Source organism: Dermacentor andersoni, chromosome 8 (assembly GCF_023375885.2).
Source record: "Dermacentor andersoni chromosome 8, qqDerAnde1_hic_scaffold, whole genome shotgun sequence".
NCBI classification, from domain to species: domain Eukaryota; kingdom Metazoa; phylum Arthropoda; class Arachnida; order Ixodida; family Ixodidae; genus Dermacentor; species Dermacentor andersoni.
In genome coordinates this window covers 126,666,859-126,723,043 of record NC_092821.1, presented here as the reverse complement: position 1 = coordinate 126,723,043, position 56,185 = coordinate 126,666,859, and the positions used below count along the sequence as shown (strand labels likewise).

General features: G+C 50.3%; 3 protein-coding genes across 5 annotated transcripts; all 3 read left to right on the top strand.

The window, feature by feature from the left end:
• Nucleotides 1-3,923: 3,923 nt before the first annotated feature.
• On the top strand, nucleotides 3,924-12,903 carry LOC129383240 (uncharacterized). Its single transcript, XM_055067619.1, has 5 exons — nucleotides 3,924-4,043; nucleotides 5,677-6,677; nucleotides 8,102-8,268; nucleotides 10,765-10,951; nucleotides 12,372-12,903. Exons 2-5 carry the CDS (start codon nucleotides 5,702-5,704, stop codon nucleotides 12,482-12,484), a joined length of 1,443 nt encoding a protein of 480 aa, XP_054923594.1. The 5' UTR covers nucleotides 3,924-4,043; nucleotides 5,677-5,701; the 3' UTR covers nucleotides 12,485-12,903.
• A 7,986-nt stretch (nucleotides 12,904-20,889) lies between these two features.
• LOC129383398 (uncharacterized) lies at nucleotides 20,890-46,357 on the top strand. Its single transcript, XM_055067951.2, has 7 exons — nucleotides 20,890-21,710; nucleotides 21,826-21,934; nucleotides 22,853-23,766; nucleotides 31,180-31,346; nucleotides 33,511-33,697; nucleotides 38,320-38,559; nucleotides 46,128-46,357. The coding sequence occupies exons 3-7, from the start codon at nucleotides 22,878-22,880 to the stop codon at nucleotides 46,355-46,357; spliced, it is 1,713 nt and encodes a 570-aa protein (XP_054923926.1). The 5' UTR covers nucleotides 20,890-21,710; nucleotides 21,826-21,934; nucleotides 22,853-22,877.
• On the top strand, nucleotides 38,002-55,777 carry LOC129383324 (uncharacterized). Of its 3 annotated transcripts, none has more exons than XM_055067746.1 (4): nucleotides 38,002-38,559; nucleotides 46,188-46,345; nucleotides 48,437-48,840; nucleotides 55,005-55,777. In XM_055067746.1, the coding sequence occupies exons 3-4, from the start codon at nucleotides 48,518-48,520 to the stop codon at nucleotides 55,360-55,362; spliced, it is 681 nt and encodes a 226-aa protein (XP_054923721.1). In that variant the 5' UTR covers nucleotides 38,002-38,559; nucleotides 46,188-46,345; nucleotides 48,437-48,517; the 3' UTR covers nucleotides 55,363-55,777. The 3 variants fall into 3 exon arrangements, with proteins under 3 accessions (XP_054923721.1, XP_054923723.1, XP_054923722.1); XM_055067748.1 differs by having other exon boundaries at nucleotides 46,128-46,345; XM_055067747.1 differs by lacking the exon at nucleotides 46,188-46,345.
• The last annotated feature ends 408 nt before the right edge of the window (nucleotides 55,778-56,185 follow it).

Below are 56,185 nucleotides of genomic sequence, written 5' to 3'. Positions count from 1 at the left end.
CTGGTAGGCCTCACTGTATCAGCAGCAAAAAACGTTCTGGAAAAATCTGCTCGAGATGATTAAGAAAACTTCACAGGGACATGTTTTTCGTTGTCTATCACCAGAACAAAGCTGTGTCAAAAACACGCCGGGAAACTCCGTTGAGCCCGACGGAATTAACTCATTGGGACTCCTTCAAAAAGCATAAAGCTGCAGCTTCTACTGCGCACAGTAAAATTACTGCGTCGCTTACACTCGTCTGTCCGTTCTTACTGCTGGTGTTGGGCTGCTAAACACGAGGTTGCGGGTTCAAATCCCGGTCACGGCGGCCACATTTCGATGAGGGCGAAATGCGAAAGCACCCGTGTACTTAGATTTAGGTGCACGTTAAAGAACCCCAGGCGTTCCAGATTTACGGAGTCCCCTTATACAACGGCGTGCCTCATAATCAAAAAGTGGTTTTGGCATGTAAAATCCAATAATTTAATGTAATAAATTTTTCTTGCTGCAGTTCATCTAGAGGCTGGAATCTGTGTATAACTGTGGCAACTGCGTATAATGTGGTCGTATTTGATGAGATTTGTTGCGTTTAAAAGAAAAAGTATATTACAGCGACTTCAGAAAATAGATGTTTATTTGTGCTGACGAATGTTTTATTTAAAGAAATGCTGGTATATTGCATAAGAAACTTAAGTATCAATTTTATAACTCCGTAACCCATCAATAAAAACCAATATCACATTTCTGTAAAACGAACCCATTGAGAAATCCCAAGCGGGCAAAATGTTCGTATTACACGTCACCTTGTAATATAGCACTGATATGCGAGTAGGACTTTAGAAAAACAGTTGTGGGTACTGCAGTAATTTCACGCAACCTCTAAACTCATATGCAGTGGTGTAGCTAGGTCGTCTGGCATCCGGGGCCCATAGGTTTTCTGTCACTTCCCCCCTGTGTGTAGTCAAGAAGGCGAGGATATCGAAAATTTCCGGGGACTGGAGGGGAGGCTGGAAGGAAGCCTCGAATAACTACACAAACAGCACGATCTGAACTGGTCAGTACTACCGCGAGCAAAATATCGTAGGAGCCGTGATGAAAATTGGGCTGCGCTTGATGACTATGCATTAAAAAGAATAATGTCGATGTGCTTAACCTTTCGTATTTGAAAATCGGGGTGCTAAACGTTTCCTATCTCTTTTGTGATACCTAGGTATTGCTTGAATAGAACAACGTTGAGACATGCTTCATGTAGCGGTTGCTTGTGTGACGCATTTTTGTTTTAATTTACGAAGCCCCCTCCCCCCCTCTCCCGGGAAACTTCGGAGGGGGCTCAGGCCCCAGAGCGCCCCCCCCCCCTCCGCCCCACCCCCGTAGTCCGCGCCTATTGCGTGGCATATCTGTGTATGATGTGGCCGTATTTGATGAGCTTTGTTGCGTTTAAAAGAACAGGTATATTATACCTACTTTAGAAAATAGATTTTACATTTTTGCTCACGAATATTTTTGAAAGCTGATATAAAGAAACTGCATGAAAAAACTGAAGTATCACATTTATAACTCCGTAACTCATCAATAAAAACCGATATCACATTTCTGTAAAACGTACGCATTGATAAATCCAGAGCGGGCAAAATTTTCGTATTACACGTGTAATACGCACTGATATGTGAGTAGGACTTCTGCAAAACCGTGGTGAGTATTGGCAACAATTTCACGCAACCTCTAAACTCACATGTCAGATTTCTCCGCTTCGGATTCTTGCCAATTTCCTCATCACATCATGGCTTCCGATCGCGGGCTATCTGCACATGAATACGCACGCTGTCTGTGTCGGCATAAGACGCGAGCCATTGGTTACTGCGCCTTTTATTCGCGCCCCATGTAGAGCGCGTCTTCACCGTCGCTTCTCGACTTGATATCACGGCACCGTGCGGGCACTTCCGAGCCGTTGTCGAGTCAATCGTGATCGAACTTTATGCAGATCCTAGCGAATGTCTAGAACCATCTGCCTACCGACGCTGTGCACCACTCCAGTCTCGATCGCTTGCAGAAACACACTAGAGAAATAATTAATCGTTTCTAAGAGCTCGTTCCTCACGTCATACTCCGATGCAAAAATATTTGAGATGTAAATAAAGAAATAAATGAATGAATGATCAGCCACCCGATTCTTGGCCAGTGCCCTAGAGTATACAGTGAAATGAGCCATTGCATCTCCTTTATTATTAATCATCTTACTCAGTTCCATTCCATGCCGCCATGATGTACGTAGATACGCTCGCATACGCAGATTGCATAGCGTTATCCGCATCACGCATTGACAGTTCGTCACTATATGATCACTTGCAAACATACGTATGCGCCATTGATAACAGGTTAGACAATATTCGACCCTCCCTCGAAGTAAAAAATTTTTCAATATTAATTTCACTTTTCTCTGAACAACCTGGCAAACATATCGTTTTGCTATCGTCTCGAGAATATATCACATGTGGACCCAGTCAAAGGTCTGGGTCTAAATTGTGATGGCTCCCTTACCTGGCGCGTGACGCATTGATCATACGGCTACAAAAAGAAGTACAAGCAGTTTATGTGTTACGCAGTCTGTGCAACAGTCGGTCGGGAATGCGGAGCGACTTTCTTCTGGTAATCTATAATATGTATTATAATATGTAATAATAGGCCCATTTTAGAATTTGGATATGTGTTATATTCTGACAGACCAGCTTTAACTTATACCTTCCCATTGTACTGGAGCCGGAGACTCAGCGCATGTGATTCGGTTTTTCAAAATTTGTTGTAAATAATCTGCAGTACCAGGGAGGACGGTTCCTCCTATCTTTTGCATGTTTCGTTTGCTTACGGTTGAAACTTTCTTAAAGACGTATTAGTGACCTATAAGAAGATTCGTAATCATTTTTATTACCCAGCCTGCTTTAATTTTTTGCAGTTCAAGGGCCGTTGTCTTATGCGCCTTAGGTGGCGTTCGTACAGTCTCTGGGTTTGTCTCGTGAATGCACGTATTTTTGAGGTACCGCCTATTGGTTGTGTAAGAGAACCGCTGTAGATTATCTGTGATGATATCTCTCTGTACAACGCGAAGTGTCTCTCCTATAGTATTTCAAATGGGATATTGCATGATCATTGAAAATGTTTAGCGATAAATACTACACCATTGCGACAAATGCCTCAAAATGCGAAGAAAGATCTCCTATTGACATTGTCTCTCTTGGTCTTTCTTCATTAGGATTCCGGACTTTTTACTAGTCATTCTGGCGGAAGTTCCGGCAGTAATATCAATTATACGAAAATTTATTTCATCAATTTCGTTAGTTATATTTGAACCGTTTCCTTGTCATTATGTTCGTCGCTAACTGCAAATAATGGCTCTCCCATTTTACGTACATTCCGTTCTCTAGGGCCTCGTTATTAGAAATTTATAGAATTCATACGGGTACCAATTCAAAAGATATTATTTATGAACACAACATTATACTGGCGAGAGCGGCCATTAGTGGTCGATTTCTCTCGACACTTCCCGCGTAAGCTTATATGACTGCAGCTATAGACTCGAGAATCGACTCGAACATTTCTGTTGTTTTCTCGTCAGTGCTAAACGCCCTTTTCCAATTCCATCCGAATATTGGTCAGTCCCCGCTAGTGGGTATGAGCCATCAACAGAGGGAAACCCTAGTGTGGGTAGGTGACAAGGACCTTAGTGCGATCCACATCGGCATCGGCATACCACGTGGCTCGTGACAGCGGGTGCATTGCGCGAGCAGAAGAAGCTGCCACGTCTTCACGGTCGGAGCGCTCACAGATTTCTCGTCTACTCCCCCATCGTGAGTGTACACACCGAGAAACAGACGCGAACGTATGTTGCTATGTGCTCGCCTTGTATCGTTGTCTTGGTAGAGTAACAAGATTAGCGGTGTTGCTGCAACCTCGAATGCGCAGGTGTGCCAACCGCTCTGCTCACTCGTGCCACCAGATACCCTGTGCCACAAGGACCGAGCCTGGCGCCTTTGCTCATCCAGGAAAGTCGCTGCCCGAGCTGGAACGAAGTACGTGACGCGTCTTTGACGACATCTTAGAATGGACACGTCATGCAAGCTATGAGGGTGTTTCGTTTTGCGCAAGGTGTAGCTGTGAGCTATAACGTGCGACAAGCGCTGCCAATGAAGTGGCGAATAGAGAATCGATCAGTGACGCCAGTCAATCATGTCAGTCATGTATGCCTCGTCACGTCCCGTCAGGTCGGCCGGGTCGGTCGGGTCGGGTCGGTCCAAGCACTAAATCTAGAGTGGCTAGATTAAGGCTGCTATCGTAGATTTACAGTTGCTAAATCCTTATTAGCCTGCTTGGTGCTTTTTTACTTGCTGTCTAACAAGACCGGAGAGCGATAGAGTTACAAACTTTAATGCTGGAGATGTTAGCCTGGCTGGTCGCCTGGCATGCGGCTCCATACACTGGGGGATAATTATGGCATACGCAGTTCACCACATATGCGCACAAGTATCACACGTAGTGACAGACAAGCTCGTTGAAGTTTATTTACTACTCATGCACCACAAGGAAATCGAGAGCTAATCACTCTCATTTTGTACACCCATACTTTGCACGAACGTACGTTGTTAAGAATGGCCAGCTGCCGTGCAGGATTGCCAGCCACTTACGACAATGACGGCAACCTCCCGGCGCTGTTAAGAATGGCCAGCTGCAGTGCAAGATTGCCACCCGCTTACGACTATGACGGCCAACATACCGGGAGCTTCGCCGCCTCCTTCTAGCCGCAGCGTGACTAAATCGACTTTGTGACGGAATGAGCTCGGCGGGCCAACTATTGTTCCCAAACTCCCCAACGCGCTACCAGGAACGGCTCCGAGTGCTACGGGGCCCCCCTGACGTCGGCTCCGGACCTTCGAACGTGTGTGCCTTTGTGTGTGTGGGCCGTCCTGCGGAGAGGCGGCTAGTTTACAATGAGTAAACGAACGTTCCGGTCGCCTTCTATCGCGGGAGGACCGAGTGTTTAAAAACTGCTGTGGTGCGGATGCTCGACACACTTCTCTTCAGCAGTCATGTTGGACTGACACTTCTCTTGAGCAGTCAGGTTGGACTGACACTTCTCTCAAGCAGTCATATTAGACTGATATAAATATTGTAAATAAACCCATATTCCTCGTTCTCGATGAGAAGCAGTCCTTCCCTTCATCAACGTCCTCAGCGTGGATAAGTTGGACGACGGCGTGGGCCAGCTACCTTCTAATTCATGCCGGACTCCAATCTTGACAACGGATCACGAGCGACGGGATTGAGCCCCCAATCCTGACAACGTCTCCCAACAGTTTTTTTTTCACGGTCGCTTGGCGATGGCAACTCTTTGCCCATGATTTCCCTAGTGGGCCGCTGTTGGAGCTTTTGAACTTTGTCTACTAACAACTTAACTCTCTCTTGCTTAGGCAGCAGATGCTATACCTGCATAATTTGACATAAATAATATCATTGCGAGCAGATGAAAAGCACCTCCAGGAATCAGCCATAGACTAAGAATGCTGTCCGAAATCATGTCCTCCATGGCCGCGTCGCCGATAGCACCTGTATTGTCATACCTGTGTGCCTTTTCAGCGTTGTAGTTTATATCGCGCTACAGTCAGAAGTAAATCTCTCTCTTTCTCTCTCTCTCTCTCTCTCTCTCAGGCACTGTTGAAATTGTCACCGTGACATGAGCGAGCAAGGTCGTCCTGAGCAGGAGCGTCAGCCCGGGGCTGGTCAGCCGAATGCCTCGGAGCACTCCCCGGCGTCTGCTGACGGTACTTCCCCGAAATATCTCAGCTCTGCATCGACCTTATCTACGGACTCCTTCGCTACTAACAAGCGTTCCAGAAAACGCGCGTCCTCAAAGGGTTCCTCCGGCCGATCTCGCAAACGCACTGCACACAGGATTCTCGGACTTCTCTCCAAGAACGCGAAGCGCCAGGACAAGCCGGCGAGGAACGAGGACAGCTTGAAAAAGGACCTCTCGTCTACGGACTCGGCAGCAAGGAACACCGCGGCCACTAGCCTCTTGGTGAAAGGCCTTCCGCCAACGGATCCCTCGGCAAAGGAACGCTCAGCTGCGGACATGACGGAAAAGGACCGATCCGCAAAGAGCCTGTCGGAAAAGAACCTACCTGCACAAAGCCTTTCCGCAAAGGACCTATCGACAAAGGCCGGCACGACAGTGGTTCAGGACCTCTTGTCAAAGAAGACCTTTTCTAAGGACGTCTCCACAAAGCACCAGTCGACAAAAGACCTCGCGGCGAAGGAGAGCACGGTGAAAAACGCTTCAGCTGATAATCTTATGGCACAGGAAAGCTCGGAAAACAGGGGCTTAATTCAAGATGTCATGACAAAGCATCTGACGACAAAAGAACCTTTGCCAAAGGACCTGTCGATGAAGGACCTACCGGTGAAGGAAGGCGCAGTAAATTACCTTCCGGCACGGGAAAGTTCGGCGGAGAAGGCCTTGGCTAGGGACATTGTGACAAATGTTGTGGCAACAGAGGACTTGGCGGCGAAGGAGAGCTCGGCAAGGAAGGGCCCAGCTAGTGACCCTTCGGCAAAGGACGTTCCGGCAGCGCACATGGCGGCAAACGATATGGCGGAGTGGGCCCGCGGGCATAGCAACAATGATGCACCAGGAAATGCTGCCAGCAACGGTAAGAAATGCAAAACAAACGGGGGCTATAATTTAAAGAAGGCTGGCCATTCAATGTCTATCCAAAGTCTAGCTTCTGCTTCAAGTAAGGCCGACATTCCTATCGGTCACTAAGAGGCCTCGCTACTTTTTGCGATGACGCGGAATATGACAGTACTCGGGTGGCTCATGCTACGCCAGCTCATCTGAATTCGAAGCGATTTGGGCGGCAAAACGACAATGTAGATATGGTTCAACTTGGAAGCTGATCTCGTTCCATTTGTTGCACGAATGATGGCCACTAGAACATAAAAAGAGTCGCGCGCGGCAGCACGCCATGATTGTTTCATAAATGAGATACAGGGTGATAAATTTAAGTTTTACGGAATTTTTCGAAATCGGCTGTTGTAAAGCGTAGTTCTAGTCGTTGAGCTGGATTAATGAGAGAGGTGCACATTACTTGCACGAGAAATCAAAACACATATTGTACTAATTAACAAAAATCACTCATTACCTTTTGAATTTACAAGGCGTATTCACTAAGAATGAATTTCCTGAATGACGCCAGTTTCGGGATATGCGCCATTAAACTCTCCGTAAATATGCACTGTTGTTGCACTTACTTTTTAACATGCTCTTTTATGCAGTGAAGCACAAGAGTATCGGAACGTCCGTGTATTTCGTTCCACATTTTGGTAAATAATATCTCGAAACTGGTGTCACGCTGGAAATTCAGTTCAAGTGGATACGCCTTGCAAGTTCACCGGCTACAATTTGTAAATTGCATTATGTGCTGGAAATGAATTAACTAGGGAGTTAATTAGTGAATTTGTGTTTGTTAGCCAAATATGTGTTTCGATTCCTCGTGCTAAATGTTCACCTTTTTGAATAATCCAGCTCAAGAAGAAGAACTATGCTATCTGCCACAGGTGATTTTAAAAAATTCCGCTACGCTTAATTATCACCTCGTATATATGCCATCTTCTGCAATATATATTAGTGTGGCAGGGGTCTTTGCTCACTTTTCCTGGTTTTCTAGTGTCATTGCTGCATATCCTTTTTCCTGTTAATGTGCGCTGCGGTATACGTCCGCGTGTAGATGAATGAATAAATAACTGTACAGCGTTAAGTATTACGAAGCTGGCTCTTTGTCGCATGTGGGAAGGGGTAGGCATGGGAGCAAATGGGAGAGGAAGGACACCGGGAGAATCAGCGGCCGATTTATTTATTTATTATGCATCTATTTCATTCATTCATTCATTCATTCATGAGACTACCTTACAGGCATTCAAGAAGGCGTGGGAATAAGGGGTGATGGATCCCGAGTATGTCATCCGGGGCTCCTGTTAAGTTATTTGACAGTCAGCGCTTTGTGTGTCCAGTTTGCGTGTACCCCGTCCTGTCACGCGCTTATTTATTGCGTATCAAATTGTCAACACGACGCAGCTTCGCAAGGGCAACCCCACGTGACCCCGGAGCAGCGTCACCCCCAGGCCACGCTGTCATTCTCTTCCCCGAGCTCTACGTCACCGCGGGACTCGACGTCACCGCTGAGCGCAGCGGTCGGTTCCGCTTCGAGCTCGTCACCGGATGCCAACCCACTGGCTGACCAGGTTCGTGCGGTGAAATGCCCCCCCCCCCCCCCCCCCCCCCACACGCAGTAAGTTATTAAGGTAATATTGTTATTAAGAGCAAATGCCAGCCACTCGTGCCGACGGGCTTATTGTCACGTGATAGTGACGTTGAACAGGCAAGAGCCAGAACAAATAAAGCAACAGCGAGCTTTTTTCTTTCAGGGGAATTTATGCCCCTCGAAATTTAAGTACACGTCAGCGGTGGCGATGACGGCGAGTGCCTTCGTCGGTCGTCGAATCCAATGACACAGCTATCACGCGTTCAACAGCTTATATAGGGACGTCATCGCTAACTCACGGTTACTTTTAGATATCCCCGCAAGTTCGAGAATGCGCTAGCGTAATCGGTGCAACTTAATGGAAAGGGCCCGTCTTTTCTGCATGTGGTTATGCGCGAACACCCTGCTATCGATAGCACATCTATTTGAATGTGATAACGCGTACGCGGCAATATTCCTGCAGACCGGTATCATCGAAAACGAAGAGGTTCGTCGTGTACTACAGCGCGGTTTGTTGCCGTTTGGGAAGTTTCGCGTGACCGCTTGCAAAATTGCTTGCATATAGCCTCTCGTTCGCGTCTTTCCATGCATAACATCTCGATGGACGTTAGCGAAATGGCTGGACAATAGGAGACAGCACGATACGAAAGACTTTGCAAGTTAGGCCCCAGAGGTAGCAGTATTTCGGGGTTGTCACCGAATCTTGCATGGTCTACATGCTTTGGCTTGTTGGTGCGTTTTCATGGATGTATCTCTGTCGTGTTATCGAGTCCGGCTCAAGGCGCGCCTGCTGTTCCGGAACATTTGCGAACATTGTGGCCACTTCGAGAGCGAGACGGAGCTGTCAGTAGCAGACTGTGTTCATGTCGCGCACGCTGCGTAGTTAATTTTCGATCCGACCATAGCACTGTCTCAGTCACGTTTCCAAAGGATTACGGCGTCCCGCCGTGGTTGCTCAGTGGCTATGGTGTTGGGCTGCTGAGCACGAGGTCGCGGGATCGAATCCCGGCCACGGCGGCCGCATTTCGATGGGGCCGAAATGCGAAAACACCGGTGTACTTAGATTTTAGGTGCACGTTAAAGAACCCCAGGTGGTCGACATCTCCGGAGTCCTCCACTACGGCGTGCCCCATAATCAAAATCGTGCATTGGTTTTGGCACGTAAAACCCCATAATTTTTTAAAAGAATTACGGCCGCGTATTCTTTGAAAAATGAAGCGATCGGTTCCGGTTTCCCGGAGGCCACGTCAGCTCCGTGTTTTTGAACATGGAAATACGCCGCGTTCAAAAAAAAAAAAAAAGAAAGAAAAGAAAGAAAGAAAGAAAGAAAGACAAAAAAATATTAGGCTGCCATAGAGTAGCGGTCGAGACACTCGTTGGCTGCTTTTACGACACGCATGCAGGTTTGTTCCTTTGGATACACGGTTGAGAGCACGGCAAACCCGGCGTCTTTAGGCTGCGGTGACGTAGGTGTCTTTCATATTTCGCGCGCTTTCGTCAGAGCCAGGAAATAAAGAACAACACAAAAAAGAAAACGTAAGCTTCCACACACGCTACGTAGCACTAGCGTCATCTCTCGTCGAAGCTGCGTATCAACGACGAAACCGGTTCTAGCCGTTGCGGGTATGTCATGAGGGAAAGGCGAACGGCAGAGGTCTCCAGGGGGTCGCGCGGTGAAGACGAACTCGAGAAGTGTTTTTAGAGGAAAGGGAAGTGGAAGATGACGAAGAGAATAGCTGACTCGGTACTGAAGTTTCTTTTGGATGAACAGTGGTTATATGACGCATAAAATCACGCATGTGTGCTGTGAGATGAAAGAAAAGCACAGAAAGCAGAACAAAACAAAATATGGAAAGGAAGAGTTGACACGGCGTACAAGGCATGAATCACATTATCGGCTGTCAAGATGCATAATATGTTTTTCACGGAGGGCAACTGAAGGCTTGCTAAGGCAGACGCGCTCGTCCTTTATTATGTGATGTGCTTCCATGCGAAGGCGCTTACGCTTTATGACGGTGAATAATTTTAGTGTTCTTTTTTTAACAAAAGACTGCAATGACACTGTCACAAAGCGATTAGGCGAGCTAAAAAAAAAATCCTGGGTTAGCGTGTCAACACCTCGATCTGATTGAGGCACTTGGGAGTGGTGGACTCCGGAATAATTTTGATCACGTCGAGTTATTTAACGTGTGACTAAATCTAAGCGCACGCGCGTTCCCTTTCTTTCTTTTCTTTTTCCATTTCGCTCCCCACTGAGTGGGGATTTCGCGGCCGGGATTGAACCGCTGACCTAGAGCTTGGCAGCGCGGCGGGTTTTCCGACTGCCCCTCGTCGCTTGCGCTGCTCACTCATCCTTTAAAGACGTGCGCCTACCAACTGACCCAGCTAACAGATTCTATGCTCGAGGAGTACTCAGCGCGAGAGAACTCGGAAGTTAATTTTGTGCCTCCAATTTATGGCGTTCCTCGGTGGTCAGTTGGCGTTGAACGTCCTCAAGGGCCGAGGGCTTCCGCTGGACCCGAGCCAGCTGCCCCTCAGCCCCATGCTGGAGCGAGAGCCCCCGCGCAAGAACCGGCGCGTGTCCATCGTCCTGCGACCCATCGTCGACATCATCTCGCCGCGGTACCGATCGTCGGACTCGCCGGCTGACCGGCATCATCCCGGTGAGTTGAGAAAGCCTGCTGCTTCACGACGCAGCTGTCCGTAGAGTTACGCGCACACACGCGAGCACACATACACACACAGGCACGCACACACACGCACACGCGCGCGCACGTGCAGACGCAGATACGGACACGCACGCCCACATACGCATATACGCGCCCACGCACACACAAACACGCACACGTGCACACAATCACGCACGCACACACACGTGCACACACGCGCATACACACGCACACATACGCTAACTCGCGCGCGTACACGCACGCACAGGTGCACACGCGCACATGCGTACCGTACGCACATGCGCACACGCGCACGCACACATACGCAAGCGCGCGCGCACGCACCCATACGCGCACACGCACGCGCACACGCATACGCGCACACGCGCGCGAGCACACACGCACATAAACGCGCACGCAGACATACGCAATATACGTACATACGCACACGCGCGCACACACATAGGTACGCGCATATACGCACATGCACGCACATACGCCCACGCGCACACTTGCGCGCACGCACGCACTCATACGGGTACACGCGCACACGTGCACACACACGCACGCACACGTGCGCACGGGCTTATACGCACCCGTAAGCACATACGCGCACGAACGCGCCCACGCACGCACACATAAGCAAGCACAAGCACGCGCCCATACATGCACGCACGCGCACGTACGCACGCGCACATACACGCACACGCGCACACACACGCACATGGACACGTGCACGCGCACACACGCACATATACGTACGCATACGCTACACGGTCGTACACCTGCGCGCGCTCACGCGCGCAGGTCTGCGCGTGAGCGCACATACGCATATGCAAACGCGCATATGCATATGCGCAAGCGCACATATGCATATGTGCACATATGCACATATGTGCACATATGCGGCGAAGCGTGCGTATATGCACGCTTCGCCGCTCGGGCATATGCGCACACGCACAGATATGCACGCACACACGAGCGCACACACGCACATAAACGCGCACGCAGCCATACGCACAAATACGCACACGCGCGTGCGCATACGCACACGCACGCACATGCGCACACTTCCGCGCACGCAAGCAATCATACGCATACACGCGCACACACACGCACATAAGCATGCACACGCGCGCACACAAGCACACACGCACGTACACGCGTGCGCGCACATACGCGCACACACACACGCACGTATATGCACGCACACACGCGCATACACGCACGCGCGCATACATACGCACAGACGCACACATACACGCACATCGCGACAACCGGCCAGAAGTAGTTTAGAGAACGTCCTCTGTTTTCCTTGGCTTCGTTGTCTGTCTGTTTCGTACGATGGTACGATGTTTCGTACGATGAAGTGCGCCCCTCGGCTCCCTTCATTCTCGCCGCTCATCTCTCGCAGGTTCCATGACTACGACGGTGCGAGCACGGCCTCGACGCGGTGGGAGCGCGAAGACAGTTCGGCGCAGTGCCGATTCGACAAGGCCCGGTCTGCGCACGAAGCGAGAGCCATAGGCGACTTGTTCGCCCTCGATGGTGCTTTAGCGGCGATGAAGGAGGGTCTCGGACGCTTCGCCGCTCAGGCTGAAGCTGCTGGAGAAGCTGACCGCCACGCAGACGTTCTACGTCAGTTATTGCAGCCGCTTTTGCGGCGACCCGGACGCTCGCGAGAAGTGCGACCTCGCCATGAACGGATCCGAGTTTCAGGCGGCGTTTGACTGTCGGTGGCGGGTGTTCGATCGCGGCTGCCTTTTCGTGTAGCCCCGATGTTTGATTTTGCTGTTTTCTTTACGCATTATTTTCGTTTAGTGTGATAGCTGACTTTCCTGTGCGCCGATTTTTTTAAAATATATTTCCGCATCACATCATCGGCAGGGATGCAGCAGCGTATTATCGCAGAAAAATTCCTCTCTACGCAAGTAGTGCTGGAATAATTGTACTGCAACGGGGGTGTTCACCTAGCAAAAGGGTCACTAGTTATCGGTTGTAGCGCTAGGCTTAAAACAGGTCGGCGCTATATCGTAACAGGGAAGCAAGCACTTCTCGTCGTCTTCTTTTTCACAAGCACACCAGCACCATGCCCACTGCCCAGTGCCTTGAGTACAATCACTCCCCACCGAAAGAGTAGCCATCCTGGCGACCTAAGGACAGGGGAACACAGGGGGGTCATGGCACTGCTTGAGCCGGGAGACGTGGACAATTTCGTGGCCCCGACGACGCTGGTCGGAAGGCGTTTCAATTGGCTCGATGAGGTAGTTGACTGCGGATGTTTGTTTCAGTACCCGATAAGGACCGTGGTACTTGGAGAGCAGCTTGGAGGAAAGGCCTGGAGGAGTAGAGGGCACCCACAACCAGACCAGCGAGCCAGGCGCAAAGCACGTAGCCGTAGTGGATGAATCGTGGCGAAGCTTTTGGCGCCACTGGTCCTGGGATGTGAACGAACGAGCGAGCTGGCGACATTCTTCGGCGTAAGCAGCCGCTCTAGAAACAGTCGTCCACTCCGAGGCATCTGGCCGATAAGGTAGAATCGTGTCCATAGTGCATGAAGGTTCGTGTCCGTAAAGGAGAAAGAAAGGGGAGAACCCAGTGGTGCTTTGCGTGGCGGTATTGTAAGCGTAGGTGACGAAAGGTAGAATGCGATCCCAATTCGAGTGGTCAGATGAAGCATACATGGCCATCATGTCACCAAGGGTGCGGTTGAAACGTTCTGTCATCCCATTAGTTTGAGGATGATATGCCGTGGTAGTGCGGTGAATGGTGCGACACTCCTTTAGCAATGCTGCAATGACGTCTGAGAGGAAAACGCGACCGCGGTCGCTCAGTAATTCGCGAGGTGCTCCATGGCGTAAAATCAGGTTTTGAAGGATAAAACTGGCGACGTCTTTTGCTGTGGCAGATGCTAGGGCTGAAGTTTCAGCGTACCGCGTGAGGTGGTCGATAGCAACAATAACCCAGCGGTTGCCGCTTGGAGTGTTGGGAAGCGGACCGTATAAGTCAATGCCGACGCGGTCGAACGCGCGCGCGGGGCATGGTAAAGGTTGTAAGGGGCCGGTGGGATGTTGAGGTGGCGTCTTGCGTCGTTGGCATAGGTGGCATGACCGGACATACTGGCGAACGAAACGGTACATACCGCGCCAGTAGTACCGAAGCTGGAGGCGAGAGTATGTCTTTAATACACCAGCGTGGCCGCATTGTGGGTCGTCGTGGAACGTGGCGCAGATGTCGGAGCGTAGGTGTCGGGGTATAACAAGCAACCACTTACGGCCGCTGGAATTGTAGTTGCGGCGGTACAGCAGGTTATCTCGAATGATGAAGTGCGTGGCTTGGCGACGAAGCGTCCGAGAGGTCGGTGCTGGCGACTGGCTGGACAGGAAGTCAATAAGCGAAGAGATCCATGGGTCTTTGCGCTGCTCTGACGGCATGTCGGAAATGTTGAGGGCGAAGGCACCGCAGGTAGAAATAGACGAGTGGACAGGACCAGAGGGCAGGGGTGACCGGGATAGAGCGTCTGCGTCTGAATGCTTTCGGCCTGAGCGATAAACAACGCGGATGTCGTACTCTTGTAGGCGCAATGCCCAACGGGCAAGCCGACCAGTTGGATCTTTTAGTGAAGATAACCAGCATAGGGCATGATGGTCGGTCACGATGTCAAATGGACGCCCGTACACATAAGGACGGAATTTGCCGATAGCCCAAATGATGGCCAGACATTCCTTCTCAGTAACCGAGTAGTTCGCCTCGGCTTTGGTAAGGGTGCGGCTGGCATACGCGACGACGTACTCTTCGAAGCCATCCTTGCGTTGTGCAAGAACAGCGCCGAGCCCGACACCACTAGCGTCCGTATGGATCTCAGTTGGAGCAGAGGGATCGAAGTGTCGCAGCACTGGAGGCGAGGTGAGAACGCGTCGCAGTTCTTGGAATGCGTCGTCGCACGCCGAGGACCAGGCTGATAGGTCAGAACTGCCGGTGAGAAGCTGCGTCAAGGGGGCAATGATAGAGGCAAAGTTACGGATGAAGCGTCGGAAATATGAGCACAGGCCGATGAAGCTGCGAAGCTCTTTCATGGTGGTTGGTTTAGGGAACTCGGATACGGCGCTAAGTTTTGTGGGGTCCGGAAGGATACCGTCTTTTGACACTACATGGCCGAGAATAGTAAGTGTACGAGCGCCGAAGTGGCATTTCTTCAAATTTAGTTGCAGTCCTGCAGTGGAGAGGCACGCAAGTACTTGCTCGAGGCGTTTGAGGTGCGACGCAAAGTCGGTGGAAAAAACCACAATGTCATCCAAATAGCAGAGGCACGTTTTCCACTTCAGTCCTCGAAGAATGGCGTCCATCATTCGCTCAAAAGTGGCAGGCGCGTTGCAGAGGCCGAACGGCATGACAGTAAATTCATATAGCCCATCAGGCGTTACGAAGGCTGTCTTTTGACGATCGGCCTCTGCCATTGGCACTTGCCAGTAGCCGGAGCGCAAATCCAGCGAGGAAAAGAATTCCGCTCCCTGCAGACAGTCCAAGGCATCGTCGATGCGCGGCAGAGGATAGACATCCTTGCGCGTTATTCGGTTAAGGCGGCGATAGTCGACGCAGAACCGAATGGAGCCATCTTTTTTTTTAACGAGGACAACCGGAGATGCCCAGGGACTGTTAGAGGGCTGGATGATGCCACGCTCCAGCATGTCGTCAACGTGCTGGTCGATGATACGGCGTTCAGCAGCCGACACACGATACGGACGCTGGCGCAATGGTGTTTGTGGACCGGTGTCGATACGGTGAACGACTGCGGACGCTCGGCCCAAGGCTGGTTGGTCAATGTCAAATGAGGAACGAAAGCGTTGGAGGAGCTTGATAATTTCTGTGTGCTGCGCAGGTGTGAGTTCTGCGTCGACGGCACGAGCGAAGACGTCTACAGGGGCATCAGTCGCGGCGGGAGGAGTGACGGAACAAATCGGAAGTGATGCCGTATCACCAAACGTGGTGGGCAGGAGAACGCTATCGAAAGCTTCAGCGGTACCCAGGCACTCGCCGCGGAGTAGGGATGATGGGCAGGCGGACGGATTGCACACGTAAAGGGCAGCAGAACCGTTGCAAAAAGTGACGACAGCAAACGGAAGCAGAAAGTTCCGGCGGCGCGCACAAGTGGCCGACGGTGTAAACAGAACTGATGAGTTTGCAGCAGAGTTACATGACACAGGAACCAGAGCGGCGGAGAAAGGTGCGATATCGATGTCAGAGGCGGCAACAACTTTAGGAGAAGAATGGTCGTCAGGGTCGAAGCACGGCACTGATAATGTAAGTTCGGCACGAGCGCAGTCGATAAGTGCTTGGTTGACAGATAGGAAATTCCATCCAAGAATAACGTCGTGTGACGAACGGGATAAGACGACAAATTCTATAACATACATAACGTTTTGAATGACAACCCGGGCTGTGCACGACGCTGAAGGCTGAATGCGATGCGAGGTTGCCGTACGCAGAGAAAGAGAGGTAAGGGGAATGGTCACTTTGTTCAAATTGCGGCAAAGCTTCTCACTAATAATAGAAACGGCGGCTCCGGTGTCGATAAGTGCGTGTACGGTGACGCCATCTACGGAGAGTTCAATTTCGTTCGCCGGGTTAGAATGAGGCCTTGAAATGTTCGACGTAAACGCAGTTCTTGCCTCTGGAACTGCGACTGTTAGTTTTCCTCTTGGGCTGGGCTGGGTCGGCGAACCATCGGGGAAATGGATCGGCGACGTGGGGAAGGTGACCGACGGGCATCGAAAGGGAGGCGACTGTAAGATGAGTCTGGCGGAAGGCTAGATGGGTCCTGGCGTGGAAGTCGAGCAGGCCTGTAGCTTGAGGCGCCCCCACTGTCAGGTAAACGGGTGCTGCGACGGCGGCAGAATCGTGCTACGTGGCCCGGAAGATGGCAGAAATAGCATATTGGCCGGTTGTCAGATGTACGCCACGGGTTGACGACAGGGGCTCCAGCGGCCGAGTAAGGGACGACCATCGGGCGTGAAGGTGGCGGCGGCACATGGAAGGTTCCCGTGGCCCGGTAGGCATCAGCAGCCGGAGGAGCGTAAGGCCGGGCGACAACGTCAGCGTACGTTAGCGGCCCAGCTGCAGGCTGCGGAGGAGGGGCAGATGGCAGCGCCGCGGCAACTTGGGTCTGAATGACGTGGCGAAGCGAAGGAGTCAAGGTTGTCGACGGCTCGGGTGTGCTGTTCGCCAGAGAGAGTTGGCGGGCAACTTCCAGACGGATAAACTGCTTTATCTCTGGCATTAAAGCAGAGATGTCGGCAGCGTCGCGGCCGAAATCCAACGGAGATAGATCCGTGGTGTCCTGCTGAGCAGCGCGCGTTGAAGCACGCTGCTTGCGCAGCTCGTCATACTGCTGACATAGCTGTATGACTTCGGCAATCGTCCGCGGACTCTTCGCGACGAGCATCTGGAAGGCATGGTCATCGATGCCTTTCATGACGTGCTTGATCTTGTCAGCTTCGTCCATAGATGAGTTCACGCGCTTGCATAGCGAGAGGACGTCTTCGATATAGCTGGTGAAGGTCTCGTCCTGGCGTTGAGCTCGACCACGCAAGCGTTGCTCAGCGCGAAGCCGGCGAACGGCGGGACGGCCGAAGACCTCTGCCAAAGTCGCCGTGAAAGCCGACCAGGTGGTAAAATCGGCTTCATGATTGCGGAACCATAGGTTTGCCACGTCAGTCAAGTAAAAGATGACATTTGTGAGCTTGGCGCGGTCGTCCCACTTATTATAGGCGCTTACACGGTCATATTCGGCGAGCCAGTCTTCCACGTCGTGGTCGTCTGTGCCGCTAAATATAGCCGGATCGCGCTGGCGGATCACGCCAGAACAGACGATGGTGGGGGGCACGGGAGCAGCAGCCTGGGACGGTCCTGGTTCATCCATTGGAACAGCTGGTGGTAGCGTTCGGCTGCGGAGTTCCAGGATGTAGAAGAGAAACCCAGCACCTCCACCAAATGCAACGGGGGTGTTCACCTAGCAAAAGGGTCACTAGTTATCGGTTGTAGCGCTAGGCTTAAAACAGGTCGGCGCTATATCGTAACAGGGAAGCAAGCACTTCTCGTCGTCTTCTTTTTCACAAGCACACCAGCACCATGCCCACTGCCCAGTGCCTTGAGTACAGTACATCCACTCAACACAGGGTGTAAACACGGGAACAGATACCTAACCACGATTATTGCGCCATATTTGCGGTATGCACCTTCCTAGTTATTGGGAACAAGGTGCTCCTAGGGGCTCCAAATATTTGTTTTCGTTTTTGACTTTTCTTTTTGGCGAGTTGTCCTTTCCGCTTGCTTCGAAACACATTTCCGCGCCAAAGCACAGACCTGAATTTGTATAGATTTACAGCATTCGTTCCCGGGTTTCCTTACGGTGCAGGACTAATGTACGTATTTGATTGTTTGTTTTTTGGTGACGTGACATGCGCATTGCCTTGGACATGGCGAACCTGTAAGTTACGGCTGTGCATGCACGTGCTCGTCGGGACCTTGACAACGCTCGTCAATCCAACGGTGCTGCTTTGACAGAGTTTAGTCACGCTGTTCGACATCTCGCTGAAATCTTGGTACCGGTACGAGAATTCTTGCAGGTTGTTCGACATATTCTTTCAACAGTTTTGTTGGATTAATTGTCCATCAAATCTGCGGCATACGTTGACCGCAAGTGTGAGGAAGCAGCATGTGCTGCACAATGTTCTTAAACTCCGAATATGCTTGATTGATTGGTTATTGACATAGGCGATATCGATAACACAGCCGCGCTTTAAAAAAATAGAATGCGAGAGTAGCTGGACGAAATGCATCAATCGGGACGTTTGTGCACTTATGTTCTGCTATAAACTAAAGCACCGCTGAGGTGTGCAGAGTTTCGGTTGAGCGCCCGTTGACCAGTGTTGTCTTGACGTCACAGGGACACAGTCGTTCTCATGCTTTTTCAATCCTACTGTTTTGACCTCACAGTCGTGCACTGAGTTACCATCGGTATATCTTGAAAACATTGTGTAATAAAGGAAATCTCGTAAAAACATACAGTGGTGACTTAGCGGTAAATGTGTGAGGTGCGTTAGCATTGCGTCGCACCTCTCGTTTCGCAGATCATGTTGCGGTTCTTTGCATCGCCGTGAATTCGTTCAGTGTTACAGGCGAATCGAACGAACCTATTATACTCAACGCTAACTCAATAAGAGGAACCATCGTAGAAGTGGCGGAAGCGCAACGAGGGAACAGCCTCTCGCAAATAGCGTTCGCCTGTCGATGGAAGATCTGACAACACTGGTGTATCACTAGTGCACAGCGTGTCCATTATGTTAAAGTAAAATGCGCTCGTGACTTCGCCCGTGTACACTTTCGCCGCACTGCTTTATAAAGTCTGCGTGTGTGTCTAGAAAAATACGAGGTGCCATGCCTTCTCCTTCAAACCAGCATCAATGGTAGCATCCCGCGGACAGTCTCAAAACGCTACCTGTTATGAGGGAAAATTGCGCGAACACTCCCTTTACGCCCGGTATCAGCGCATGGTGGTATTGCCCCCTTGCGGTGGTACTGCGTGTTATTATCGCCTGGAGCACTGGTACCGATCCCACTGGAACGCGCGCGCACGGTGATGGTACAGATCAATATTTTGGTATCGCAGCACGCATTCTAAACGGCGCTATCTTCGCGACCAGCCGATGAAATAGGCTAGAAACGTATACCCTACACGAGAAAGTAGGGGTGATTCGCCAAGAAAGACTGTTTAAATACGGAGCCTTAAGTTGAGGTGGCTCCGGGTTATCACTCCAATGGCGTAGACGCTCTTATCAATCTGCTTGCACTTATGTTGTCGCACATGAACGCGTCTTCGCTAACGTTCCTCACACGCTCGAAATCGTCGCATCCGCTATGGTGTTGGGCTGCTAAGCACGAGATCGCGGGAGCGAATCTCGGCCACGGAGGCCGCATTTGGATGGGGGCGAAATGCAAGAACACCCGTGTGCTTAGATTTGGGTGCACGTTAAAGAACCCCAGGTGGTCGAAATTTCCGGAGTCCCCCACTACGGTGTGCCTCATGATCAAAATCGTGCATTTGGCACGTAAAATCACACAATCTAATCTAATGATCCATGAGAACCCTTAGTACTTGCCCCCTGAATTCCAAACTGCCCGACCCGTACGCCGTACTAGAGGCTCGAAATCTTCATGAACGGAATGCAGTAGGCATTCGCTCACCATGCGCAGAGGCGGGAGGTACACATCTGTGTCGGCAGGTTTGCGAAGCCGTTATAGAGCGCGACAGTCGGGGCAACACACCCTTTTGGCTTCTGCTTCACGTATAGATGGCACCTTCAGAATGACCCACCTGGGGGAAATCGGCAGTCGCCTTTTCCTGCCTCTCTCTCCTCAAGTCTTCGTCTTTATCTCTCACTTTTTGACCTTTCCTGTCTTCTTCCATTTATTTACTTCCATTCGCCACGGCGCAAGGGTTAACCTTGTGTGGATAGCGTCGCGATTTTGGCCTCCGTTAGCTTCCCTGTAAATAAATTGTAAATAGCATTGGCCATCAGCTACACGTAACAATATACCTGTGAGGCTAATTTTAGAATGTGTATATTTGTTATATTTTGACACACCAGCTTTAAACTATATCTTTCCGTTGTACTGGAGCCGGAGGCTCAGCGCATGTGCTTCATTCTGTCAAAATTTGTCGCAAATAATCTGCAGTACCAGGGACGATGGTTCCATCTCTCTTTTGCATGTTTCGTTTGCTTACGGTTGAAACGTTCTTAAAGACATGTTAGTCAGCGATAAGAAGATTAGCAACCATGTTATTTCCCAGCCTGCGTTACTTTTTTGCAGTTCAGGGGCCGTTGTATTATGCGCCTTAGGTGGCGTTCGTACAGACTCTGGGCTTATCTCGTGAATGCACGTATCTTTGAGGTACCGCCTATTGGTTGTGTAAGAGAACCGCTGTAGATTATCTATGATGATATCTCTCTGTACAATGCGAAGTGTCTCTCCTATAGTATTTCAAATGGGATATTGCATGATCATTGAAAATGTTTAGCGATAAATACTACACCATTGCGACAAATGCCTCAAAATGCGAAGAAAGATCTCCTATTGACATTGTCGCTCTTGGTCTTTCTTCGTTAGGATTCCGGACTTCTTACTAGTATTTCTGGCGGAATTCCCGGCAGTAATATCAGTTATACGAAAATCTATTTCATCAATTTCGTCAGTTACATATGAACAGTTCCCTTATCGTTATGTTCGTCGCTAACTGCAAATAATAGTTCTCACATTTTACGTACATTCCGTTCTCTAGAGCCTAGTTATTAAAAATTTATAAAATTCATGCGGGTAGCAGTCCAAAAGATATTATTTATGAACGCAACATATATCCGGGCGACAGCGGCCATTAGTGGTCGATTTCTCTCGACACTTCCAGCGTCAGTTCATATGACTGCAGCTATAGACTCGAGAATTGACTCAAACATTTCTGTTGTTTTCTCGTCAGTGCTAAACGCCATTTTCCAATTCCATCCCAATATTGGTCCGTCCCCGCTTGTGGGTATGAGCCATCAACAGAGGGAAACCCTAGTGTCAAGGACCTTAACGCCATCCTCATCGGCATCAGCATACCACGAGGCTCGTGACAGCGGGTGCATTGCGCGAGCAGAAGAAGCTGCCACGTCTTCACGGTCGGAGCGCTCACAGATTTCTCGTCTACTCCCCCGTGGTGAGTACACACACCGAGAAACAGACGCGAAAGTATGTTGCTATGTGCTCACCTTGTATCGTTGTCTTGGTAAAGTAACGAGATTAGCGGTGTTGCTGCAAGCTCGAATGCGCAGGTGTGCCATCCTCTCTATACTCCTTTGTGCCACCGGATACCCTGTGCCACAAGGACCGAGCCCGGCGCCTTTGCTCGTCCAGGAGAGTCGCTGCCTGAGCTGGAACGAAGTACGCGACGCGTCTTTGACGACATCTTAGACTGCACATGTCATGCAAGCTATGAGGGTGTTTCGTTTTGCGCAAGCTGTAGCTGTGAGCTGTAACGTGAGAAAAGCGCTGCGAATTAAGACGTCAAGAGAGAATAAATCATTGCTTCCAGTCAGTCATGTAAGTCATGTATGTCTCGTCACCTCACCTCCCGTTAGGTCGGTCGGTCGGTCGGTAACGTGTCCCTCCAAGCACTAAATATAGAGTCCCTAGAATAACGCTGCTATCGTACATTTACAGTTGCTAAATCAATAGTAGTCTGCTTAGTGTTTTTTACTTGTTGTCTAACAAGACCGGAGAGCTATAGTGTTACAAACTTTAATGCTGGAGGTGCTAGCCCGGCTGATCGCCTGGCATGCGACTCCAGACGCTGGGTGATAATTATGGCATACGCAGTTCATCACATATGCGCACAAGTATCACACGCAGTCAAAGACAAGCTGGGTGAAAATTACTACTCATGCACTATCAGGAAAGCGAGAGCTGATCATACTCATATTGTACGCCCAAACTTTGCACGAACCTACGTCTCCCATTTTTTTTTTGAGGGTCGTTTGGCGGTGGCAACTCTTTGCCCATGATTTCTCTAGTCTGCCGCTGGTGGTGCATTTGAACTTTGTCTACTAACACCTTAACTCTCTCTTGCTTGCGCAGCACATGCTACCTTCATAATTTGACATAAATGAATAATATCATTGCGAGCAGATGAAAAGCACCTCCAGGAATCAACCAATGCACTAAAAACGCTCCCCGAAATCATGTCCTCCATGGCCGCGTCACCGATAGCACCAGTATTGTCATATCTGTGTGCCTTTTCAGCCTTGTAGTTTATTTCGCGCTATAGTCAGAAGTGAATCTTTCTCTCTATCTCTCTCTCAGGCACTGCTGAAGTTATCACCGTGACATGAGCGAGCAAGGTCGCCCTGAGCAGGAGCGTCAGCCCGGGGCTGGTCAGCCGAATGCCTCGGAGCACTCCCCGGCGTCCGCGGACGGCACGTCCCCGGAGTATCTCAGCCCTGCACCGACCTTATCTACGGACTCCTTTGCTACTAACAAGCGTTCCAGAAAACGCGCGTCCTCAAAGGGTTCCTCCGGCCGATCTCGCAAACGCACTGCACGCAGGATTCTCGGACTTCTCTCCCAGAACGCGAAGCACCAGGACAAGTCGGCGAGGAACGAGGACAGCTCGAAAAAGGACATCTCGTCTACGGACTCGGCAGCAAGGAACACCTCGGCCACTAGCCTCTTGGTGAAAGACCTTCCACCAACGGACCTCTCGGCAAAGAAACTCTCAGCTGCGGACATGACGGAAAAGGACCGATCCGCAAATAACCTGTCGGAAAAGAACCTACCTGCACAAAGCCTTTCCGCAAAGGACCTATCGACAAAGGCCGGCACGACAGTGGTTCAGCACCTCTTGCCAAAGAAGACCTTTTCTAAGGACGTCGCGACAAAGGACCAGTCGACAAAGGACCTCGCGGCGAAGGAGAGAACGGCGAAAAACGCTTCAGCTGATGATCTTTCGCCTCAGGAAAGCTCGGAAAACAGGGGCTCAATTCAACATGTCTTGAGAAAGCATCTGACGACAAAAGAGCCTTTGCCAAAGGACTTGTCGATGAAGGACCTGCCGGTGAAGGGATGCGCGGTAGATCGCCTTCCGGCACAGGATAAGTTCGCAGAGGAGGCCTTGGCTAGGGACATTACGACGGCAGCGCAACTGGCGGCAAACGATATGTCGGAGTGGGTCCATGGGCATAGCAATAATGATGCACCAGGAAATGCTGCCAGCAACGGTAAGAAATGCAAAACAAATGGGGGCTATAATTTAAAGCAGGCTGGCCATTCAATGTCTATCCAAAGTCTAGCTTCTGCTTCAATTAATGGCGACATTCCTATCGGTAAATAAGAGGCCTCGCTACTTTTTGCGAGGACGCGGAATTTAGCAGTACTCGGGTTGCTCATAAAACGGCAGCTCATCTGAATTCGAAGCGATTTGGGCGGCAACACGACAATGTAGCTATGGTTCAACTTGGAAGCTGATCTCGTTCCATTTATTGCGCGAATGATGGCCACTAGGACATAGAAAGAGTCGCACGCGGCAGCACGTCATGATTAGGCCATAAATAAAATACGGGATGAATCATTTTTAAGCTTTACGGAATTTTTCAAAATCGGCTGTTGTAAATAGCGTATAGTTATAGTCGTTGAGGTGGATTATTCAGGGAGGTGGACATTGCTTGAACGAGAAATAAATACATTCTGCTAATTAACAAAACTCACTCATTAATTCTTTAAAAAATATAATTTATGGCACATATTGCAATTTACGAATCATAGCCGGTGACTTTACAAGGCGTATTCTCTAAGAATGAATTTCCGGAATGACACCAGTTTCAGTATATGCGCCATTAAACTCTCCGTAAAAATGCCCTGTTGTTGCACTTACTTTTTAACATGCTCTTTTATGTATTGGAGCACAAGAGTATCTGAAACGTCCATGTATTTCGTTCCACATTTTGGTAAATAATATCTCGAAACTGGTGTCACGCTGGAAATTAATTTCAAGTGGTTACGTCTTGCGAATTCTTCGGCTACAATTTGTAAATTGCATTATGTGCTGGAAATGAATTAACTAAGAAGTTAATTAGTGAATTTGTGTTTGTTAGCAAAATATGTGTTTCGATTTCTCGTGCTAAATGTTCACCTTTTTGAATAATCCATCTCAAGAAGAACAACTATGCTATCTGCCACAGGTGATTTTAAATAATTCCGCAACGCTTAATTATCACCTCGTGTATATTGTCACGTGGTAGTGACGGTGAAGAAAGAAGCAGTACGGTGGAATACAAAACTAGCTTTTATTGGGCGAACCTGTGCCCACAAAACAGGCTACACTTATAGCACAACGAAAGCGGCGAACACAGTCGGCGATCGTCGAAAATCTGATCAGCGGGTCAAGCGCGTCGGCTTTTATAGAGCAGTCATCGAATGTTCCAGACTAATCGTTCGGACCCGCGTGCCTTCCACAAAGTTCTACACCATTCGCGTCAGGTGATTAAATCAGATAACGTAACGTTCGGCGACAACAGACAGCGGATAGAAGCATCGATAACGTTCCAGAAACTTCGGATACATACAGGCGCGTCCCACGCTGTGCGATTACATTTGTTAGGCTGCGAAACGTGGTTGCCCGATAAAGATAAGTATACGTGTCAATACCCCCCTCTTAAAAAGCATCGCCCCGATGCTACGAATATAAGAGAGCGAAACACAAAAGGACACTTATTAAACATAAGTAACAAAAAAGAAATAAAGTCCAAAGGTCAGTAACGCGAAGCCACAAAGTTCGTTAACGCTGGTAGTAGGGCTTGAGTCGCACAACGTGGACTATTTCAGGTCGCGAGCGGCGCCGCTGTGATAGCGAAATACCGTCTGGCACGACCTCATAGTCCAGTGCGCCAATACGTCGGATGATCTTGTACGGTCCGAAATAGCGACGCAAAAGCTTCTCGCTCAGTCCTCGTCGGCGTATAGGGGTCCAAACCCAAACACGGTCACCGGGCTGGTACTCCACGAAGCGTCGTCGGAGGTTGTAGTGTCTGCTGTCGGTCCTCTGCTGGTTCTTGATTCGCAGGCGGGCGAGCTGTCGGGCTTCTTCGGCGCACTGGAGGTAGGTACGGACGTCAAGGTTCTCCTCGTCCGTGACGTGAGGCAGCATGGCGTCGAGCGTCGTCGTCGGGTTCCTGCCGTAGACCAGCTTGAACGGCGTGATCTGCGTTGTTTCTTGTACCGCCGTGTTATAAGCGAATGTTACGTACGGCAGGACGGCATCCCAGGTCTTGTGTTCGACGTCGACGTACATCGCTAGCATGTCGGCGAGGGTCTTATTCAGCCGCTCCGTAAGACCATTCGTCTGCGGGTGGTAAGCCGTTGTCCTCCTGTGCCTTGTCTGACTGTATTTCAGAATGGCTTGGGTGAGCTCCGCTGTAAAGGCCGTTCCTCGGTCGGTGATGAGGACTTCTGGGGCGCCATGTCGCAGCAGAATGTTTTCGACAAAGAATTTCGCCACTTCGGCTGCGCTACCTTTCGGCAGTGCTTTTGTTTCAGCGAAGCGGGTGAGGTAGTCCGTCGCCACGACTATCCACTTATTTCCGGTTATTGACGTCGGAAAGGGTCCCAACAAGTCCATCCCGATCTGCTGGAATGGTCGGCAAGGAGGCTCGATTGGCTGTAGTAATCCGGCTGGCCTTGTCGGCGGTGTCTTGCGTCGCTGACAGTCTCGGCATGTTCTGACATAACGGGTGACGTCGGCGGTCAGGCGCGGCCAATAATACTTTTCTTGTATCCTCGATAGTGTCCGGGAAAATCCGAGGTGTCCAGCGGTCGGATCGTCATGTAGGGCGTGCAATACTTCTGGACGAAGTCCTGACGGGACAACAAGAAGGTAATTGGCGCGGACTGGTGAGAAGTTCTTCTTCACGAGTAGACTGTCTTGAAGCGTGAAGGAAGATAATCCGCGCTTAAATGCCCTGGGAACAACGTCGGTGTGCCCTTCCAAATAATCGACGAGGCCTTTAAGTTCCGGGTCCGCTCGTTGTTGTTCGGCGAAGTCTTCTGCGCTTATTATTCCAAGGAAGGCGTCGTCATCCTCGTCATCTTGCGGTGGCGGGTCAATGGGGGCGCGTGATAGGCAATCGGCGTCTGAGTGTTTTCGTCCGGACTTGTATGTTACAGTGATGTCGTATTCTTGTAGTCTCAGGCTCCACCGTGCCAGCCGTCCTGAGGGATCCTTTAAATTCGCTAGCCAACACAAGGCGTGATGGTCGCTGACGACTTTGAATGGCCTGCCATATAGGTAAGGGCGAAATTTCGCTGTAGCCCAAACGATGGCGAGGCATTCCTTTTCGGTTGTAGAATAATTGCCTTCCGCTTTTGACAACGACCGGCTAGCGTAAGCTATCACGTGTTCATGTCCATCTTTTCTCTGGACCAGGACGGCGCCGAGGCCTAGGCTACTGGCGTCAGTGTGGATTTCGGTATCGGCGTGCTCGTCGAAGTGCGCAAGTACGGGCGGCGACTGCATGCGTCGTTTGAGTTCTTGAAATGCGTCGGCCTGCGGCGTTTCCCACTTGAACTCGACGTCACATTTAGTTAGCTGCGTCAGCGGCTCAGCGATGCGTGAAAAGTTCTTGACAAATCGCCTGTAGTAGGCACACATGCCAAGAAATCTACGCACTGCCTTCTTGTCGATGGGCTGTGGGAACTTTGCTATGGCAGCTGTCTTCTGCGGGTCGGGGCGGACTCCAGATTTGCTGATGACGTGGCCTAAAAATAGAAGCTCCTCGTAAGCGAAGCGGCACTTTTCCGGCTTCAGAGTAAGTCCTGATGACCTGATGGCCTCTAGTACTGTTGCAAGCCGCCTAAGGTGAACGTCGAAATTTCCGGCGAAGACGACGACGTCATCCAAGTATACGAGACAGGTCTGCCACTTCAATCCTGCTAAAACCGTGTCCATCACGCGCTGGAACGTTGCAGGCGCCGAGCACAGTCCGAATGGCATAACCTTGAACTCGTAGAGGCCGTCTGGGGTGATGAAGGCGGTCTTTTCGCGATCTCTTTCGTCGACTTCTATTTGCCAATAGCCAGACTTGAGGTCCATGGACGAGAAGTATTTAGCGTTGCAGAGCCGATCCAATGCGTCGTCTATCCGTGGGAGGGGGTATACGTCCTTCTTCGTGATCTTGTTCAGACGACGATAATCGACGCAGAAACGTAGGGTTCCGTCCTTTTTCTTTACCAGAACAACAGGGGATGCCCACGGGCTTTTCGACGGCTGGATGGTGTCGTCGCGCAACATTTCGTCGACTTGTTCTCTTATAGCTTCACGTTCTCGCGCCGAAACTCGGTAAGGGCTCTGACGGAGTGGTCGAGCGCATTCCTCGGTGATTATGCGATGCTTGGCGACTGGTGTTTGTCGAATCCTCGATGACGTCGAAAAGCAGCCTTTGTATCGTCGGAGCAGACTTCTGAGCTGCTGTTGCTTAATCATAGGGAGATTTGGATTAATGTCGTAGTCTGGTTCGGGAACCATGGTCGTCGGGGTAGATGCGGCGGAATCCGAGAGGACAAACGCATTGTTTCCAGAATTTCCTCGATGTACGCGATCGTCGTGCCCTTGTTGATGTGCTTGAACTCCTGGCTGAAGTTTGTCAGCAACACTTCAGTTTTCCCTCCATGCAGTCGAGCGATCCCTCTTGCGACGCAAATTTCACGGTCTAGCAGTAGAAGTTGGTCGCCTTCGATGACGCCTTCTACGTCAGCGGGTGTTTCGGTGCTGACCGAAATAACAATGCTGCAGCGAGGCGGGATGCTCACTTGATCTTCGAGCACACTCAAGGCGTGATGACTACGAGGGCTCTCCGGCGGCATTGCTTTATCTTCCGACAGCGTTACTGACTTCGACTTCAGGTTGATGATTGCGCCGTGTTGGTCAAGGAAGTCCATACCGAGAATGACGTCTCGTGAACACTGTTGGAGGATAACGAAGGTGGCAGGGTAAGTCCGGTCATGAATGGTTATTCTTGCCGTGCAGATTCCAGTCGGCGTGATGAGGTGTCCTCCAGCGGTGCGAATTTGAGGGCCTTCCCATGCAGTCTTAACCTTCTTCAACTGGGCGGCGATGTGTCCACTCATGACGGAGTAATCAGCCCCTGTGTCCACTAAGGCAGTGACTGCGTGGCCGTCGAGAAGCACGTCGAGGTCGGTTGTTCTTTGTCTGGCATTGCAGTTAGGTCTTGGCGTTGGATCACGGCTGCGTCGCGTTGAACTGAAGTTGGAACGTCGCGTCGTCAAGTCGTCTTTCGTCGGTGTAGTTTTGGCTTCCAGACTTCGTCGGGACGGCGGCGTGTCGTTATGTCGTCGAGATGGTCTCTTCGTCGTCTTCGTCGGCGGCGGAGGATCTTCGTCAGTTCGACGAACAGCAACCGCACCTCCATCGGTTGCTGCTTTTAGTTTTCCGGGTATGGGCTCGCAGAGCGGCCCCGGGCTGGGCCAGTGTATGGACGGCGCTGCGGCGAAAGGTAGCGGCCTGGTGACGGCGAACGGGACGGTCGTCGAGAGTTCCACTGAGTGCCGGCTAGGTAATCGGCAATGTCACGTGGGCGCTCCCCAAGCTGTGGACGCGGCGCGTTGACGGCGAACCCTCTCAGTCCCATGTCGCGGTATGGGCATCGGCGGTACACATGGCCGGCTTCTCCACAGTGATAGCAGAGCGGGCGGTGGTCGGGGGCTCGCCAAATGTCAGTCTTCCTCGCATAGGTGCGCTGGGCGACGGGTGGGCGCGCTGGCGGCGGCGGCGGCGGACGACGGAATTGCGGTGTTGCAGGACCTTGGCGCGGTCGCGCAGGGGGGCCTTGACGGCGGGCGACGACGGCGGCGTAGGTCATTGCTTCCGGCTGCGGTGGTTCTGGTTGCACCTCAGGAACTCCAAGGGATCGGTGCACCTCTTCTTTCACGATGTCGGCGATAGAGGCCACTTGAGGCTGCGACGAAGGCAAGACCTTGCGCAGTTCTTCGCGCACAATGGCCCTGATGGTCTCGCGCAGATCGTCCGTGGCCAGTGATTGAATTCCTGCGTAGTGGGTAGAGCTTGTGCGGCGGTTGAATTGCCGGTTCCGCATTTCGAGTGTCTTCTCAATGCCGGTGGCCTCGCGAAGGAACTCTGCTACGGTCGTCGGTGGGCTTCGTACCATTGCGCCGAAAAGTTCTTCCTTCACACCACGCATGAGTAGGCGTACTTTCTTTTCCTCGGCCATATCCGGGTCGGCGTGGCGGAACAGACGGCTCATTTCTTCCGTAAAGATGGCAACGTTCTCATTTGGTAGCTGCACTCGGGCGTCCAGCATAGCTTCGGCCCTTTCCTTGCGCACGACGCTTGTAAAGGTGCGCAGGAAGCCGGTACGGAACAGGTCCCATGTTGTCATTGTCGACTCCCTGTTCTCGAACCACGTTCTGGCGGCGTCTTCTAGGGCGAAGTATACATGCCGCAACTTGTCGTCGGAGTCCCAGTTGTTGAAAGTCGCGATTCGCTCGTACGTCTCCAGCCAGGATTCCGGGTCTTCAGTTGCTGCTCCATGGAAGGTTGGTGGGTCCCGAGGTTGCTGTAGGATAACGGGGGACACTGGGGCAGCCATTTGGTTTGTCTTGACCACGGCGATCTTCTTTGTCGTTTCAGGCAGAAGTCCGTGCTCTGGGGGCAGTCTTTGCAGTCTGCGGCTAGCACGCTGGTCTTGGGCGATGTCGGTTTTGTCCTCGGGCTTCGGGCTTGGATCGCGGCTTTGCGGGGGCGTTCGGTACATGAACGCACAAGCACCTCCACCAGATGTCACGTGGTAGTGACGGTGAAGAAAGAAGCAGTACGGTGGAATACAAAACTAGCTTTTATTGGGCGAACCTGTGCCCACAAAACAGGCTACACTTATAGCACAACGAAAGCGGCGAACACAGTCGGCGATCGTCGAAAATCTGATCAGCGGGTCAAGCGCGTCGGCTTTTATAGAGCAGTCATCGAATGTTCCAGACTAATCGTTCGGACCCGCGTGCCTTCCACAAAGTTCTACACCATTCGCGTCAGGTGATTAAATCAGATAACGTAACGTTCGGCGACAACAGACAGCGGATAGAAGCATCGATAACGTTCCAGAAACTTCGGATACATACAGGCGCGTCCCACGCTGTGCGATTACATTTGTTAGGCTGCGAAACGTGGTTGCCCGATAAAGATAAGTATACGTGTCAATATGCCATCTTCTGCAAAATATATTAGTGTGGCAGGGGTCCTTGCTCACTTTTCCTGGTTTTCTAGTGTCATTGCTGCATATCCTTTTTCCTGTTAATGTGCGCTGCGGTATACGTCCGCGTGTAGATGAATGAATAAATAATTGTACAGCGTTTAGTATTACAAAGCTGGCTCTTTGTCGTATGTGGGAAGGGGTAGGCATGGGAGCAAATGAGAGAGGAAGGACACCGGGAGGATCAGCGGCCGATTTAGTTATTTATTTATTTGTTATGTATCTATTTCATTCATTCATGTCATCCGGGGCTCCTCTAAGGTTAGTTGACCGTCAGCGCTTTGTGTGTCCAGTTTGCTGGTACCCCGTCCTGTCACGCGCTTATTTATTGCGAATCAAATTGTCACCACGACGCAGCTCCGCAAGGGCAACCCCACGTGACCCCAGAGCAGCGTCACTGCCAGGCGGCGCTGTCATTCTCTTCCCCGAGCTCTACGTCACCGCGGGACTCGGCCTCACCGCTGAGCGCAGCGGTCGGCTCCGCTTCGAGCTCGTCGCCGGATACCAACCCACTAGCTGACCAGGTTCGTGCGGTTTAATCCCCACCCCACCCCCCAACACAGTGTTATTAAGGTAATATTGTTAGTAAGAGAAAATCTCAGCCACTTGTGCTGACGGGCTTACTGTTCAACGCGGTAGTGACTTTGAACAGGCAAGAGCCAGAACAAATAAACGGCGAGCTTTTTTCCTTTTAGGCGTAAGCACACGTCAGCGGTGGCGATGAAGGCGAGTGCCTTCGTAGATCGTCGAATCGTATGACGCAGCTATCACACAGTCAACAGCTTATATAGGGTCGTCATCGCTAACTCTCGGTTACTTTTAGATATCCACGGAAGTTCGGGAGCGCGCTATCGTAATCGGCGCAGCTTGATGGAATGAGCCCGTCTTTTCTGCATGTGGATGTGCGCGAACACCCCGATATCGATAGCGCATCTATTTGAATGTGATAACGCGTACGTGGCGATATTGTTGCAGACCTGTATCATCGAAAACGAAGAGGTTAGTCGTGTATTACTGCGCGGGCCGTAGCCGTTTGGGCAGCTTCGCGTAACCGCTTGTAAAGATGCTTGCGTATAGCCTCTCGTTCGCGTCTTTCCATGCATAACATCTCGGTGGACGTTAGTGAAGATGGCTAGCCAATAGAAGACTGCACGATACGAAAGAGTTTGCGAGTTAGGCCCCAGAGGTAGCAGCATTTCGCGGTTGACACCGAATCATGCGGGGTAAATATGCTCTGGCTTGTCGGTGCGTTTTCACGGATGTATCTCGGTCATTTTATCGGGTCCGGCTCAAGGCGCGCCGCCTATTCCCGAACATTTGCGAATATTGTGGTTTCTTCGAGAGCGAGACGGAGCTGTCATTAGCAGACTGTGCTCGTGTCGGGTACGCTGTGTAGTTAATTTTTGATCCGACTGTAGCACTGTCTCAGTCACGTTTCCAAAGAATTACGACCGCGTGCGATCGGCTCCGGTTTCGCGGAGGCCACGTCAGCGCCGTGTTATTGAACATGGAAGTACGCCGCGTTCTAAAGAAAATGGCGCTGAGTAGCGGATCGAGACAAACTCGTTGGCTGCTTCTACGGCGCGCATGCGGGTTTGGTCCTTTGAAAGCACGGTTGAGAGCACGGCAAACCGGACGGATTTAGCGTGCGGTGACGTAGGTTTCTTTCATATTTCGCGCGCTTTTGTCAGGGCGCGAAATGTGGATGGATGATTGAGGCTCAACCGTTTGAATCGGGTGGCGGCGGTGCGCGCCACCTAGCGCCACACGCTACGTAGCACTAGCGCCATCTCTCGTCGAAACTGCGCATCAACGACGAAACCGGTTCCAGCCGTCGCCGGTATGTCATGAGGGAAAGGCGAACGGCAGAGGGCTCCGGGAGGTCGCGCGGTGAAGACGAAGTCGAGAAGTGTTTTTACAGGCAAGGGAACAGGGCAGTGGAAGATGACGAAGAGAAGCGCTGACTCGCTACTAAAGTTTATTTTGTAATAACAGTGGTTATATAACGCATAAGCTCACGCATGTGTGCTGTGAGATGAAAGAAAGTACTGGAAGCAGAACAAAGCAAAATAAGGAAAGGAAAAGGTTGACATGGCGTACCAGGCATGAATCACATTATCGGGAGTCAAGATGCATAACATGTTTTTCGCAGAGGGCAACTGAAGGCTTTCCAAGGCAGACGCGCTCGTTCCTTCATGCTAAGGCGTTTACACTTTGTGACGGTGGATAAGTTTAGTTTATTTTGGAACAAAAGGCTGCAATGGCACTGTCTGCAATGCACCGTCACAAAGCGATTAGGCAAGCTAAAAAAAATTCTGGGGTTTACGTGCCAACATCTCTATTTGGTTATAAGGCACTTCATAGGGGTGGTCTCCGGAATAATTTTGATCACGCGGAATTCTTTAACGTGTCTAAATCTAAGTGCACGGACGTTTTTTGTTTTTTTTTTGCGTCTTGCTCCCCACTAAGATGGGATTACTGCGGCCGGGATTGAACCGCTGACCTAGAGCTTGGCAGCGCGGCGGGTTTTCCGACTACCCCTCGTTGCTTGCGCTGCTCACTCATCCTTTAAAGACGCGCGCCTACCAACTGACCCAGCTAACAGATTCTATGCTCGAGGAGTACGCAGCGCGAGAGAACTCGGAAGTTTTTTTGTGCCTCCAATTTATGGTGTTCCTCGGTGGTCAGTTGGCGTTGAGCGTCCTCAAGGGCCGAGGGCTTCCGCTGGACCCGAGCCAGCTGCCCCTCAGCCCCATGCTGGAGCGAGAGCCCCCGCGCAAGAACCGACGCGTGTCCATCGTCCTGCAACCCATCGTCGACATCATCTCGCCGCGGTACCGATCGTCGGACTCGCCGGCTGACTGGCATCCTCCCGGTGAGTTGAGAATGCCTGCTGGTTCGCGACGCAACTGTCCGTGAAGATCTAATAAACGAGACGAAGGCTGAAAGTGACGTGAAGGCGGAATAGCTAGACTAGCGCCGCCACTGGGAAATTACGGTATGGACTCCTATGACGTAACATGTCACGTTTCTAATTTGAAAAGTGTAGTCAGCCGCCGATCAAACCGTTACGTTTCATTTTTAACATGGAAGTAAATGCAGTCTAATTATGATGTACCTTTTAAAGATGTACACCATTAGGAACGGTTTCATTTTGTGAGGGTGTCAGTAATATTGGAGGCGGAATACCAATCGAATAGCCTCAAAAGCGAATCGAATTGAATATAGGATACTTTTCTTACACTTTTCGAAAAAGTACTCGAAATCGAATACTTGTGTAAAGTTGACATCCCAGTATTCGCGACATTAGCAGATGTCTGCCTTTACACTGCATAATTAAGTATAATATGGGTTAACAAAATTCGTTGCGGTTCGTACTAATAAATGAATACTGGTAAGCGCAGTTTCAAGACGAGACAAATGCACTGATGCACGGGACAAGCGCTCGAGCCGTGCGTCGGCGCCTTGTCTTGTCCCGTCTTGAAACTTCGCTTACCAGTATTCATTTATCATAAAGTACGCTGCATCAAAAGCTCGAATCAAGCATTAGACAGGTTTAGTTACACGTACTTACTACGTAGAGGCTTTGCGTACGTAGAGCTTCTACGTGTCAGCAGTGCGCATGCGTAAAACGTAGCGGGCGCGCGCGCGTCTCACGGACGTACGTGAGATTCAATTCTTTGCGTGCGTTTCTTGCGCACGTAGACAGCTTCGCGCGGGAGTTCCGCGAGATCACGAACATGCGATAGCGGGCCGCGCGCGCGCAGACGGCTTGCATCGAAACACGGCGACAGGATTGAATTGGCTACCGCCGTGTTCACATTTCCCGATAGATGTGGCTACGGGGTCCCTATTGGCGTGCGTCGCGTACGTGTAGCTAAAAGCGTTTCAGATGGCGTGCACGTAAGGTACGTAGGCTTTTCACGTTTGCGTACGGGAAGCCTCTACGTACGTGTAACTAAAACTGTCTATTATAAGCAAAAAGCAGCACTCTTCGAAGCGTGCGTGTTCGCGCGTTATCAGAATAAAGTCTTAAAAAGCGATCTTGTTAGTGCGTTAGCTTGTACGTGTGTATACCTCCGAGACTAAAACGGTCGTTGACTGCAGAAACCACGAAGCGAAAAAAACACTTTATTTGTTCCTTAGTTGGAATTGTTGCTGCAGATTATGCCACTATTACATCAAATAATTTTGCAGTCGGGCTTATTTAGAATTAAACCTAAAGGAACACATAGTTGGAGCATTTATATATCATTATCAAGCAATACCCACTGCCGAATATCATGACTCGGCGAAATTTGAGTAGGAATAATTGTAGTTAAGGTAGAAAGGTTCGGCTCATTGAGCGACGCAGCGCACTTCAGTTTCTTGTGTCCAATGTGGTAGAAGTGAGATATGCTTCGTTTCTACTTGAGATTAATCTTTGATCGTGCACAGTTTGCAATGTCAAGTATTGAAAAGGTTGTCACAATGTATTCTCAATTTCGAATAGTGACTGTTCGATTCGAGGCCGAATCGAATTCTATAATATTCAATTCGTTATTCGAAAGTTTCGAATGTTCACACATCGAGTTTTCTTGCCTGTGATGTACCACGTACCACAGTTTCACCATGGCCGGAGCTCAAGAGCCGTCCGTGGCAACCACTGCGCATGCGTGAAGCCGATGAGGCCTCCGCCTATGGGCAGGTGGCATAGTGCCCACTAGACGGCGCTGGTGTTCAACGCACTTGGGAAACGAGTAGGGAAACGACAAACAACGGAGGCGTACATAAACAAAGTTCCCGATAGGCGTTGAGAAAGTTGGGTTATGGGAATTCTTCGTGGGTTTTTTCCTTTTCTTTTTTCTTTTTTGACATAGGTAGAATATTGGGCCACATAATGACAAGAACCTCGTTCCAAAGTTCACGCTCATAACATCCCTCTGTCCATCCATCCATCCTTGGAGTGAGCAGTTAGTCTCATAAGCTGCAGCAATGATTTCATCGCTTATCGGCAATTTTTCAGCACCGTATACCTCTCAGTCGCTCAGGCGCAACTGTCGCATGCAACTTTGTTGAAGCAAGGAGAGGCGATCACGCCACTAGGCTTAGCGAATCGAGTCCCGCGCTTCGAGTCTCAATCGAGTCTCAGCGGCAGCACCTTCCAGCACTGTCCACAACGCTGCCGATATCACGGGTCGTTAGGACGTTGCCTTCCTCTAATAAGCAAATTAAACCTTGACCATAACAAAACAAAGGTTTGTGTAGGCGAAATGATTTCCTGGTCCTGGAAGTGGGGGGGGGGGGTAGGGTTATTTATTCTGTAAGAGTCCACCTTATGGACATGTCGATTTCGTCTGCTGCTGAAGTGCTGATTGGCTGGGCTGGGGTGGCAGGAGGAGGCAGGCACTCCAGCCAATCAGGATTTCAGCCCCAGACGAAACGGGCATGTCCACTAGGTGGACTTTTGCAGAATACTCTCCTGCCCCCACATAAAAATACGCTTCCGGAGCCCCTGAATCGCTTTCTGCAATAATTGCCTCTCTTTCGCCAATGTCTACGATTTCGTGCTGCCGCCGTCTTCTTACGCTGCAGTTCATTTTATTTTTCTCTCGTGACGTTGCGTTTGCATTCTGCCATTTGGGCTTAGCCAATATGATCACTGATAGCCATCTAGTTCGGAGGAGCTCTTTCGGAGTAACTTGCCGCCGAGCATGACACACCACTCTCAGGCAAAGAGTTTGTTATAGACGTCGGCCCACAGAACACTGTCCGACAACCGCACGTAGTGTACAGTCACGAGCTTTATGATCGTGGACATGGAAGCGCGTGCAACTCGATGCAGGCATGCAGAGCACCCTGGCGAGCGGCTGACGCATTCGCATACTTTGTATAGGTTTAGCGAAACGATCTTCCTAATCACGCTCGCGCGTCGTCTGCTACTATTGCTACAGCGCTCGGCATCTGGGGTGCTATATACCCTGGACCATAGAGTTTCCTACAAAAATTACTAGAGGGAACTCTGGCGCTGCAGTCGTGGTCCTACCATGGGAATGATGGGAAGTACATGGATATGTCTGATCTTCGTGCTTGTGGATTCAGACGTTCTTGTGGCTTTGTATATTACGCCATATAAATCTTATTGTCGTATATTTCAGCGCAATCTATATTCTTCGAACTGCAGAAGACGCCGGGAACGCGTACAATTGCTATTAATTGTAACGATTGAGCTTGTCCAGGTGGCCAAAACGAAACGCGCCAAGCGTCTCAAGGCACTGGCATGCCCACGATAAATTCATCAGGGCGTTTCATTCGCTTGTCGATACATGCGTCCGTGGCTTAATAAAGAAAGAAAGAAAAAAGCGTCCGTGGCTTAATGGTTTCAATATCAGGCGTCTGTGCTAGAGTCCCTGTGTTCGAATCCTGCTGTCGGTCAATTTTAATTATGTTTATTCAATTATTTATTACGCAATGCACTGTTGAAAATGACAAGTTTAGAAAGTGACAAAGCCGTTTCAAGCCAAAAAATACGAAGTTTAGGCAAATCCATATACTTCCCATAATTTCCATGTTGGGACAACCGCTGCCATTGCAGCTCCCGTAGACACTAGCGCCAGAGTTCCCTCTAGTAATTTTTGTAGGAAACTCTATGCCGTGGACATCGCAAAACTTCGCCATATTGTAAAATTCTGTAATGGCGGCATTTTGAGTCGGAGAGACCGTAGCTGCTCTCTGGGAAACTCAGAGCCGACAAGATGGCGAAATTTGACCAATGTCCAGAAGAGCCGTCCAGGTGACGGAACATGCAGTCTCATGAGCGCGCGCGTTGACTTGTAGCTCTGGCAGCAGACTGTAGCAGACGACATGCGAGCGCGAAGAGGGAGTGCATCCGCTCAACCTACAAATTACGAGAGTGCGCTAGCCGAGTGATATGTGTGTCTACCAAGCATGTTCACGTGTTTCCATGTTCAAAGTTGTAAGGTATATGACTGCATGTAGAGGATGGGACAAAATATGACTGGATCTGCGAGCACGCGTCAAACTGCATTCTTGCGGCCTTTCACGAAGCAAGCGCGTTCGTTCGAGCCATGGCATTGCGCATGCGCGCCATTTCATCCTTACTTGCCTGCCGCTACGCCTATTTTTTTGCAAGCGCGCTGTCGGTATCATTAAGATTGCAGAAGGTTATGCTAGGAGAGCGGTATCTGTTTCGGCCCTTGTGACGCGTGACGACGCACTGCAAACCCCCATGTTCGCCAAGGGCACCGCTCTCCTATCGTAATGCTCTGCAGTCATAGCGATACCGACAGCACGCTGGCAAGAAACTGGCGTAGCGGCAGGCACGCCAGCGTGAAAGGCCGCGCATGCTCAATGCCGTATCTCGAAAGAAGGCGCTTGCTTCGGGAAAGGCACCAAGGAATGCAGTTTGACGCGCGCTCTCAGATCCAGTAATATTTTCCCCCCGTCCTGTACTTTGTGGCTGCACCTATCCTTAATTGGCCCCGGTCGGTGGGACAGAGTCCGTCGGCCGTCGTGCCGCCGCCGCGGCTGGCCGGACGTCCGACGACGTCTTCGACGAGAAGCGAGTGCACGTGTACCGGCCCGCGCTCAAGGTGCGCCAGCGTGCGGTGGCCGAGCCGCAGCACCAGGAGTCTCCGCACCTGGAGTCTCCGCACCAGGAGTCTCCGCACCTGGAGTCTCCGCACCTGGAGACGGGAGAAGACTTCGACGAGTGTCCTCTTCCGGACATTCTTCCGGGTGAGTCATTCCAGAACGCGAGGGCCGCACTTGGTCCAATAAGCTGCAGTGACCGTTTGACATTTGTCGTCGGCGATTATCTGGCACCGTACACTCTGGCTTCCGAGGCTCAGCCATGCTGTGCGCACGCTTGTTAGCATGTAATCGCTCTGTCCCCACCCACTGTTACACGGCAACGTTTAGAATCGTTGGTAGTAGTGAAACAAATGACTAACCATAGTTTCAAGACAAAAATTTAGAGGATGCTTAAGCTTCGCCTTTAGAAGTGGAACGCCATAGCATTAAAAGATCTCTAGCTGACTTCGCATGCTTCCCGGCAACTGCAGCTTATGTAACAGCAATGTTCACCGGGAAACGCTGGCGGCGAACGCTATGCAAGAAGGACAGCTTTCTGGTAGAAACGTGGCCTCTTGCGTGGGGAGGCGGATTCGTGGAAGGGAGCGCCATCTGGATGGTGTTGTAAGGAACCGAGCGGGGCGCGCCGCTCTATGAATGGTAGAAAGGCTGACAAATGTATTTGAGTTTCCGTGTAACAGAATATCTTCTCGGATATTCAAATTGCAATCCGATGCTATCATGTCTGTAAGAGTTCTGTAAGAGTTTTGTAAGTAGCACTTTACGATTTTTCTGACGCATTTTCCTTTGAGATTATTTTACTTTGAGATCCAGACGAGCAGCAGATGACTACGTCAGTTGGCCGTCAGTGGCTTTATCAAAGAAATGGCTTTAATTCTTGATATAGTCTGCGCGTGGCACTGTACCTTCGTCTTCTTTGCGGATTCGGATGGGTGTATATATATATGAGCAGGATCTGCAAAAAATAAAATCTTTGTTGAGAATTAGTGTTTGTCCTCCCTCGACTTGTCCCTCCTTACTGTGATATGCTACTTGCGTTACGAGGAGTTCAGTTAGTTTAGTGACGCCTCTGCGCTACACGGAGGGCCTGCGTGGTTCGGTTTGCGTAGTTCGGCATGATTTTTCGCTCACAAGACGGTCGCCGCTGGACGCCGGTACTGGATTTTCTGTGACACGGGGTCCTTAACGCTGCCACGTTAAAATTAAATTAAATTAGGGGGTTTTACCTGCCAAAACAACTTTCTGATTATGAGGCACGCCGTAGTGGAGGGCTCCGGAAATTTCGACCACCTGGGGTTCTTTAACGTGCACCTAAATCTAAGTACACGGGTGTTTTCGCATTTCGCCCCCGTCGAAATGCGGTCGCCGTGGCCGGGATTCGATCCCGCGACCTCGTGCTCAGCAGCCTAACACCATAGCCACTGAGCAACCACGGCGGGTCACGTTAAAATGTCGCTTCTACACCATACTTTCAGTGACTTGCTCCATTCCAAACAGCGATTTTACGCGACCAGGCTGTATTGCGTCGAGCTCTGCACTATGATAATTGTAATCACATCGGAGTTATCATTTGGCTTACTACGAGTAGATTCGCACTATAGTTATTTTGCGGAGCCGCTTTTAAGGTTCGCCATTGGCGGTTTCCAGTTTTCGGACTTGCCTGCGATCGAGGTTATAAAATCCACAAAATGCTGATTATGCCTGTTCGTTTGAGGCCAGTCAAGATAACCAGCTTAAATTTCTCATTTGTCTCGTCCACTTTCTTTATTCATGCACATGTGAAATTTATTATCTCTCTCTCGGCGGTGCCGCTCTCTCTCTCTCGCCAAGACCCTGGTTTCTACTGTATTTATCCGCGCCCTGGCTATGTTAGAGTGTGCTATAGGCCAATCTGGCTATGTTCTGAACGTGCCGCAGGGTTGCACCACCCTCGGTTACAAATCGTTGCACCAATCTGCTTTTCCGCGTGCGATTTCGCCGCATTTTCTGTGAACCTTTTGCCGCACTAAACTCGTCAGCACAGAACCGTAAATAAATAATTGTGTGCGTGCATGTTTATTTGCATCTTGTGATCACTGCAGCTGCCGCATAATGGCTGTCGCTGTCTGCACATTCACTCATAGATGTGCTTATTATAAGCGTTAAGACTACTCAAAGACAGCAAGCACTGACTTATGCCGTCCAAGAGGATGTGGCACTGAGAAGCGATCAAGTCCGCCAATGACAAGAGATGAAGCAACGCGTTCCGGTGGCATCCGTGATTGGACGACAGATTATTTCGCTGTCAGGCCTCACCCTATGCTAGCACTAACCATTCGCCACCTGTGTGCACGCTTGATACTGCTATGCTTTACACCGAAGCAACAGGCCCAGGCACAGTTGCTGATAACCGCTTAGTGAAGGAAGCTTTCAACACTTCCGCGACTGTGGTATAAAGTTTGTAAACAGGGATAAGTGCCACCAACGACACCCCTGAACGCTTCCTAACCTCTCGCATCCCCCACACGCTCCCAAGCCCCCCCGTCTTTCTTAAATTTTTGTTTTCTCTTTCTTGTTTTTTCTCCCTCCCCCCATTTTTTGTCTTGGTGTCGCCCTGGCTTGCCCCCCCCCCCCCTTTTTTTTCCTTTCTTCCTTTTTTTTCTCTGCTTTTCTTTCTTTTCTTTTGTCCCCGCGTTTCCACTCTCCCACTCTTGTCCCCTCGTCTTGGGAACGAAGCTCACAGACGTCGGACGACAGCGCTCGTTTCCTCTGAAGTCTATCTCTTTAAATCCAGCCGCCAGCGACAACACCCGCACGTGACGTCACTGCAATAACCCTTTAAAACTAACACGCCGAGGATGACGAGGCCGCCTTTGACGAAGATAGGTCCTCTTATCGAAACGTTGGCCAGCCTTTCTGATGCACCTTATCCCTGTTTACAAACTTTAAACTACAGTCTGCTATTCCATCTGTCAGTCATCCCTTTCTTGTTTTTTAACACTTCCGCGAGTGTTTCATGCGCTGCCATATGACCGCGTGCCTCCTTGCTAGCTCTGTGAAACGGCCTTTGTCGGGAGTACGTACCAAGTTCAACTTCTGCACGACGAAATTTTTTTGTAAATTACGAAGTTTGCTTTTCGAGGGGACCGAACTGGATGTCCTTAGGCTGATTATTGGGCTAGTTGGTACGATTTACTCATAATGGCAAGTCCTTTAGCGCAATGAAAAAAAATTGGAGGACGCTTAAGCTTAAACGGGGCTCATGTTAAGCGCATTGTATAAAAATATTTGTCTTATATGAGGTTCGTAGTAGGTTTTACTGGTGACTTCGGTGAACAAAATAAGGCACCTTGATTGCACGCGCGCACACACACACGCACACGCGCACATACGCACGCGCACGCACTGATACGCACACACGCACGCGCACGCACTGATACGCACACGCGCACACGCACATATACGCACACACATAGGCACACACACGTACACACGCACGCACACACCCATACGCACGTATGCGCACGCATACGCACACACACACGCGCACATACGCGGACACGCACGCATACGTGCGCGCGCACACGCACACGCACACACGCGCGCACACGCATACGCACGCACACGCGCACGTGCACATGCGCCCATACGCGCACACACGCGTACACACGTGCGCACACACACGCACATAAGCGTACACACGTGCGCACACATACGCACATAAGCGTACACATGTGCGCACACATACGCACACGCGCGCGGACACACGCACATACACACGCGCACGTCCGCACACACGCACGCACATACGCGCACGCAATCATACGCACACGCGTGTGCATGCACATGCGCCCATACGCGCACATACGCACACACGCGCACGCACACATGCGCCCATACGCACGCATACGCGCACACGCATGCACACACGCGTGCCCACGTACGCACACGCGCACGCGCACACCCGCGTGTACATGCGAACACACGCGCACCCACACGCACGCGCATACGCACGCATGCGCCCATACGCACACGTACGCGCAGACTCGTATATACGCACATATACGTGCACCCGCACACACGTGCACGCACACGCACATACACGCGCACATACGCACGCACGCGCGCACGCGCGCATACGCATACACACACATGCACGCTCACACGCGCAACACACGCACGCAGGTATACGCACTCATACGCACACACGCGCACCCGCGCCCATACACATGCGCCCATACGCACATTCACATACGCGCACACGTGCACATACGTACACATACACGCAAGCATACGGACGCACGCGCACGCATACGCACACGCGCGCGCACGCGCGCACACATACGAACACACGCGCACAATCACCCGCGCATACATGCGCACGCACGCGCACCCACACGCACGCGCACCCACACGCACGCGCATACGCACCCAAGCGCTCATACGCACACATGCGCACGTACGCGTACATGCGCACGCGAACACGCACACATGCACATACACGCGCACATACGCACACGCGCGCGAACATACGCGTGCACACTACGCCCAAGCATACGCACACGCGCACACGCGCGCACACATACACACACACGCACGCTCACACACACGCACACACACGCGCGCACACATACGTACATACACACGCGCGCACACATACGCACACACGCACGCCCGCATACGCACACACACACACGCACAAACACAAGCAAACACGCAATTACAGGCAAGCTATGGCATTAGCAGTAAATTATGTGTACAAGCGATTTGGAGCGCTGCAGCTGTGCTTACGAACAACGCAGGATTTGCCCCGCTTCCCTGGTAGGACTGTGAACGGAACCGAGAATAAATTTAGCATAAAAAAGGGACAAGGCGTGGACCCTTGGTCATTGTTCGTTCGAATAAAAATGTTTATGAGTAAATTACTGCCTTTGTAAAGATTTAATGAGTTCTAGAAAGTGTTATACGTTGCCAAGGCTTCCAGAGGACCAGTCATATGGGCATCGATTTCAAATGTGATTTGATTACAGGCAACTAAAATTCTTATTACAACTCCAAAAGCAACAGCTTTGCTGGAAATTGGGTTGTAATTCTGCAAGGTCGCACAAATCTGCTACATTATTTGGGGGAAAGAAATTGATTACTAGAAGAGAAAATAAAGGCTGAACTTTCATATTATTTACGCTCCGAAACCTAGTGCCCCCGCGTAATTGTGACGTCACGAATTTTAAATGCTTTTTTTGCGTTTGGGCCCTTGCGGCGCGGTAAATGTTCTCGAAACATTCGAAATTGTCCTTTGCTCCTTTAGAATACAACGTAATTCTTTTCACCGATAAAGATTATCTAGGTCCGAGCAGCCGTTATCAAAATGTATGGCGTCATGGTGGAGAGCTAGGGCAAAAACTTCGATGTGGCGTCGCCACCCGTCTTCTTCTCTTGCGTCATTTGTGGCTTGCCAAATCTCCTGTCGCAATAAAAGTGGCTTTTATGGTAATGTAGAAGTGTACTTTACTAATGCAGCTCGGTCTCTTTTAAAGCGTTACATTTTCTTAGCTGGTTCGTCAGTTTCGTGTCGTCGACGCTGTCCGCATAGCAGGGGCCGAATCTTATAACGGTTCGGTTGGGGAACCGTTCCTTTGGCCTCACCTGATTGGCCAAAATTTTGATTACGTCACAGGTCGTCAGAGGCAGCGGGGCGGTATCGCAATTTTTGAATACGTCACGCATCTGTCAATTATCTTCAAAGCGAACCGGTCGTAGGAACCGGCGAAGGGGTAGTCCGCTTTGGGTTCCGTTGCTGTGGCTTGGCTTTAGCTTGTGACCCTGGCCGCGCGCGACCCAGGAGACACGCGGGCGTCGCGCGCGCGTGCGTTGGTTGCTTCGGAGGCTATTACTTGCCTTCGTCGTCTGCTTGGCGTTCCTCTTTCGGTGTCGACCACGGCTGGAAGCGCGATACGCGTTCGAAGAAGTGACGGATAATGAGTTGCACCGCCCTTGCTGGCTTTCTAAGTAAACCTTTTGCAGGCTACGCTCTTAAATGGAGGGGACTCAGGTGCAAGCGTACGAGTGGCCATTCCACGCAGAGGAAGGAATATTGCGCGCTTCGGTTCATCGCCACCGGCCTGCAGCTCCCAGAGGTCGGTCGGACGTGAAGCATTCGTCGGAATGACCTAGATCTCTGCTGCCGACACTGTCCACAAAGTTGCTCTCGCAATTACTGTGTTGGCCGGTTGAAGGGCTGGGTCAGCTTTCCCGTGACCTCAGCTTCAAAGCCAATGCCAAGGAGATATTTGCATGGTGAGATCGAATTCTCAGTGCTATCGCCAGCGTGAATAGCTCGCAGATCGCCGTTCAGCGGTCAGAAGGGTTCAACCTAGGCTGGTTCAGTACTTCCTTCGTTCGGCTGATAAAACTATACAGTCAGGACGGGAAGATATTGTGGAGATCTCTTATTTGGCTGCCTTTCTTTCTCTGGTTCGGGAGTGCCGCACTTTGTTACTCAATTTTACGGCACAGCGCGCACCGTCAGCACCACACTCTTCGATTTGACTTCGCGCAGGCAATGCAGGGCCCGTATATCGTAATGTTCGATTTCAAGTTCCATTGCTTTTATCACGCGACGCGCCGTGGTGCTTATCGCAGGGACAGCGGCAGCGCGGCGGCGAGCGAGTCATGTCCGAGCCGATGACGATGGGCGAAAAAAGATGGAAAATTGATATAGTCGGCTAGTAAAGGTGTCCCTGAGAACCAGTTCACGGTTTTGTCGCGCTCGCTACTTGAGAAGTGCCGGCAGCGCGTTCCTGTTGCCTGCATCGTGCGAGCTCCTGGTAGCAGACGACATAGCGCTGCGCTCTGCCAACTCATTTACGCTTGCGATACCGCCTGTCGGCTGAGAATAAAAAAAGAATGACATTAATAAATTACTTCTGCATTGCGTAAACGCCAGGCACCACACGTTTATACTTCAGAACTTGGCGTATAATATTTAATTTATATTTTACATTTATTTAGCAAGCAGAAGCATTCTGCCATTCCTCGATTAGCTCGTCATATAATGACGTACACTTCAGAGGTGGCACCCTCTCATCTATTGGTCGCGTCCTCCCCTTCTTCCACCGCCGGCTTGGGAGTGGCACATCTAGTGACGTAAGCGGCGAAGCGAACGGTTCGTATTCCGAACCGTTATAAGATTCGGCCCCAGATTTTGGCAGCGCGCCAGGAAGGCCCGCGTGCGCTTCCACCAATGAAAGAGAAGAGTTCGGTCACATGATCCAAATATCTCTTCCTGCAACGTCATCAAGTGGTGTTCCCAAGTCATCAAGTGGCGCATCGCGGGCGGCCCAACCCACCGATTGCGCCCGCGGTCATGCCTCGCCTTTCCCTTCGTGAGGCGTTGGCGGCGTCGGCGTTTACCGCCGCATCATCTATCAGGTGGTGTTAGGCTAGAGCCGGCGGGGATGGCTCGCTCGGCTACTGTACGCTTACAAGCTGGCCAGCACTGGAGCATCGGAGAAAAACGTAGTAGTTGAAACCAGTACGCTACAAAACATTCTCTACTCGGATTTGTCAAAGTGAAAGGGCGACCTTCCCACCCGAAGTGATTCGGCGCGCTCGAAATAGAGAGCGAATACGCCCAACCCGCACCACAGCTAGCTAACGCTTAAACATTAGTGTTACCCGTTCGTAACCATCCTGTAATTTGCTGCTCTGTAGAGTCCGTTTAATCTTTCCAGTACTGTACGAGCCGACGACTCCCAGCAGGGAGCAATCTCAAGGTGTCCTCAATGCCGCAGGTGAGGCTTTGAGCCTGTCGTCGGAGCCACCGCATTGGTCTTCCCTCGATGACGTCGACGTGCGGCTCAGCCGAGGCCCGTCGCGCGGGAGGCGTGCTTCGTGCATTCGTCATCCGGGGCAGCCACATCGCCGGGGATCGCGTGTCAGCCTGACAGATGTAAATCGATGAACCGATCGACCGCTCCCTCCAGGCGTTTATCTAAAGGAAGTCCATATGACGTGGCAGATATGTCAGTGTGTCAACTCTGCTGAACCATAACGTCGATAACGTTTCCCTTTATACACGTGATTATATGGGCGAATAAATGAATTTGAATTCAAGTTAACTGAATGCAGGTTTGAAATGCTTTGATTATAGATCCTTCTATCTGCACTGTGGTAGCAGTGTATTTGTGACTCCACAAATCTTTTACTCGCGCGCTTAGGCATCCGAATTTGGCGAGGAAAATAATTTCAGGCACGGACTTCAGGCATGAGCTTTAATAATGATTGAGCTGATACGTATGTTCATGTTATTGCCCTCGTACACGTAGCTTTGTTGTGCATTTAGGAGTAAGCTTTAAATAAGAAATAGCGTTTAGCTGCGTAGCAAGATCGGCGTTATGTGTAGGGTGCTACATGTATCCGCTAAATATAGCGAGCTATTCAATAAGCTGAAACCCGAAGTCTTTCGGGACTTATGTGCGTAAACACTAACGGGATCTGTACTATGTTGTTTGCCTGGAGGAACGAAATAATTTAGAAAGAAGTGTGACGTCTCGCCACCTGCCCTTCGCCGAGTCTTCGTGAAACCGTTCTCTTCGCATGTTTCCCTCTCTCTCCCGTACCTCGAACTGCCGGTATATCACGTGACCTTTGAGTGTCTGTGCGGACGCGGCCCAGTATGTTTGGTTAGCAATAGAGTTCAATCCACGCGAATGTGTTCAGTTGCCAACCGCTTTGTGCACATATACCTCCAGATATGCTTGTGCAACTCGAGTCGTTTCTTGCAGAGTACACATTTAACTTCGCTGCAACATAGGAATGTGGCAGCCGCTCGTGACTGCCGTTCTGTCTGTTCCGTCGTCTTCATGAGCGCGCGCAGATTGCATTAGTTGGAGACGAGCGCGAACTTCCTCTCTGGGCTATGGCGCGGGAGATCAAAAGGCACGCGCGGCAATTTCTGCGATGCTCTGGCGCGAGGTTTCACGCGCCACAGCCCAGAGTATTGAGGCGACGCCGGACCAGGGCGTTCTCGTTAAAATATCCACGGCCTGCTGGTTAAACACTCACTCACTCACTCGCTCACTCACTCACTCACTCACTCACTCACTCACTCACTCACTCACTCACTCACTCACTCACTCACTCACTCACTCACTCACTCACTCACTCGCACGCGCACACGCACACGCACACGCACACACGCACGCACACAACAACAACATTATTTTTAATCCAGAAGCCGTGAAATACAGCGACAGTATCGTGGCGGCATTTCAGTTTTATCGCGTTACGCTCCTTCCTGATTTGTTCATTTGTTTCATTGTTGTTTGCAATATATTTCGCTACACTTGCCAGCTAAAGGTGCTCCTCGTGCTGTCTTTTGATGTCTCATCGCCGCCATCGCGAGTATCCTTCGGCTTTGGGAGGCCACTCGTTCGAGGAGTTAGGTGGCGCCGTCGTGATGTGAAACAAAACAAAATTAACAGAAAGGAGAAATTGTAAACGCGCCGATGCTGGTGCTACGCAAAGCCAAAGGCGAGAGTGCCCTGATGGCACTTGGGTCCACATGTCTCTAATTGAAAACACTTTCTTACTGGCCGCTTCAAAACTGTCCGGCCGCAACAGCTCTCATGTCAAGCAGTGCGCGAGTTCTATGTAGAGAAATACCTGATAGGCATTCTATTTGCACCCGAGATATTAAACTTATTTTCGAAAGTTGGCGAAGTGCTTGAAGCCTGCCTCACCTCCGCCGCGGGACGACCCGGTATTGCGCTATCTGCGAGACTGGCCCACGGTTTTTACACACGCAGAACGAAAATGCACGGAACCCTAGCCGAAGACAGCTTTGCTGTAATAACTAGCCCAGCTATAATCGGGTTCCCCTGGCGTTCCTTTGGGTAACGCAACAGATGTTGGTTTCTGTTTTGCGAAGCATATTATTTTACGAAGGATTTGCCAAGCTGCCGGAATAGTGCGAATCCACGTAGATGCCTCAAAACGTGGAGGAGGTATCTGTGTCTATTGCTGCGCGTCTACGATGCAGTGTCCAGGACCCCCACTGAGCAGCGCCAACGACCCATCCTCGGCGGACATCGAGGACGAGGGCCACTGCACCAGGGGGGCCATGGTGCTCGTCTCTAGCGCCGGCCTGTTCGTGGTGAGCGCGCTGTGCGTGTTCGTGTTGCAACAGATGCTGCGCACGCCGTACGTCTCCGTGCCCGTCGTGTGCGCCACGGAGGACTGCGTGATGCATGCGCGTCACATTCTGCGCACGCTCGACGTGTCGGCGAACCCTTGCCTGAGCTTCCACGCGTACGTCTGCGGAGCCGGAAGCGGTGACGCCAGCAATGACGTGCAAGCGACGACGGCGCCGTCTACCAAGGGGGCGAGTAACTACACTGGAGAAGCTGGTGACGGCCTTCTTCGACACATCGACCCGGCACGAAGGTCAGTGGTACGATTCATAAGTTTCCTGCAAAACTCACTAGAGGGGACTCTGGCGCTAGTAAAAACAGAGAAAAGGTAGTTAGGACAGTAGGGAAAAATGAGAACAAGAGCTCGGTGACGCAACCCACCGCCTTGTTTCAAAGGGGACACACATAGCATCCGTTCGTCCCTCCTGTGGAAGATGCAAGCGTTGGTGGTTCTGTCAGCATGGGAAGGACGGCCAGTACAGGCACGGCCGCTGGATAAAAAAGAAGTGCAGCCTGCCGCATCAGGCGTGCTGCAATGGAAGCGAACGGGACAGCAGTAGTTGCATTGCAGAAGGGTTGACGTGCCTCCTGCCGACCAGACGAGATGTCGAACCATCAATTTCATCAAGCAACTAAAGCAAAATAAATGCAGAACTGAATAAAAGATATTGATTTATTGACAAAAAAGCTTTAAAACATGTTAATTTGGGACGATGATTGTCGATGGTAATGCGATTAGCATTAAAGCAATAGCGGTACACCGTATTTTTATTACATACGCACGAAGTGGCCATCTCGCTGCCCACGACATGCCAAACACGGCACTGCATATCCTGTATTTATTTATTTATTTATTTATTTATTTATTTATTTATTTATTTATTTATTTATTTATTTATTTAGTTGATACATACCGCTAGCCTCCATTTGGAGGCTGTTGCAGGACATGGGAAAATACATTGCATCAAAACAAGAATGACAAACTTGTACACTTGTTAATATTGTAGTTTACAAGAAGACGTAGTTGAGCAATACAATAAAAGGGTGTGACCTTCCTGAGTCAGCCCTTAAAGGTTAATGAACAGAAATACAGAAGCATAAGATAAACAACAAAAAAGTACATCAAAACCAATGAGAGACAAAATGCGGTGTCTGTAGGCGATACTTATAAATCAAGATGCGTACTCATAGACATATTTTTCCAGCATAGGAAGGAAAGCGTCAGGTGAGCAAATTATAATATCACTAGGCAATGAATTCCAGTCTCTGATTGTCTGGGGAAAGAAAGAATACCTGAATGTGTCTGTGTGGAACCTGTATTCAATAAAATGTTTATGATGTTTAGTTCTAGTGTTTCGCTGTTCAGTGAAAGATACATATGCACCGCTGTTTAATTTGTAGCTCCCGTTAAGGAGGCGGAACAGAAACTTGAGGCGTAAGAATTTAGCACGCTTGTGAATAGTCGGTAGGCAAGCTTTATCAAGGAGTTCTTTCGGAGAATCATTACGGTTGTACCTACTATAAATGAATCTGATGGCATTGCTTCTAGGCGTTTTATGCAATGTTTGGTATAGGGGAACCAGAAGGTAATACCATATTCTAGTACAGGACGAACGAATGAGGTGCAGGCTAGCATATTAGTGTCTGTCCGATCTTAAAGAGCGTTTAAGTGAACAAAGTGTTGTAAATGCCTTAGAAGATTATGTGTGACACATGTTTGTCCCATTTCATATCAGATGATAGGACAATGCCCAAATATTTATAATCATCGACTATCTTTAATTTTTGCTGTTCGATCGTGTTGGTGAATTTTAGTGGGGTTCTTTTTCGGCTTACCCTCATAAAAACAGTCTTGTCTAAATTAATCTTCATTTGCCATGCCTGACACCAATTTGCTACTTGCACAAGCTCGTGATTTAGAGTTACTTGATCATTATGGTTCATAATCTCCCTATATATAATGCAATCATCTGCAAACATGCGCATCGTTGATTTCATGCTATCTGCCATGTCATTGATGTATAGTAAAAAAGGAATTGGTGCTAAGACTGTTCCTTGTGGTACCATGGATGACACCTCTACCCAATCAGATTGCTGACTTTCGATTTCTATGTACTGTTGTCGACCTCCAAGATAAGCTTTTATCCAGTTTATTATGCTGCCAGATCTGAGAATGTGTTGTAGTTTGCCCAGGAGTTTAGGATGGGATACCCGGTCGAAGGCCTTTGATAGATCTATAAATATTATGTCAGTCTGGCCGCGGTTATCAATTGTTAGAGCGAGATCATGCACAGTTTGTGTCAGTTGCGTAACAGTAGACAGTCCTTTTCTGAAACCATGTTGGTTGCTGCTAATCAAGTTATCTTTCGCATAGGTTACGATGTGTTTTAGTATAATGTGTTTAAGAATTTTGCAAGATGTGCAAGTTAGCGAGATCGGTCTATAATTTGATGGGCTTGTTGCCTCACCTGATTTGAGAATCAGGACAATCTTTGCTATTTTCCAGTCTTTGGGCACGTCAGACGATTCTAGAAGTTTTTTAATGTAAGAGGTATTTAGAGACCCATTCTGCGTATCTCTTGAGAAAAATATTTGGAATCCCATCTTGGCCGTAAGATTTTTTAATGTCGATGTTAAGCAGCAGTGAAAGTATACCTGATTCCGTTAGCTCTATATCACCGAGTATGTCGCCGGTTCCTCTCGGCTGATGGTTTAAATCTGGTGAAGTTGCGTTGTCTTGTGTAAAAACGGATTTAAAAAAGTTATTGAACTGATTTGGTCTTTGGAAAGCATCGTTAGGCGGCAAATTGCTTTGCTTATGCATGTTCGCGTTAAAATATCTCGAAAATTTTTGAGGAGCCGTCTTGATGAAGTTTCTAAGTGTGACGTTCATGTACGTATGTTTTGCTTGTTTTATCACTGCTCTCAACACATGTGCCAATTTGCTAATTTTCTCAAAGTTGCAGGGATTTGATGTCTTATTCTTAAGTTTCCTCAGCCTTGACATTTTACGTTTCATATGTATTATATTCCTTGTGATCCAAGGGTTTCTTTTGTGCACTTTCTTTTTTTTCGTGGGTACAAAGTTTGATAAACATTGCTGTACATAGGTCTTAAATTTCGCCCATAATTCATCTACTGTAACAGAATTATCATGGAAAAGACAAGAAAAATTGGGGTAGTGATAATCAAAAAGGTCAAGAATGCTGACATCATCTGCCGTTTTCCAATCATATATTCGTGTGATTAATTTCTCTGAGCGTGTTGAGGACGGCAGTGATAGACAGCATTTGGTTGCCTTGTGGTCCGAAATTCCGTCAATTATTTCCTATGATACGTTCTCTACAGGAATGTTTTCTTTCACAAAAGTTAGATCAAGAATTGTGCTGCGCGACGAAGTGACGCGTGCAGGTTGTTGAATGATTTGGTTTAAACCACTATTGAAGGCCATATCAAGTATCGCCTCAGCGCTGTCCTTATCGACTACACCAGCATTGTACGAATCCCATCTTATACCTGGTACAACTGCACCCCAGCTGAAACTCCGAAGTATCCATAGAATCCTGTCGGAAACTTCGTCGCCAAGGATTCCCATCAAGAGGCCGCGCTAGACGCGCAGGTGTGCTGTGGATGGAGCGTTATCGCATTGATACGTTTAAGGCTACATACCCCTTTGTCACCCTGGGCACATCCATTCTGGGGGGATTGGCCAAGATTGGCCACGTACCAATATCCAGTGCACTGTGCACAAGTTGTCTGTTGGGGCACATACCTTATGGCACATACCCATTGGCGTGTATCCAGCGACCCAAATTGCTGCGGTAATGGCCAGCAGCAAGTTGTCTGTTCGGGCACATATCCAGTAGATCACGTTGTCTGCTCGGTACAACACAGCAGCGAGCACATATCTAGTGGCCCAATCTAAGTAGATACTGGATTCATGGGTGAAATGTATGTACCGGAAAATGCTATAAAGCTATCAAATAATGCCAATTTCATTAAAGAAAAAACATCTTTAATGCAATATCTTTCGTTCCAACACATGGACGAGATGGACGTGCGCGCGTGCAGGCTGGCCCGTGTCTACGCCCGCCAAATCGTTGCGCAGAATCTGCTCTCGGGAAACGGGAACTCGTCCACGGCCGCCAAAGCCCGGGCGGCCTTGGCCCTTTGCCTGAGCAGGGGAGTCGAAAGGCGTCCCGCAGCTTCACTGCGGTCTTTCATGCGGCAACGAGGCCTCAAGTGGCCCACTCTGTTCCGTGGCCAGACCACACTCGTCGGTGTGCTGCGCGTGCTGCTCGAGTTGGCCGTCAAGTGGAACGCTGCGCTCTGGTTCGACGTTCGATTCCGTCACCTGAAGCTGCGCGCCAACGTGGAGGGACCCGTAATCGTAATGGGGGAGCCCGGTCACGTGCCGCTGCTGCGAATGGAGCAGGTCGGTTGCCTTGACGATCCGGCGTACGACAGCACCGCGCGCGCCCTGGCCCGGTACCTGTCGAACGGCGACGCCGGTCAAGGCGCCGGCGACACTGAGGACCCTTTCGAGGATGTCGTGGCATTGGAACAACTGAAGCGCGACGAGAAGGCGGTTCGCGAGGCAATCCTGTTCGCGCTCAGTGGCGGAGACGATATAGACGACCGTTTCGTGCAGCTGAGGGACTCCGGCTACGCCCTCTTTGAGGGCGTGTCGTCCTCGGACTGGACGTCGCTCCTGGTCGAGCAGCTGGGTGTCACAGCGGCGCAAGGTGACGGCGTGAACAATAGCCTCGACACGACGCTCCTAGTGCTCAACGGGAGGCTGTTTGCCGGGCTGTCGAGGCTCGCTGTCGACATTCCGGCCGCCAGGCTCTTGGACGTTGTGGGCTGGATGTTCGCCTATTCGTACGCCTGGATCGAGAACCGGCTTTTCGACCAAGTACCCCCGCCGTCCGTCACGGACGGTACTGTAGTTTCGGAGCCCGACCTGACCGCCCAAATCCTCTGCTACGCTGTGGTTCTCGAGTCGTTCGGTATCGCCCCGCTGGCGCCGCTCTTCGCGCGCATGTTTCCGTCCCAGGAACGCGCCAAGGTGACCGCAGTGCTGAACGCAACCGCACACACACTGGCCGAGGCCGTGCGATCATCTCTGGGCCTCTCGAACACCACCAAGAACAGGGCCGGTGCCAAGATCAGGGCGCACACATTCCAGGTTCTGTGGCCTCCGCCACCGTTCCTCAGTCCGGACCTGCTCGACACCCTGTACTCGCGGTACCCTTCCACGCAGCCACGCACCTTCTACGAGTCCTGGCTTATGTCTCGCAGGGCGCAGAGGGCATCGCTGGTGAGACCATACTACGGGACCCTCATGACCCTGCTTCTGAGGTGGTACACCGAGGAGATCCTCTACGTGTACTCGCTCAACCACATGGCCCTCGGTCTGGCCGCCGTGTTTCCGCCGTCCTACCACCGGCGGGGTTCTCAGACCATGACGTACGCTGGCATCGGGTTCCAGTTCGCCCGCAAGTTGGTCAGCTGCATCGACTGGCGCGGAAGGTTCAATTGAGACGATTTTTTTTCCGGGCACAGTGAGAAAAATATGAATGATTATGCGCTTGAAAATCAGCGTGGTTATAGTTTCAATACGCCTTGCTTGCGCGATATACATGTTTGTGATTAGGCGAGTATTTTTGTTATCGCCTCTTGTTTGTCGAGGCTGGGTTGTGGACGTCCCAGCCATGTTTCTCGAACAAGAGCGCTAGGTACTCGCTCTCCAGTTCCATGAATATGGACTCCAGATATGCATCGCAAGCATAAAATGTACACACATGTTTGCAAGAACGGTGAACAATCTACAATTCGGGATTGTTATACTCCGGTTAACTTCCGTAGAATTATCAAAAAAGATTGATTTTCCCTAGACCAACAGACCCAAGACAATCTTCTGGCACATAATTCTTAGTATTGTGTTGTAAGTGCTTGGGCGTAACTCGCTTGAACCACAACGACCTGTAAAGTAATGAATTCTGTTGAAATACAGCTTTCTCACTCACGAATTATTATGAAATTAAAAGAAAATATTCAGGCTTTAAACCAAAATTCTGCTTCCTAAAGTCAGCAGAATTTTACTTTCTCTCAGAAATGCAACGCATTTCATAGAAACAGGTCCAGCTGTTGTCTCAGAAAAGCAGTTCTGCATTTAAATAGAGAATTCGAATTTGGCCCCGATCTCGACTAAAGAATCCCCTGAAGCGTCCTATTTTGATTCAGGAGCTCGGATGCGGTATGTCGCGAAATCGTGACAACCGGCAAGAGGTAGTGAAGAGAGCGGTTAGTTTCCTGTTTTCCTTGGCTTCGTTGTTCGTTGGTTTCGTATGATGGTGGCTTACAAAAAATCGGTGCCCCTCAGTTCCCCTCATTCTCGCCGCTCATCTCTCGCAGGTTCCACGACTACGACGGTGCGAGCACGGCCTCGACATGGTGGGAGCGCGAAGACAGTTCGGCGCAGTGCCGATTCGACAAGGCCCGGTCTGCGCACGAAGCGAGAGCCATCGGCGACTTGTTCGCCCTCGATGTGGCTTTGGCGGCGATGAAGAGGGTCTCGGACGCTTCGCCGCTCAGGCTGAAGCTGCTGGAGAAGCTGACCGCCACGCAGACGTTCTACGTCAGCTACTGCAGCCGCTTTTGCGGCGACCCGGACGCTCGCGAGAAGTGCGACCTCGCCATGAACGGATCCGAGTTTCTGGCAGCGTTTGACTGTCAGTGGCAGATGTTCGATCGTGGCTGCCTTTTCGTGTAGTCCCGATGTTTGATTTTGCAGTTTCTTTACTTACTATTTTCATTTCGTGTGATAGTTGACTTTCCTGTGCGCCGATTTTTTTTTTTATATTTCCGCATCACATCATACGCAGGGATGCAGCACCGTACTATCGCGGAAGGATTCCTGTCTACGCAATTATTGCCAGAATAATTGTACATACTCTCAACACAGGATGTAAACACGGGACCAGATACCTAACCACGATTGTTGCGCCATCTTTGCGGTATGCACCTTCCTAGTTATTGTGAACAAGTTGCTCCTGGGGCTCGAAATATGTGCTCTCGTTATTGACTTTCTTTTTTTTGCGAGTTGTCCTTTCCGCTTGTTTCGGACGAGCTTCCTGCGCCAAAGCAAAGACCTGACTTTGTATGGATCTACAGTATTTGTTCCCAGATTTTCTTGCGGTGTATGAGCAATGTACGTATTTTGGTGACGTGACATGTGCATTGCATTGGACATGGCGAACCTGTGCAGATTTAAGTTTCGGTTGTGCTTGCACGTGTTCATCGCGACTTTGACAATGCTCCTCATTCCAACGGTGCTGTTTGACAGAGTTCGGTCACGGTGGTCGACATCTTTCTGAAATCTTGGTACCGGTACGAGAACTCTTTTCGTGCACGTTGTTCGAAATACTGTTTCAACAGTTTTATTGGATTAATTGTCGGCCTAAATCTTCGACATACGTCGACCGCACGTGTAAGGAACCACCATGTGCTGCAAAATGTTCTGAAACTCTCAATATCCTTGATTGATTGGTTATTGACGTAGGTGATATCGATAACATAGCCGCGCGAGAAACAAT

Coding starts and splice junctions, on each gene's coding strand:
- LOC129383240 (XM_055067619.1), top strand. CDS start 5,702: ATGAGCGAGCAAGGTCGTCCTGAGCAGGAGCGTCAGCCCGGGGCTGGT. Junction 6,678..8,101: donor AGGAAATGCTGCCAGCAACG/GTAAGAAATGCA, acceptor AACACGACGCAG/CTTCGCAAGGGCAACCCCAC. Junction 10,952..12,371: donor GGCTGACCGGCATCATCCCG/GTGAGTTGAGAA, acceptor CATCTCTCGCAG/GTTCCATGACTACGACGGTG.
- LOC129383398 (XM_055067951.2), top strand. CDS start 22,878: ATGAGCGAGCAAGGTCGCCCTGAGCAGGAGCGTCAGCCCGGGGCTGGT. Junction 31,347..33,510: donor CCAACCCACTAGCTGACCAG/GTTCGTGCGGTT, acceptor CTCGGTGGTCAG/TTGGCGTTGAGCGTCCTCAA. Junction 33,698..38,319: donor GGCTGACTGGCATCCTCCCG/GTGAGTTGAGAA, acceptor TCGGTGGGACAG/AGTCCGTCGGCCGTCGTGCC.
- LOC129383324 (XM_055067747.1), top strand. CDS start 48,518: ATGGTGCTCGTCTCTAGCGCCGGCCTGTTCGTGGTGAGCGCGCTGTGC. Junction 48,841..55,004: donor CACATCGACCCGGCACGAAG/GTCAGTGGTACG, acceptor CATCTCTCGCAG/GTTCCACGACTACGACGGTG.